General features: G+C 38.8%; 2 pseudogenes across 2 annotated transcripts; both read left to right on the top strand.

Annotated features, from left to right (window-relative positions):
- Nucleotides 1-1,503: 1,503 nt before the first annotated feature.
- On the top strand, nt 1,504-29,830 carry LOC311103855 (interferon a3-like; annotated as a pseudogene). The gene is made up of 5 exons: nt 1,504-1,652; nt 29,008-29,079; nt 29,233-29,385; nt 29,523-29,621; nt 29,741-29,830. The product of its transcript is annotated as an interferon a3-like (transcript).
- LOC311103811 (globoside alpha-1,3-N-acetylgalactosaminyltransferase 1-like) lies at nt 15,395-25,466 on the top strand (annotated as a pseudogene). Its single transcript has 4 exons — nt 15,395-15,459; nt 24,122-24,154; nt 24,367-24,501; nt 24,808-25,466. The product of its transcript is annotated as a globoside alpha-1,3-N-acetylgalactosaminyltransferase 1-like (transcript).
- Nucleotides 29,831-61,346: the final 31,516 nt, after the last annotated feature.

Below are 61,346 nucleotides of genomic sequence, written 5' to 3'. Positions count from 1 at the left end.
CAAAAAAATCCATAAAAACGCATGTCAAAAATGTTATAAATTGATTTGCATTTTAATGAGGGAAATAAGTATTTGACCCCCTCTCAATCAGAAAGATTTCTGGCTCCCAGGTGTCTTTTATACAGGTAACGAGCTGAGATTAGGAGCACACTCTTAAAGGGAGTGCTCCTAATCTCAGTTTGTTACATGTATAAAAGACACCTGTCCACAGAAGCAATCAATCAATCAGATTCCAAACTCTCCACCATGGCCAAGACCAAAGAGCTCTCCAAGGATGTCAGGGACAAGATTGTAGACCTACACAAGGCTGGAATGGGCTACAAGACCATCGCCAAGCAGCTTGGTGAGAAGGTGACAACAGTTGGTGCGATTATTCGCAAATGGAAGAAACACAAAAGAACTGTCAATCTCCCTCGGCCTGGGGCTCCATGCAAGATCTCACCTCGTGGAGTTGCAATGATCATGAGAACGGTGAGGAATCAGCCCAGAACTACACGGGAGGATCTTGTCAATGATCTCAAGGCAGCTGGGACCATAGTCACCAAGAAAACAATTGGTAACACACTACGCAGTGAAGGACTGAAATCCTGCAGCGCCCGCAAGGTCCCCCTGCTCAAGAAAGCACATATACATACCCGTCTGAAGTTTGCCAATGAACATCTGAATGATTTAGAGGAGAACTGGGTGTAAGTGTTGTGGTCAGATGAGACCAAAGTGGAGCTCTTTGGCATCAACTCAACTCGCCGTGTTTGGAGGAGGAGGAATGCTGCCTATGACCCCAAGAACACCATCCCCACCGTCAAACATGGAGGTGGAAACATTATGCTTTGGGGGTGTTTTTCTACTAAGGGGACAGGACAACTTCACCGCATCAAAGGGACGATGGACGGGGGTATGTACCGTCATATATTGGGTGAGAACCTCCTTCCCTCAGCCAGGGCATTGAAAATGGGTCGTGGATGGGTATTCCAGCATGACAACGACCCAAAACACACGGCCAAGGCAACAAAGGAGTGGCTCAAGAAGAAGCACATTAAGGCCCTGGAGTGGCCTAGCCAGTCTCCAGACCTTAATCCCATAGAAAATCTGTGGAGCGAGCTGAAGGTTCAAATTGCCAAACGTCAGCCTCAAAACATTAATGACTTGGAGAAGATCTGCAAAGAGGAGTGGGACAAAATCCCTCCTGAGATGTGTGCAAACCTGGTGGCCAACTACAAGAAACGTCTGACCTCTGTGATTGCCAACAAGGGTTTTGCCACCAAGTACTAAGTCATGTTTTGCAGAGGGGTCAAATACTTATTTCCCTCATTAAAATGCAAATCAATTTATAGCATTTTTGACATGCGTTTTTCTGGATTTTGTTGTTGTTATTCTGTCTCTCACTGTTCAAATAAACCTACCATTAAAATTATAGACTGATAATTTCTTTGTCAGTGGGCAAACGTACAAAATCAGCAGGGGATCAAATACTTTTTTCCCTCACTGTAACTACAGTAGGCTAAAATGGGTTCAATCAGCCTTTGGATGTGCATGGTCCTGACGATTTGCACCTGGCATAAAACCATCGGATGCACTTGATGAGGACACTTCCCCGGTCTCCAAGCATGTTACAACTGTTCAGCTACATCACCATAACGATGCTTCAGAAAATGGTTGTTGGTAGAGTACACCGGAAGAGTAATTAGCACTGAATTATCACAGTGAATTATTATAATGTTTGTTCATGTGTCAATTAATCCCATAAAGGATGGGTTGCCAACTTACGATTTGATACGAAAATAAAATACATGTCATGACTTCCGCCGAGGCTGCCTCCCCTCCTTGTTCAGGCAGGCTTCGGCGTTCGTCGTCACCGGCTTACTAGCCACTGCCGCTCCATATATCATCATTCCATTTGTCTTGTCTTGTCAATTACACACACCTGGTTCTTATCCCTTGATTAGTCAGTGTATAAGTGTTCCCTCTGCCCCCTTGTCCTTGTGGGTGATTGTTTTATGTGAGTTGAGTGTAGCTCGGTGGAGCTACTCGTACCTTGTATTGCCAGGGTAGATATTTCCCCTGTGCCTGTATTTTGTTGTCTCTATCCAGCGCAACTGTGTACGACGGAATAAACTCTGTATTCGGTGATTTACCATCCTGCGCCTGACTCCTTCTAATCACACTCATCACAATACAATTTCATTTCGTTCAAAAATGTAATTCATGTAGCCTATAAACGTCAGTGGTGATAACCTCATTGGCTTATCTTCAATTGAAAAAATATACTTTACTCAACCCAAATAACATATTGTGATCTATTCTAGAAAGGTTTCTTTTGTGGGAAAATTGCATTTATTGAGTTAACAGTTTCATTGATTATTATTTATTTATTTTTTACAAAATGTGTAATACACCAAACATACTGCAAACCATTCAGATACAGCACATATGAGTACTATACCATACAATGTTACACACTATTCTAGATGTTACCACAAATAACCTCATACTATTACAGTGGGGGAAAAAAGTATTTAGTCAGCCACCAATTGTGCAAGTTCTCCCACTTAAAAAGATGAGAGAGGCCTGTAATTTTCATCATAGGTACACGTCAACTATGACAGACAAAATGCGAAAGAAAAATCCAGAAAATCACATTGTAGGATTTTTAATGAATTTATTTGCAAATTATGGTGGAAAATAAGTATTTGGTCAATAACAAAAGTTTCTCAATACTTTGTTATATACCCTTTGTTGGCAATGACACAGGTCAAACGTTTTCTGTAAGTCTTCACAAGGTTTTCACACACTGTTGCTGGTATTTTGGCCCATTCCTCCATGCAGATCTCCTCTAGAGCAGTGATGTTTTGGGGCTGTCGCTGGGCAACACGGACTTTCAACTCCCTCCAAAGATTTTCTATGGGGTTGAGATCTGGAGACTGGCTAGGCCACTCCAGGACCTTGAAATGCTTCTTATGAAGCCACTCCTTCGTTGCCCGGGCGGTGTGTTTGGGATCATTGTCATGCTGAAAGACCCAGCCACGTTTCATCTTCAATGCCCTTGCTGATGGAAGGAGGTTTTCACTCAAAATCTCACGATACATGGCCCCATTCATTCTTTCCTTTACACTGATCAGTCGTCCTGGTCCCTTTGCAGAAAAACAGCCCCAAAGCATGATGTTTCCACCCCCATGCTTCACAGTAGGTATGGTGTTCTTTGGATGCAACTCAGCATTCTTTGTCTTCCAAACACGACGAGTTGAGTTTTTACCAAAAAGTTATATTTTGGTTTCATCTGACCATATGACATTCTCCCAATCCTCTTCTGGATCATCCAAATGCACTCTAGCAAACTTCAGACGGGCCTGGACATGTAAGCAGGGGGACACGTCTGGCACTGCAGGATTTGAGTCCCTGGCGGCGTAGTGTGTTACTGATCAAATCAAATCAAATCAAATTTTATTGGTCACATGCGCCGAATACAACAGGTGCAGACATTACAGTGAAATGCTTACTGATGGTAGGCTTTGTCATATACTGTAGGGAAGTGGTCACCAAAACTGTCTGCACGGTCCTGGAGACCAGCAGGAGGAGGTAAAGGCTTTTGTTCCAACCCAGCACAAACACAGCTGTTTCATGAGGGTCTTGATAAGATGTCATAAGTGGTTTCATCTTGAAATGTCATGTTATAGGCTAAATTATGAGATGTAGCCTAATTATTCTGCTGGGCGTCTCAGAGTAGGAGTGCTGATCTAGGATCAGGACCACCTCTGTCCATTCATTATAATCTAAAAGGCTAAACTGATCCTGGATCAGCACTCATACTCTCTGAGACGCTTTATGAATATGGGCCTTGGTGTTACTAGATATAGCCTTAATAGGCCTTATGTATGAATTACATTTAATCTATTGGGGACAAGCCATGAGGATGAATCATAAGAGTGACACGTGATACCAAAGAGTCAGAGAGCAATACTTCCCATCACATACATCATCAATTTATTGCCTGTAGTTTTACAATTCTAAGTTTAGGGGTGTGGGGAATTGGAACATTAGTAAGCATGGCAATAACAGTAGCAGAAATTTCCTAAATCCTGTTTTTGCTTTGTTATTATGGGGTATTGTGTGTAAATTGATGAGGGAACAAAACAATTTAATCAATTTTAGAATAAGGCTGTAACTTTAAAAAATGTGGAAAAAGTCAAGGGGTCTGAATAATTTCCGAAGGCACTGTATAAGAAAATTATAGCAAATTGCATATTCGTTATAACCTAATGATATACAGTAAACTCTTAGAAAAAAAAGTTTTGGATAGAACCAAAAGCTTTTTTTTTGTGTAGGCTATGCATATTTCATATTTCTTACCTTGAAATTATCGACTTGTTTGTCTTGCTTGTCAGGGAAAGTGATATGAAGTTCTCGAGAGACTTCATCACATATAAACAAGATATTGCATTATTATTACTGTACATAAAGGAGTGACGGAATTAAATGAAACGTAGCAGAACATGAAATGTTGAAAAGATGACAACAACTCAATGACCAGGAACAAGTGAATAAACATTACTGTATAGCCTACCATTTTCAGAAGCATCGTTATGGTGTTGCTGCTGAACACATGGAACATGCTCGGAGACCGAGGCAGTGTCCTCATCCAAGTGCATCCAATGGTTTTATTCCAGGTGCAAATCATCAGGACCAAGCACATCCAAAGGCTGATTGAACCCATTTTAGCATAGGTCTACTGTAGTTCTCTGTGTGTCCGCAATCAACCCGGGTGCACTTCCGAAAGATAGCCTAAGTTGTATAATTCCGACAAAAAAAAAGGTTTCCCCAGAGGATAAAGAGATCAAATGTTCTTCCTGATCGATCCCTTTCTCGAATTACCGAGCTCTGCCATGCTCCAATCTGTGTCGATAATTTATACAAAGATTCTGCACGTTGTTCCAAAAGTGAAAGGTGGAAGTCACCGTACACTTTCATACCTCAGAGTATTGTTTTCTGTCTGGAGAAAAGGCACGGTAAGAACAGGTGCATCTCTCGAAGAATTGTTACATTCTTGATTTATTAGTTATTTTATCATGAAATATTGTCTTATCAACCAGGGGGAAAATATAGATGAAAAAAATAGACATGTGAATCCATTTAAGTCATGCTATGGCTTAAATATATAGCACCATATAGAACAAAACTGAGTTTGGCCTTTCACTTCGAAAACAATAGTATTTTATATTGTCTTTGCAAACGCAACACCTTTTCATCTGCACACAGAAACTATGGTTTCCAACTACGTTTTAACCACTTGCTTAAAGGGTAATTGTGGTTTGTGGAGCCTATATTGCGGGTGGTTTTGAATCTGGGCCTAAAGGCATGTGTGCGTAAAAAATATAAGTCTATCTGTCAAAGTATTCCATATTCGTGTGTTTGTATTGGACTTATAAATATTGTATTTATTTATCCAGATATGTGAGTTGATGGGACCTCTGCATCTATTATCTTTCCACTATAGAGACTGACGTGTAACATCATGGTTTTAAGAGCGATTGCAATTCTCCACTGAACTAACATTCAGAATTTGGGATTATAAATATGTTGCATGATATCCAGTATATGTGTACTTGATATTATGAATAACTATACGAATCAACAATGTTTTACACTGATATGATAATGTCTTAAAGTGTAGGAAAGTATGGCTGGAATTCAGGAATTCAGAGTATTGTAAAGGAGTTTATTGTTGATATGCAATTGTCAGGAGGAATAACATATTTTAATATTATTTAGGATAACATTTAAAGGAAAAAGTCGTTGGTTGCATCACACCACACAATTTTACAAAATTGCTAGCACAATTTAAACCAATATAAATCGTGTTTTGTCTTTTAATTAAATATTATAGCCTACATTTCAATTATTTGCAACACGGAGAAATAACATGAACATATCTTACAAGCTTACAGTGGCATAATTAATATATTCAACTAAATTAAATTTGTATGCAGAATTGAACTCAAAGTAATGCTACTCTCACACGTGTTTTCTTGGCATTTTTGTTTTAATGTAAAAATCCCTCAGGATGCTCCCAATTTCAGCTCTCACGACCTCCCATGAGCACAAGCTGAAACGCTGAAAGAAAATACGTGAAACAAATATGTTTTAGGTGAAAATAATATATAATACACCATAGGTATTAGGCTAGGTCTACTCCACCCCTTTCAATAGTTTAGCTTTTGAAACACAGTAGAGAAACAAATACAACGTATGAGATGTTTTACCTCATGTGAAAGAAAGTCGTCCAGCTGTTTGAAGTAGTTCTTAACCATATCTGCAATTGGAAGGTTTTGACGCAGACGCATGTCTCTGACCTAAAATAGTAAACAACAAACACCATTAATATGAATATCCATGCAATTACATGAATAATAATAATAATAATAATAATAATAATAATAATAAGAAGAAGAAGAAGAAGAAGAAGACCAAGAAGAAGAATAATTGTGTAAAAAGCTACAGTTAACAAATTAAACATCACCAAGAACGTACACATTCCGAATAAGTCCTATTTTGTCGAGCAAGAAGGTGTTGGAGCTCCCTGAGCTTGATGGTATTCCATTTCACAAGTGTTAGGTTTTGTTGGAAGAGCTCGCTGGCTAGTTGAAACGCAAGTCTCATTGTCCATAGCTTTTCCCCTTCCTGTAATCACAATAACACCCCGTGTAACATTTACATTACATTTACGTCATTTAGCAGACGCTCTTATCCAGAGCGACTTACAAATTGGAACCATGCAATTCAACTAGACTAACACTAAAATTGTAGCCACTCATGATTTCTTGAGCATCACCTCTATTGAAAGCGTTGGACGTTGGACCATTATCATTTCCGCCTCTTTGATACAGCCTCTTGGTCTCCTCTCCTATACCGCACACAAAATACACCATATCTCAATAAAACAACTGAATATATGAATGAATCAAGCTCCAATAATCTATTTGCAACTAGAATACATAACTTGTGATATCACAATATATATGCTACAGCCTATATTCAGAGCCATATTTAGTCTATGTTAGTCTCTGCATATTTACATATACGTCTCTGCCTATATGGTCAATTTGTAACAGGTTCAAGAAATTAACCTACCATGGCAAGATCATTGAGGGTCTGGCGAGTTTGAGAAAGATAATATATTTGATATTTTCGATCACTGCATTTAGCATACACAACCGGGTTAAGAACAATTATACACAGAAGATGTACCACAAAAAACACGTTAAGAGTTGCCATGTGTCTAGTCAGTTGATAAATCCCTGAATACTACTTCTAAACGATGAGCTACCTGCCCTACCTTTATAGTCCCCCTCATTGAAAAGCCATGAATGAGGTAATATGTAAAACAAGGAAAGTTCAAGTGGGGAAAGTGAAAGAGAATTGAAAATTCCACTCCTTCACCTTCCATAGCTGTTGACGAAATGTTGCGTTCTTGTCTTCTGTGTGCAGGTGTGCACAAGAATGTTGCTCCAAGCATAGGCAATGTAAATAATTATTTGAACTAATACATCATAAAACAGAGAATACTATAATGGCAGGTACACAGTGCTCTTCACGCAATGTATTTTTAATACAGTAGCCTATGTATTTTTTTGTAGTTCAATTTTACCTTTATTCAGTATGCATGATAGCCTACAGTATAAGCATTTAATTGCATACTTTTTATATTCTCTCTCCTAAGGGATGGAACTTGTAACTAATTGTATGGCTACTCTGTTACAGAAAGAAACACATGATGATAATAGTTGGACTCAATACAGCTGCTCCACTGCAGTTATCGAAATGTACTACATGTTGCCTACATGGCATTTCATTATTTCAATCAATCAATCAAATGTATTTATGAAGCCCTTTTTACATCAGCAGATGGTACAAAGTGCTATTCAGAAACCCAGCCTAAAACCCCAAACAGCAAGCAATACAGATGTAGAAGCATTTCGTTGTAAAACAAATTGACATTGGAATATAAAAAGGTAATTCAAACGATTTCGTGTGGACCTGATTTATTATCAACAGCTAGATACAATGTCATTTTTTACGTAGCAGGTTAGGAGAATTAGGTTAAGTTTAGGGAAAGGGTTATGGTTAGCAAAAATGCAAACAAATATATAATAATTTGTCAATTAGGAACCCTTCTAGCCATGAACTTGAGACAGCCTCTGTCGCCGGGGGTGATGACATCGGTGAATGCAAACCATAAATCGCTTTCACTTTCGAAAACAACCGTTTTTACGTACCATTGTATTTCGTCATCTATCCCAGAAGGTAGAACATAACCCGTTCCTTTTAAGATGTTTAGCTCAATTGTCTTGAATTCTCTTTTGTAGCCATGTTCTCCTATGGTTATGAACATAACTTTTATATATTTGTATGAATATTTCACGACTTCACATTATTGATTTGTTTATGTATTTATTTGTTTATTTACTTAAATGAACTGTACAATGCAATTCAGCGCTTAGCTGCCAATGTTGTTTACCATGACAATAAACTAAACCGTACTATAAATATGATTCATACCAACTGGATGTTGTATTGGCTATAGGCCCAAAAAAGAAAAACTGTCTGAACCTGCATTATAATCTACAATACTCGCAATTTTTTAAGAACTTCGCCAGTCATATTTCAGGAAGAGTGTAATATGATTGAGACAACTTTATGAACAAATAAATGTTCTGATCTGCTTGTAGTGATGTAAAGAGGCCAGCAGGGTGCATTCTTCCCCCTTAGGTGCTGTTGTGAGGAAAACCGTTTTTAGAGAGGATGGATGCTTAAAATTAATGTATGGGGACATATACTGTAGTAGTTAGAGCTAGACAAGAGAAGATATGGATTCTTAGAATTCCTAAATTGCTGTATTAATCTCTTGAATGCCATTCTCAACTATGTGCTTTAAAATATAAGTTGAATACATTGGGATATCAAATTAAATTAACTTATATCAAATTATATTTGTCACATACACAGTTTACAGAATGTATTAAAGGTGCAGTGAAATGCTTGCGTGCTAGGCCAGCTCCATCAATATTATTATTACATGCCTATTGCATGTATAAGCAATATGTAATAATGAACTTGTCTGTTGGCTACATCATCTCTCCTCATTCTCCTGGTTAAAAGTACAGTACTGTCTGCTTTTGGTCAAATATGGCAGATACACACCTGGTTTCAGTTCTGTTTGCTTTCAGGGCAGTACATGTAACCTAATACAATGTGATTGTGCATGCTATTCTGAAACCCCTTCCTCCCATCCACTTTTCTGTGGACTCATTGTAGTGAAGGATTTACTCTTTTGACCTGACATTGGCATGATGTTTTTACACAGTGAAGTGCATCCTCCATATTGCCTTTTAAAAAGGAAACTGTTCTGATAAGTGTGACACATGTTGCAGTGTCCTACATCTGTCTATTATGAGTCATTCAAACAACTTATTTTTCATGAGTGTGATTAATAAAGCTCATCCCTTAATCTTCCTAAAGAATATATATATATATACAGTCCTCACCATATGTATTTGGATTTGGACGTCTTGGGTTGACGGGATGAAAGGTGGGTCCTCCAGAGCTGCCTGTCCTCCATTGCAGACGCAATCTCCTCCTCCTCCAGTCTCTGGCCTTCCCCTTCTGCTGGTACCATGCTGTGGTTGCCAGATAATTTTTTCACTAAAGTTGTTGTTTTTAGTTAAGCTATGGAATACATTTCATTTCATTTTACAGTATTTCATGCACCATAACTGTCCATCAGAGGGTAGGGTAGCACTATTTCACATTTTAGTGTGAATCCCACTAACTGTAAAGCTCTAAATCAAAACATCTCCTTGGACATTGGTTAAATAAGAAGTAGTGTCACAACACAAACATTACGGACAGTGGTAAAATATTTATTTCAAGAAAATAACAAATAATAATTATATTAATAATAAAAATACTAATACCATTGGGTTGTATTTTTTGATATATTTATTTATTCTATTCCCCCTCACAGTATTCAACATGCAAAATAGATAGGCTACAGAATACAGAATGAAAAACATGTTTTTATAAGTTAAAAATGAACAATGGTGATCCTAGCCATGACCCCACTCCCTGCGGGTATCTCAGGAGGAGTTGGCATATGCAAGAAACACATTTCCATTACATATTTGTACAAGAAACACCCACAGGAGACAAATATAAGCACCCCCAAATTATTATTATCATGCCTTTCCCTAACCTTAACCCAAACATTAACCTCAGTCAAACTATACCTAAACTTAACCTAACCCTCGTTCCTAAACCTAACCTTAACCTCAATTTTTTTTTACCGCTATGACTAAATTAAGTTTTTCTTCTGCCGGTCGAATATCCACTTCCTGGTTTTAGGGGAAAGGAAAGGGGGATACCTAGTCAGTTGTACAACTGAATGCACTCAACTGAAATGTGTCTTCTGCATTTAACCCAACCCCTCTGAATCAGAGAGGTGCGGAGAGCTGCCTTAATCGACATCCACGGTGCCCGGGGAACAGTGGGTTAACTGCCTTGCTCAGGGGCAGTTAGACAGATTTTTACCTTGTCAGCTCAGGGATTCGATCCAGCAACCTTTCGGTTACTGGCCAAACACTCCTACCCACCAGGCTACCTGGGACGAACGTCAGCAATGCTTTTAATGACGCCTGAGAAGCGAATGACTTTGACCTCTTTGGTTTTGTCCCTGAAATCCTGCCACAGGTACTCTGGAGACAACACCTTGCTGGGCTTGTTGTAGAGCAGATACCAGTTGAGGTGGCTCTCCTCCTGCCAAGCATCCTCGATGGAATTCCCCGCATCCACCTCAAACCGGTTCCGACATACCTTTGTTAGTGTGTACACATCCTCCACAAACCCTCCGATCATAGTGTAGTAGTGACTGTATTATAAAAAGTAGTGGGATAGTAGCCAACTGTATTTAAAATAGAATCTTGTTTTCGGGCACACCACAGCACAGAGACAACCTTAGTTAAAGTGGTAAATGATCTTAGAGCCAACACAGATGACAAACAGCTCTCTGTCCTTGGATATAAGTGCTGCATTCGAGGAGAAGCCTCGAGGAGAGGCCGAAACTGTGGACATTTAAAAAATATATCTTGGTAGCTTTGCTTTTCCTTAGGGTGATTTATAGTCGTTCAGTTTTTATAGTTATTCTTTAGTTTTTATCCTCTTATGTTTGTTGTGTAGTAAATATTTCAGTTTTCATTTTCATTGTTGTTATTAGTTTTTTTCCTGTGAAGCACATTTTGTTGCATTCCATGTCTGAAATGTGCTGTATAAATAAAGCTTGATTTGATATTAGTGACTGTAGCCCAGTAGTGGTAGCAGTAGCAGTAGTAGAGGTAGTATTGACTGTGGTAGAAGTAGGCGTAATAGTTACTACAGCCAGTTACTCGTGGTGGGTTGGTTCTACAATCCTGCCGAGTTTAATCAAATTTGACCAATAGCGGAAAGGAAGAGGCAACGCGAGAGGCTTGACTCCGCCCTAAAATGTGTAGCAGGAAAATACAGCTAGAAGCAGACAAAGTGGAGATTTTTTGTACCGAGGTCAATAAGAGAGTGTCGAATTTGGTCAACATAAAATTGTACTGCTAATGTTCTACGTGAGGCTTATTTGATTGAATAGAAGTTTCATAATGTTTAGGTTGTTACAAATGCCCTGTGTAGCTCAGTTGGTAGAGCGTGGCGCTTGCAACGCCAGGGTTGTGGGTTTGTCTCCCATTGGGGGCCAGTATGAAGAAAAAAAAAATGTATGCAATCACTAACTGTAAGTCGCTCTGGATAAGAGCGTCTGCTAAATGACTAAAATATAAGTGGACGGATGTGGTATTCCGGCAACTTTGTAAAAAACTATTTTTTGTCGAAGTTGTGCCTATTCGAAGTTGTGCCGAGTCAGTCTGTTATATCTGGTGTTATTCTCCTGTTTTATTCGGTGTCCTGTGTGAATTTAAGTATGCTCCCTCTAATTTCTCTCTCTCTCCCTCTCTCCCTCCCCTCCCGGAGGACCTGAGTCCTAGGACCATGCCTCAGGACTACCTGGCATGACGACTCCTTGCTGTCCCCAGTTCACCTGGTCGTGCTGCTGCTCCAGTTTCAACTCTTCTGCCTGCGACTATGGAACCCTGACCTGTTCACCGGACGTGCTACCTTGTCCCAGACCTGCTGAAAGCCAAGTGACATTTACTCCTGATGTACTGACCTGTTGTAACCTCTACAACCAATGTGATTATTATTTGACCCTGCTGGTCATCTATGAATGTTTGAACATCTTGGAGAAAAATCAGGCCTTAATGGCCATGCACTGTTATAATCTCCACCCAGCACAGCCAGATGGGGACTGGCCACCTCTCAGAGCCTGGTTCCTCTGTAGGTTTCTTCCTAGGTTTCTGCCTTTCTAGGCAGTTTTTCATAGCCACCGTGCTTCTACATCTGCATTGCTTGCTGTTTGGGGTTTTAGGCTGGGTTTCTGTATAGCACTGTGTGACATCTGCTGATGTAAAAAGGGCTTTATAAATACATTTGATTGATTGATTGATTGATTGATAGTACAATAGTATAAGTTCAGTGCTTATTTTTTAAATCAGGAGGTGCTGTAACAGAAAGTGAGGATGAGAGGGGGGTGACCTGGGGAGGACTGAGATACCAGAACACATGAGACATCCAAAATCTCCTTTATAATACAGCATTGCATGTATGTCATCGCATTTGCGTAGTGGCATAGAGCAGTAGAGACACTTACAGAAGTTGCGCACGGGGGAACATTTTAAGTATGCTAGGGTACAGGAAAAATGTGGCCTTTTTATAAACACATTTCATGCAATTCTGCATCATTTTACATGAATCTTTTTCAATGCCGCACAAATGATCGAAATGACAGGCTACTTTGACACTGACAAACTGAGAATCTGAGATCAATAAAAATGAACTTGTCTTGAATCCATCAATAGGTTAGGTATAGGTGTGTGGAAACACATATTGTAGGCTACAATATGAGGAGGTAATTATAGTCCTAAAAATGTTTCCAGTTTCACTGACTCACCCAATGATGTGCAGCTCACTTGCCAGTGCTGGACGATGAGTTTGTGTATTTTACTTTGTAAAATAATATTTGGAAGTTGATCAAATATTTTTGTAGTTTACTGCAGACAGATTAGTCTTCTCTTTCCCGCGATTGTATTTGCCGCGCGTTCCCGATTGTAGGCTATGCCTTGTTATTAGCCTACACACAATCCACAGCTTGTCTATTTTTTAAAGAATCTATTGATCCTATGTGGCTAAATTCTACGCCTTCTGATGGTGTGGTAGGCTATTCTGAATGATTTCTGAACAGACAGCAGTATTCTATAACTTTGGCAAAAAAAATCTAGAATTTATCAGGGGTGCTGCAACTCCTCCAGAACCCTTCGTGAGGACATGATTCTGTAAGTCAATTAATGATGAAGTGCAATGCTGGAGAGATGAGAGTTGCAGGCTCATGTCTATCAGAGTAGAGAGAGGGCGAGAGATTATAGAAAGTGAATCTCATTCTAGTTCTTTGAGAGACACAGGCATGCTTCTCACACGGCCACGTGTTGGTCTCAAACATAGGTTGCAATGTTGCGTAAACCCTAAGCCCGGTCCGGCCCAACCATAATCAACTCTTAGAATATCAGGACTTGGCTGAAAATCTACTTTGTCGCATTACGTTTTTTGGGAGGGGCAGGAGAATTAACGAAGCGGCAACTCTGATCGTTTTTACAATGCATACAGTGAGAGGTACCAGATCTGGTCAAATAGGTTCCGGAACAAAACTGTCAAATTAAGTACTTCCCCATGGTGTGTTTGAAGAGCAGAAATTGATATCTCGCAAGATGCCCGAAAAACTGGCCAATCAGAAAATGACACTGCTTTACCATTTAATGTCATGATAACTCCATGCCACTTGACATCACCTTGAAACTTGTTAAAGACAAGTCCACTGAACATACGAGCTAGGAAAATACTTAGTAGAGTCAAAACGAACAATACCTCACAAGGCACAAACAGAATGTATCTCTCAAAAACTAGAATGACATTCACTTTCAATCATCTCTCTCCCTCTTTCTAGTCTCATAGACATGAGCCTGAAACTCTCATCTCTCCAATTTTGCACTTCATCATCAATTTCCTTATAGAATCATAGGGTTCTGGAAGAGCTGCAGCACACCTGATAAATTATTTTAATTAAGTTATAGAATTAATGCTGTCTGTTCAGAAATAAACTACATAATTCAGAATCGCCTACTACACCATTTGAAGACCTATAATTTAGCCACAGAGGATCAATAGCTTATAAAAAATATATATATATACACTAGCTGTGGTTCATGTATAGCCCAATAACAAGGCATAGCCTACAGTCGGGACGCACTGCAAATCTGTCAGTGAACAGCATGCAGACAAAACAGGCCTTTAGCAATATTTCAAATACAATCGCAGGAAAACACAGGTTGGAAAACAAATGGCTCCTGCTGAAAATAGAAGATTATAATCTGTCTGCTGTAGGCTACCAAAATATTTGATCAACAAAATGTTGATTACAAAGTAAAACAAGAAATAAATCATTGGGTGAATCAGTGAAACTGGAAAGCATTTTTAGGACTATAATTTCCTCCTCATATTGTAGCCTACAGTATGTGTATCTCCACACACCTAGGCCTTTTGATGGATTCAGTGCATTTTTATTGATTTCAGATTCTCAGTTGTCAAAGTACTATCAATGTCAAGGTACTGTAGATTGTCATTTCAATCATTTGTGCGGTATTAAAAAAGTTTATGCCAAAGTCTCCAGTCATGTAAAATGACGCAGAATTGCATGAGATGCGTTTATATAAGGCCACATTTTCCCCGGACCCTAGGCTACTACAAATATTCCCCATGTGTGCAACTTCTGTAAGTGTCTCTACTCTACTGTTCTATGCCACTACGCAAATGCAATGATAAGCATGCAATGCTTTATTATAAAGGTTATTTATTTTTGTCTCATGCTTTCCGGTACCTCAGAGCTCCCAGGTTTACCCCCGTCTCGCGCTCACTTTTTGTTCTTATTCTTATTTACAAATTAAGCACTGCATGGGGTCTATGACACCACCCTGAAGGCCCTTGGTGTTAATATCTCAAACAATATTGAAACCAGAGGCAATCGAAACTGCTATGAACCACAAATCCAATTTACTTCAGATTTGGGATGTATAGTCTCTGTACTAATCTAAAGACAATTTGTGAAGGAATAGTCGTTGCGTTACAAGATGGCCGCTCCATGCCTGTTGGTGTCGCTATTGCCAAAGATTATCTACATACTGACAAGATAATGGACTGACCGCTCTAACAGTGAGAATACATGTATGCAAAGGAGGAAGACAGGCAGAAGGAGGTTGGATCAGGCCGGAGCATTCTAGCCAAAACGTATATTCAATCAAATAAGCCTCAGATAGCAATTCAATTTCATGTTGACCAGATTCGACACTCTTATTGACCTCTGTACAAAACAAATCTCCACTTTGTCTGCTTCTCGCTGTATTTCCATGCTACACATTTTGGGGCGGAGTCAAGACTCTCGCTTCGCCTCTTCCTCTCCGCTATTTGTCAAATTTGATACAACTCGGCAGGATTTGTAGAACCCACCAAGAGTAACCTAACTGGCTCTAGTAACTAGTAGGCCTACTTCTAATACAGTCAATCCTACTACTACTACTGCTACTACTACTGGGCTACAGTCACTAATAGCTACAATCCCACTAATATTTATAATACAGTCACTACTACACTAGCCTCAAATTGTCAACACTAGCCTCTAACAATGTAAACTTCTAAACTCCTTCCACTAACAAAAACATACTTCTAGACAGCTGAAGCAAATCACAATCTTTCTTAATGTAAAAGTACCCTTGCTAGTTTTTATGACCTTCATTGTGTTAGTTTTCTTCTTTCTATGTTCTTCTATTCATACAGCCTGAGGAAGCCCATGGTCAGGAGCAAAGTACGGAACATGGTCTCTCCTGAAAAGTGTGTATCTCTATTTTACTCACTAACCATAGCAGTATGGTGTCATGCTATATTGATGAAAACAATCAAATCAATCCTACCAAACATCTTCCCAAAAAGGACTGAAAATCAATCAGATTAGTGGTCCTTTTATGTCATAGAAATGTTCATCAATGTCATGTTTGATTTACTGCTTGAATTGGTGATGGGATACTGTATGTGTTGAGTTTAGAGCATAGGATGTTGGGGCAGTGGTTCTATTATTGTATACTGAACAAAAATATAAATGCAACATGTAAAGTGTTGGTCCCATGTTTCTTGAGCTGAAATAAAAATCCCAGACATTTTTCATACGCACAAAAAGCTTATTTCTCTCAAATTTTGTGCACAAATTGGTTTACATCCCTGTTAGTGAGCATTTCTCCTTTGCCAATATAACCCATTCACCTGACAGATGTGGAATATCAATAAGCTGAGTATTTCTGTCTGTAATAAAGCCCTTTTGTGGGGAAAAACTCTGGCTGGGCCTGGCTCCCCAGTGGCTGGGCCTGGCTCCCAAGTGGGTGAGCCTATTTCCACCCATAGTCATGTGAAATCCATAGATGAGGGCCTAATTCATTTATTTCAATTGACTGATTTCCTTATACAGTGGCTTGCAAAAGTATTCACCCCCCTTGGCATTTTTCCTATTTTGTTGCCTTACAACCTGGAATTAAAATGGGGGGTATTTTATCATTTGATTTACATTTACATTTTAGTCATTTAGCAGACGCTCTTATCCAGAGCGACTTACAGTTAGTGAATACATATATATTTTTTATTTTTTTATACTGGCCCCCCATGGGAATCGAACCCACAACCACATGGCTCTGATTTACACAACATGCCTACCACTTTGAAGATGCAAAATATTTTTTATTGTGAAACAAACAAGAAATAAGACAAAAAAACAGAAAACTTGAGCGTGCATAACTATTCACCCCCCCAAAGTCAATACTTTGTAGAGCCACCTTTTACAGCAATTACAGCTGCAAGTCTCTTGGGGTATGTCTCTATAAGCTTGGCACACCTAGCCACTGGGATTTTGCCCATTCTTCAAGGCAAAACTGCTCCAGCTCCTTCAAGTTGGACGGGTTCCACTAGTGTACAGCAATCTTTAAGTCATACCACAGATTCTCAATTGGATTGAGGTCTGGGCTTTGACAAGGCCATTCCAATACATTTTAATGTTTCCCCTTAAACCACTCGAGTGTTGCTTTAGCAGTATGCTTAGGGTCATTGTCCTGCTGGAAGGTGAACCTCCGTCCCAGTCTCAAATCTCTGGAAGACTGAAACAGGTTTCCCTCAAGAATTTCCCTGTATTTAGCACCGTCCATCATTCCTTCAATTCTGATCAGTTTCCCAGTGACTGCCGATGAAAAACATCCCCACAGCATGATGCTGCCACCACCATGCTTCACTGTGGGGATGGTTTTCTCGGGGTGATGAGAGGTGTTGGGTTTGCGCCAGACATAACGTTTTCCTTGATTGACAAAAAGCTCAATTTTATTCTCATCTGACCAGGGTACCTTCTCCCACATGCCTTTTGGCGAACACCAAACGTGTTTGCTTATTTGGGGGGCGGCCCTCTCTTGGCAGGTTTTTTTTTTTTTTTTTTTTTTTTTTTTGGGGGGGGGGGGTGGATCAGCTTAATATTGCAGATAGATTGTATCTTCTTTCAATGTAATTGTCTGCATCACTTCCAATCCCCCATGTTTTTTAAATGTTTTTATATATATATTCCCCTTTATTACTTTTCAACCCCACCATCCTTTCCCTACTTGGAGTAAATTAGTGAACAACAACGCCCAGGCCTCTACTACCGGTCTATACTTACTATCTACACCTTATGGACAGAGTTAATTTTACAATAATTCTATATATATATATATATATATATATATATATTTATTTATTTTTTTGCTCCTGAACCTCTTCTACTCTCAACCTCTCCGATCATTTTCATGATGCCCATCCGGTTTGCTTCTAAATGCCATATCTTTCTAACTGTGCTCTTTCCCAAAAGCTCCCAACATACAACCTATATACTTATTATGGACACAGTATGCTTACATTATTAGCTATCTTTGTTATTATTTGTTGTTATTTGTTATTAGTGCCATCCTTCAACTCTATTCAATACCTCCCATCTATCTCTTAACACCATCCATATAGGATTTCTATTTGCCATATATATTTCAACCGTACTGTGATGTTTTACAAAAGTTCTGAACCTTTCTATTCTCATTGCTTCTACAGATTGTGAATTAAAAATAAACATTTTTGCTAAAAGTATTATTATATTATTGATTGATTGACTATGACTTTTCAGATCACCCAGTAATGCTATCTGCAAGGTTAGTTCCAGGTAAATATTGCAATCCTTTAGCCATTCCTGGACCTGTGTCCAAAAACAAGCTACAAATGGACAGAACCAAAACAAATGATCTAATGATTCTATCTCTTCACAGCAAAATCTGCAGAGCTGGGAAGATTGTATCCCCCATATAAATAACATTCTATTGGTAGCAAGAATTTGATATAATAATTTAAATTGAAAGATTCTAATTTTTGAATCCGGTGTCGTTTTGCGTGTCAGTTCATAAACACTATGCCATGGGATCGGTACGTCAAAGATCTCTTCCCAACTATTTTGCAATCTATATGGGACGGCTGTCAATCCTTTGGTCCTTAAGTGAAACTGATATACTTTTTTATTTATCACAGTTTTCCTTAACCAATTATGTTCTTTAATGCAAGGCCGACAGACAAGTTCCTTACTTTCTCCCCCTTCAACTTTCCTCTTCCACTTTTGCGGTAAGGCTGCAATTATTTGGTTGTAATTTTGGGTAGAGCAGACATTTCCATATGTTTTTGTTAGCTGCATGTGCGACATAACTCCACCAGTCCTACCGATGATATCATTTACGAAGATTATACCTTTTTTAAACATTCTGTCAAAAAATAAAGGTTTTTTTGTCAATTAGTATATTTGAATTTAACCACAATATTTGTTGCATTATTTGTTCTGTCGTTTCTGGAGGATTAAATTGAAATTGCAACCAACTTTCTATGGCTTGTTTTAGAAATAGTGACATTTGGGAGATTATTTCCTTTTCAAATAACTGAAAGTGAGAGGTTGTAATCTGAATAAAGGGAAAAAGGCCTTTCTTGAACAGTGGGTGAGACAATCTTACTAATTTGCTTGAGAACCAGTTCGGATTTAAGTATAACTTTTGGATGACTGAAGATTTTAGTGATAGGTCTAATGCTTTAATATTTAATAATTTCTGTCCTCCGAATTCATATTCATTATATAAATATGCTCTTTTAATTTTGTCTGGCTTGCCGTTCCAAATAAAATTGAATATTTTTTTCTCATATAATTTAAAAAACTGTTTGCTAGGCGTAGGCAAGACCATAAACAAATAGGTAAACTGGGATAATACTAAAGAGTTAATCAGGGTGATTTTTCCACAAATTGACAGGTATTTTCCTTTCCATGGTAGTAAGATCTTATCTATTTTTGCTAACTTTCTATTAAAATGTATTGAAGTGAGATCATTTATTTCCTTTGGGATATGTATTCCGAGTATATCCACATCACCATCAGACCATTTTATTGGTCAACTACATGGTAATGTAAAAATTGTATTTTTTAGTGATCCAATACGTAATATAGTACATTTGTCATAATTTGGTTTTAATCCAGAGAGGTTAGAAAATGTATCTAGATCCTCTATGAGGCTGTGGAGGGATTCTAGTTGTGGATCTAAAAGAAAACATGAATCATCTGCGTACAATGACACCTTTGTTTTTAAGCCCTGTATTTCTAATCCTCTGATATTATTATTGGATCTGATTTTAATAGCTAACATCTCGATGGCCACAATAAATAGATATGCTGATAGTGGACAACCTTGTTTCACTCCTCTTGACAGTTTAAAACTTTCTGAGAAATAGCCATTATTTACTATTTTACACCTAGGGTTACTATACATGATTTTGACCCATTTTATAAGAGATTCTCCAAAATTGAAATGCTCCAGGCATTTATATATAAATTCCAGTCGAACTTTATCAAATGCCTTTTCGAAGTCTGCTATGAATAGCAGGCCTGGTTTCCCATATTTTCCATAGTGTTCTATTGTTTCCAATACTTGCCTTATATTATCTCCAATGTATCTTCCATGTAAAAAACCTGTCTGATTAGAATGAATAATATCCGACAATACCTTTTTAATTCTATGCGCTATACATTTTGCTAGGATTTTTGCATCACAACACTGAAGTGTAAGGGGCCTCCAATTTTGTAAATGGACTGGATCTTTATATTTTCCACTTGTATCCTGTTTCAGTAATAATGAGATCAGACCTTCTTCTTGAGTATCAGATAATCTACCATTTACATAGGAGTGGTTAAAACATGCTAATAACGGTCCTCTTAGTATATCAAAAAAGGTTTGGTATACCTCGATTGGTATGCCATCCAACCCTGGAGTTTTCCCGGACTTAAAGTCTTTAATTGCATCCAGAAGTTCATCCTCTGTAATTTCACCTTCACATGAGTCTTTCTGTGTGGCTGTTAATTTGACATTATCAATAGAAAAAAAATCTCTACAATTAGCTTCAGTTAGAGGAGATGGAGGCGACTGAAAAGAAAACATATGCTTAAAATACTTTGTTTCTTCCTTCAAAATATAATTAGGTGAATTATGGGTGACTCCGTCAATTGTAACCAGTTTCATTAAGTTCTTTTTGGTAGCATTCCTATGTTGAAGATTAAAAAAGAATTTTGTGCATTTTTCCCCATATTCCATCCAGTTTGCTTTATTTTTATAATATATTACACTTGATCTTTCTTGAATAAGTTTTTCCATTTCTTTTTGTTTTTCCTCTAATTTATTCTGAGCCTCTATGTTACAGTTTTTATTGCCATCTATCTGTTCTGTTAGACTTTCTATTTCCTTTCTTAGTATAAACTCTTTTGACCTAAATTGCTTTTGTTTTCGAGATGAGTACTGAATTGCATGGCCTCTAAAGGCACATTTTAAAGGTGTCCCATACAATAAGGGGATTCGCTGTACCTATGTTTTGTTGGAAAAAGTCAGTTATAAATTCCTTTGTTCTAATTATAAATAAATTATCATCTAATAGGCTTTGATTAAATTTCCAATATCCTCGCCCACGTGGAAATTCAGTCAGAGTAATGTATATGCCTATTATATGATGGTCCGACCGCATTCTGTCCCCTATCAACACTTTTTTTTTACTTTTGGTGCCAACGAGAATGAGATAAGAAAGAAGTCAAGACGACTAGCTTGATTCAGTCTCCGCCATGTATATCTCACCAGATCAGCATATTTAAGCCTCCATATATCTACTAGTTCTAATGTATCCATGACATTCACAATTTCCTTAAGAGCATGTGGGTGATTGTTTATGGTGTGATTTCCTTTTCGGTCCATTGAGCTATTTAAAACAGTATTATAATCCCCCACCATAATAATATTGTCTTGAGTTGCTTGCAGGCTTGATAATTTATTATATATATTGTCAAAGAATTGTGGATCATCATTATTTGGTCCGTAAAGGTTAATGAGCCATATCTGTTTATGGTCCAATACCATATTTAAAATAATCCCTCTACCTTGCGTATCTATTTGGACAATTTGCACATTCGGATCGAAATTACTATTAATTAATATCATCACCCCTTTTGAATTTCTTTGCCCATGGGAGAAGTATATTTCCCCCCCCCCATTCTTTTTTCCACGCTACTTCATCTCGAATTGTTGAATGAGTTTCCTGTATACAATAGATATTATATTCCTTCTCTTTGAGCCATGTAAATATTGTTCTTCTTTTGTTATTATCAGCTAAGCCATTACAATTATAACTGGCTATACTTATTTCACCATACACCATAATGAGATACAAGTTTCAAGTCTATTTATCATTATATATGTTTGTAAATTTACCAATAAAAAATAGCGTAATGATTGAGTGTCCATATAGCTGTACCGTGATATTTGCATTGCTACGGAGTAACCCTTCAATTGTTCTCCACTAATTCCCCCGCTAAAGCCCCTCCCCATCCCAAGTTGAGCCGTCATCCCAGTGATCAGCATCCCACCCACGTCCCTCCGTATCCCTAAGGCCCCGAGAGGCCAGGACCCATCCATCGAAAACAGCACACAGTGCCACCCACAAAACAGAAGCAGGTTAACCGCCAAAAGCATTTCCAATGCTTTCACCTCTATATATATATATCTATATAACTATTTTTTTATTTTTTATTATGCATATCCTATTTTCCATCATTATCAATTAATATGCGTAATAATGTCGGCAGTTCACGCATAGGATTCTAACATATAACCAGGATTGCCATTGTATTACATTTAATTCATTGACAAGCAATTATTATCCTAGCAAATAATTCCCGCGGTCCATCCCATACCTCCCCCCCCCAACATCCCCACCCCTCCCACAACAGATGCCAGACAAGCACACACGCACATACTCACATACTCCAACACACTCAACCCCCCTCCTCCACAATACACCATAAAATCCGATACTCAACGGCTGTTATATCCCAGAGCCCAACTCGAGAAATAACTTGATCTACGAGTGCACATACAGTTAAAGCTGATTGAGAAAGCATGCAGATTGAGCAGAAATTGATAACAATGTGAGATTTGATTAATCTACTTAATCTATGTCAAGTCCTAGGTGATGGAGATCAGATCCACCCTCTTCACCTGAGACACAAACACTCTGATCCCCTGTTGTAACCATTTTCCCAAGCATCTCCATGCGGTCAGACCTTTGATTATTTTGTGCCACCTGGGCCACAATGATAAACCCCCTCTCTGATTGTCCGAGTGTGACCCCCTCCCCATGGGTTACTGCAGCCAGTGTTGCCAGCACTGCCACTACCTGGGTGGGCGTACCCCACCGGAATCCCCACCGGCTAGGTAAAAGGTCGTCAAGGTTCTCATTAGCAGCTTTGAGAATTTCCTTGTATATTATGCTCTCCCATCAGGGGGCTCTGGCTTTGTAGGACCAACCCTGCCAGGCAGGCTCAGAATCTTGAGGGGGCGGTGCTGCTCAAGTAGGTCTCTGACCGCATTTATTTCTCTGTTTAGGCTGCATATTCACAGCAGGTCCATAAAATAGATGGGAACTTCTCTTTGGTGAATGGGTCGCTCAGGTGGGTGTCTAGGTTATAGGGTTAGGGATCTTTCCATCATGATAGGACAATGAGTAATTAGATTAGATGTATACTATATTTAAAAATGTATGTCTCTTGGAAGGTTTGTTGTGGTGCCATATTCTTAGATAGATTTAATGGTGCTCCGTGGGATGTTCAAAGTTTCTGATATTTTTTTATAACCCAAACCTGATCTTTACTTCTTCACAACTTTGTCCCTAACTTGTTTTGAGAGCTCATTGGTCTTCATGGTGCCGCTTGCTTGGTGGTGCCCCTTGCTTAGTGGTGTTGCAGACTCTGGGGCCTTTCAGAACAGGTGTATATATACTGAGATCATGTGACAGATCATGTGACACTTAGATTGCACACAGGTGGACTGTATTTAACTAATTATGTGACTTTTGAAGGTAATTGGTTGCACCAGATCTTATTTAGGGGCTTCATAGCAAAGGCGGTGAATACATATGCACGCACCACTTTTCCGTTATTTATTTTTTAGAATCTTTTGAAATAAGTTATATTTTTCATTTCACTTCACCAATTTGGACTATTTTGTGTATGTCCATTACATAAAATCCAAATAAAAATCAATTTAATTTACAGGTTGTAATGCAACAAAAAGAGGAAAAACGCCAAGGGGGGTGAATACTTTTGCAAGGCACTGTATGAACTGTAAATCATTGAAATTGTTGCATGTTGACTTTATATTTTTGTTCAGTATATATTTTCTGTAGTAGTACAACTATTACAGGTCGGTCTAATACTACCAACATCAGCCCATCTCTTCATTACAATTAAGTAATTAACTACATTTTGTTCTCCGAGGCTATTGTACAAGCAGCCCAGTGTCTTGGTGGGGTAAGCAGCATTTTTATCTTATGTTAAAGACATATTAGCTGACAAACTATGCTGTTAGTGTCTGACACATCAGTGTGGGGAAGTGTAGCCTAATATACCACACCTTGAAACAAAGGTCCTTTAATTGCCAGTCCAATAGTGAAATATTGAGGTCATATCATGGCTCTGGTCAGTACAACACAGTCAGGCTGGTCCTTGTTCTGTTTCTGTAGACGTACTGATGTGGTGGCAGTGACCCCATGGTTGGCGCCCATCGTCTGGGAAGGCACCTTTGACCCTGTGCTTGTCTACAATATCTATAAGCCCATGAACCTCACCATAGCAACCACAGTGTTTGCCATTGGAAGGTGAGTAGCCTACAACTATTGCCAAATATTCAAAAGGGAAATTGAACTAGCAATACTTCTTCAACAGTGCAACTATAAGGACATAAGTTCCTGATGTAAAATGGCAGGTAATGAAATATCATAATGTTGTCATGATTCATGACTTCAACACGTGAATAATTGGACTACTTCATGTATTATCCGCTAGACTCTATACTGGTCTGAAAGTGGTATAATGTCCTATGATAATAATGATGCAGTTAAAGGGATACCTAGTCAGTTGCACAACTGAATGCATTCAACCAAAATGCGTCTTCCTTATTTAAGCCAACCCCTCTGAATCGGAGTGGTGCTGCATCATTACTTCATGGTCGGCTTCAACGTGCGCTACTATGTTTTCACTGATCGTACCCACGATGTTCCTTCAGTGAACCTAACTCAGGGGATACATTTGAGTGTGATCAAGGTCCCAGGTTCAAACCGCTGGCAGGAGATATCAGCCCGGAGGACGGAGATCATTGAAAGTCAGATCAGCAGGGAGGCCGACTACATCTTCTGTCTGGACGTGGACAGCAAGTTCCACGCTCGTTGGGGGGCCGAGTCTCTTGGAAGGCTGGTTACTGTGATACACCCAGACTACTATGAGCAGAACCCGTGACCGCTTCCCGTACGAACGGCGTCCAGCCTCGATGGCCTTCATCCCCATGGATGAGGGTGACTACTACTATGGTGGGGCTATGATCGGAGGGTTTGTGGAGGATGTGTACACACTAACAAAGGTATGTCGGAACCGGTTTGAGGTGGATGAGGGGAATTCCATCGAGGCTGCCTGGCTGGAGGAGAGCCACCTCAACAGGTACCTGCTCTACAACAAGGTGTTGTCTCCAGATAACCTGTGGCAGGACTTCAAGGCCAAAACCAAAGAGGTCAAAGTCATTCGCTTCTCAGGGGTCGAAAACTATGCTGAAGTTCGTCCCAATGTATAAAACTAGGAAGTGGATATTCGACCGGCAGAAGAAAAACTGAATTCAGTCATAGCTGTACAAATTAATTGAGGTTATGATTCAGGTTAGGTTTAGGAACGAAGGTTAAAGTTACATTTAGGTATAGTTTGACTGATGTTAATGTTTGGGTTAAGGTTAGGGAAATGCATTATAATAATTATTTGAGGGGTGCTTATATTTGTCTCCTGTGGGTGTTTCTTTTACAAATGTGTAACGGAAATGTGTTTCTTGTATATCCCAACTCCTCCTGAGACACCCGCAGGGAGTGGGGTCATGGCCAGGGTCACCATTGTTCGTTTTTAACTTATAGGAACATGTTTTTTCATTTTGCATCTTATATTTCATTCTGTATTCTGTAGCCTATTTATTTTGCTTGTTGATTACTGTGAGGGGGGAAAGAATAAATACATATATCGAAAAATATAACACAATAGTATTATTATTATTAATATTATTATTTATTATTATTATTATTATAATTATTATATGTTATTTTCTTGAAATAAATATTTTACCACTGTCCATAATGTTTGTGTTGTGACACTACTTCTTATTTAACCAATGTCCAAGGTGATGTTTTGATTTAGAGCTTTACATTTAGTGGGATTCACACTAAAATGTGAAATATGCTACCATACCCTCTGATGGACAGTTATGGTGCATGAAATACTGTAAAATGAAATGAAATGTATTCCATAGCTTAACTAAAAACAACAACTTTAGTGAACTAATCAACTGGCAACCACAGCATGGTACCAGCAGAAGGGGAAGGCCAGAGACTGGGGAAGGAGGAGATTGTGTCTGCAATGGAGGACAGGCAGCTCTGGAGGACCCACCTTTCATCCCGTCAACCCAAGACGTCCAAATCCAAATGCATATGGTGAGGACTGTATATATATTTTCTTTAGGAAGATTAAGGGATGAGCTTTATTAATCACACACATGAAAAATAAGTTGTTTGAATGACTCATATTAGATAGATGTAGGACACTGCAACATGAGTCACACTTATCAGAACAGTTTCCTTTTTAAAAGGAAATATGGAGGATGCACTTCATTGTGTAAAAACATCCTGCCAATGTCAGGGCAAAGGGGTAAATCCTTCACTTCAATGAGTCCACAGAAAACTGGATGGGGGAAAGGGTTTCAGAATAGCCTGCACAATCACATTTATTGGGTTACATGTACTGTCCTGAAAGCAAACAGAACTGAAACCAGGTGTGTATCTGCCATATTTGACCAAAAGCAGACAGTATTGTACTTTTAACCAGGAGAATGAGGAGAGATGATGTAGCCAACAGACGAGTTCATTATTACATATTGCTTATACATGCAATAGGCATGTAATAATATTATTGAGGGTGCTAGCCTTGCACCCAAGCATTTCACTGCACATTTTATACGTGTGTGACAAATGCAATTTGATTAGATTTAATTAGATTAGATTTAATCTACTAATGTATTCAACTTATATTTTAAAGCACATAGTTGAGAATGGCATTCAAGCGATTAATACAGCAATTTAGGAATTCTAAGCATCCATATCTTCTCTTGTCTAGCTCTAACTACTACATCGATCCTCTCTAAAACTGTTGTCCTCACAACAGCACATAAGGGGGAAGAATGCCCCCTGCTGGCCTGTTGACATCACTTCAAGCGGATCAAAACATTGTCCATGGACATTGTCTCAATCAGATTACACTCTACTGAAATATGACAGTTGAAGTTCTGAGAGAATAGCGAGTATTGTAGATTATAATGCAGCGTTAGACCGTTTTTCTTTTTTGGGCCTATAGCCAATAAAATATCCAGTTGGTATGAAACATATTTATAGTATAGTTTAGTTTATTGTCATGGTGTACAACATTGGCAGCTAAGCGCTGAATTGCATTGTACAGTTCATTGAAATAAATAAACAAATAATTACATAAACAAATCAATAATGTGAAATAATGTGATATATTCATAAAAATATATAAAAGTTATGTTCAAAACCATAGGAGAACATGGGAATTCACGACAATTGAACTAACCATCTAAAAAAGTGACGTGTTATGTTCTACATTCTGGGATAGATGACGAAATGCAATGGTGGGTAACAATTGTTGATTTCGAAAGTGAAAGCGATTTATGGTTTGTATTCACCGATGTCATCATCCCCCGCGACAGAGGCTGTCCCACTTTCATGGCTGGAAGGGTTCCTAATTGTCAAACTATTATAAAATGTTTTGCATTTTATCTAACCCTGACCCTTTTCCTAAACTTAACCTAATTCTCCTAAATTGCTACGTTAATAATGACATTGTATCTAGCTGTTAATAAGAAATCAGGTCCACAAGAAGTTGTTTGAATTACCTTTTTATATGCCAATGTCAATTTGTTTTACAACGAAATACTGAAATGCCATGTAGGCAACATGTAGTACATTTCGATAACTGCTGGAGCAGCTCTGTTGAGTCCAACTATTATCATCATGTGTTTCTTTCTGTAACAGAGTAGCCATATAATTAGTTACACTTTCCATCCCATGGGAGAGGGGATATAAAAAGTATGTAATTAAATGCTTATACAGTAGGCTATCATGCCTACTTAATAAAGGTAACATTTAACTACAAAAACAACATAGGCTACTGTATTAAAAATACATTGGGTGAAGAACACTGTGTACCTGCCATTATATTGTTCTCTGTTTTGATTATGTATTAGTTCAAATAAGTATTTACATAGCCTATCATTTGAGCAACATTCTTGCGCACACCAGCACACAGAAGACAAGAACGCAGAATTTCGTCAACACCTATGCAAGGTGAAGGAATGGAATTTTCAATTCTCTTTCAGTTTCCCCGCTTGAAATTTCCTTTTTTTTATATATAGCCTTAGGGAATTCCATATTACCTCATCCATGGCACTTCAATGAGGGAGACTATAAAGGTAGGGCACATAAAACACCATTTAGAGTTTGTCTTCAGGGATTTATCAACTGACTGGACACATGGCAACTCTAAACATGTCCTTTGTGGTACATCTTCTTTGTATGATTTTTCTTAACCTGGTTGTGTATGCTAAATACAGTGACCGAAAAGAGCAAATGTATTATCTTTCTCAAACTCGCCAGACCCACAGTGATCTTGCCATGGCAGATCCATTTCTTTAACCTGTTACAAATTGACCATATAGGCAGAGACATATTAGAAATACAGTGGGGGAAAAAGGTATTTAATCAGCCACCAATTGTGCAAGTTCTCCCACTTAAAAAGATGAGAGAGGCCTGTAATTTTCATCATAGGTACACGTCAACTATGACAGACAAAATGAGAAAAAGAAATCAAGAAAATCAAATTGTAGGATTTTTAATGAATTTATTTGCAAATTATGGTGGAAAATAAGTATTTAGTATTAGTATAAGTATTCCCCATCTTTTCAACATTTCATGTGCTGCTATGTTTTATTTAATTCCGTTACTCCTTTATGTATACAGTATTAATAATACAAAATATTTTGTTTATATTTTTTGGCATCTCAGGGTCATGTAGTCTCTCGAGAACCTCAGATCACTTTCCCTGACAAGCAATACAGACAAGTCGATAATTTCAAGGTAATAAATATGCATAGCCTACACTCTTAGAAAAAAGGTTATAGTGCTATCCTTTTTTTCTAATAGTGTAGGCTAGGTTATAACGAATACGCAATTTTCTATACTTTTCTGATATTTGTCCTCAATTCATACTAGTATAAATCACTCTTCTAGGCTGACGACCAGATTGCCTTCATTTCGCAAACTCTGAACGCTATAGAGAAATTGTACAGCAGTGGTAAGTATGAGTCCACCGCCTGGGACCAGAAAGGAGTTGACAGGTTTATGAATGACCTGCATCGCCAGACATCGGATGCGTAAGTCTATGTGATTTGTGATTTTCGCCTCTTAACATTAGGGCCCTAATGCAAAAAGGCAAACATTATCCTATCATTTTAGATTATCATACAATGTGGTTTAAACGAATCATAATATCAAATGTATGACTTAATTTTTTCCAACAGGTAAAGGCTATAAAACCTAGACTATCAAAGTATGTCAAAGGAGTGAACAAAAAGATGAGCCTTCACTTCAAATTCCTGACGAATTACTTGAAACGAGAGGTAGGTTGGTGAATTTGTCTTACCAAGAGAGTACATTCACCAAATCGGGATACATTTATAAGTGATAATACAACATGTGTCTATTCTAAAATATTCACATGTGTATTTCATTAATGCAGGAATACAGTGCAAGCAGCTGGGAAGACATAAGGACAGTGGTGCTGCTACACATGCGAAGACTAGACACAACACGAAGGACTAGCCAATAAGCCTTATGTGTGTGTAGAGATTATTTATTTATATATCTATTTATTCAACTATTTATTTACACGTTTATTTATTTGTTTTTTAAAACGTATTTAGTCATTTGTTGTGTAGTAGGCTAATGTATTCACAACTCTGCGAATTAAAGCACATTTTATACTGAACAATTATGTGATAGATTTTTTTAGGCTATAGACAATGTAACAATGTTTTTATTTATTTATTTTTGTATTTATGAATGCCATTGCAAACTGTATTGATTATTCCAACCTGATACGACATGTTTGTTATTGTAACAATTACATTTTTATGCACGCATGACTATAAGTCGCTTTGGATAAAAGCGTCTGCTAAATGGCATATTATTATTATTATTATTAAATAAATGTGACCTCTACAGCTGAAATCTCTTTTAATCTAACATATTTACATAGAGGCCTAACAAAAATGGCCTTAGTTAATCCTGATAATGTCATAGTGTTGTTGCGACTTAACTTGGAGAAGACTCACTGATGATATCACACAACCTGTGTAAAACAGCTGAGAAAACCCTAAAATGGGTCCACAGGAGACACAAGACAAGAAGACCTTTCAGCACAATGGCAAACACACACACAGCATCTGACATGATTACGGATAATCCTTAATGAATCGTAAATAATGATGAGTGAGAAAGTTACAGAAGCACAAATATAAAAAATGCTAACCTCCCTTGTTATTGTAATGGTGAGAGGTTAGCATGTCTTGGGGGTATGATATTTGTGCTTCTGTAACTTTCTCACTTATTATTCAAGATTCATTTAGGATTATCCGTAATCATGGTAGAATCCACATGCATGTAGAAGGGTTTAGAAACATATTCTATTCTTATTTACAATAAAAGTAAATCCAAAATGACACAATACATTATTTACCATTAATTTCTATTGGGCTCAAAATAATCTGAAACACAACCAAAACTATTAGCAAATGTATCCAACAAATTTGTAGTCACAAGCTTGATGTAGTCATTGGGTGCTATGAATATGGGACCAAATACTTCACTTTTACTACTTTAATACACATACTGTATAAGTGAATTTGTCCCAATACTTTTGGTCCCCTAAAATGGCATATGTACAAAAAGTGCTGTAATTTCTAAACCATTCAACCGAATGCAAGTGGCGATTTTAGCATGTACATCTTGGGATGTGGGATGCATGCCAGCAAAGCGACTACACAACACAACACTAAACAATACACTAATTGCACTATAAAGGTGACAAACGGTGCCCACAAACTGTTAGGGCCTACATAAAGCTGTCCCAACAGCAGAGTCCCAACATCTTACCACTGCTAAACCTGGCTATCAGCGGAGCCTTGTCTGGCAGCGAAACAGATAATTGAGCCTCATTTACTGCCTTTAAAAAAAACATAGCTGACATGGCTGACTTGCTTAAACAAATGTGGTTTCTACTGACAATTGAGATGTACAAACAATGGCATAAGGGGACAAAAAGCAGATAAGAGGCAATCTGTAATTTCGATTAAGACATTCAAGAGCGAGCTAGGACTGACATAGTCAATTTAACTATTTCTTTAGCACTTTTGAAATGTATGTAGTAATGAATGAATTGGCAACATTTCTTTAAATGGACAATTCTGTCAACTGTCTTGTGCAAATTTTTAATTGACACAATACCTGTTAGCAAAGGTGTCAGCTAGAGATAACGTGCAAGAGCTTGCAGGGATTTGTAGTTTTGCATCATGTCTACTTTGATGCTAATTAGCATTTTTCAATCTGAGAGTAAAAAAAGCTGAATATATTGATAAAAGTCACCTTGTCTGAGAAAGATTGACATGGTTATCAAAGCGTCACGCCATGGTAAGCCTACACGAAACATAGCCCTTATTTGAAGTGTCTCTAAAATCCCCTATGGGAAAAATGAATGGTGGAAAATAGATTGGGACCATTTCCCTGTTTGACCGTTAGGTTTTATGGGTATTATGACACCTCCACTATGAGGCTCTATCTACCAGAACAAATGAGCTAGCAACAGCAAGCTAGTTAAATGTCCATGAATGTTTAATGTGTGTTTCCACCTGTCCCCAAATTAATATATACTATACTATACTATAAACACACCATGTAAAGTGTTGGTCCCATGTTTCATAAGCTGAAATAATAACCCAGAAATGTTCCATACGCACAAAAAAGTGTATTTTTCTCAAATTTTAGGCACAAATTTGTTTACATCCCTGTTAGTGAGCATTTATCATTTGCCAAGATAATCCATCCACTTGACAGGTGTGGAATATCAAAAAGCTGATTAAACAGCATGATCATTACACAGGTGCACCTTGTGCTGGGGACAATAAAAGGCCACTCTAAAATGTACAGTTTTGTCACCTAACACAATGCCACAGAAGTTTTGAGAGAGTGTTCAATTGGCATGCTGACTGCAGGAATGTCCACCAGAGCTGTTGCCAGATAATTGAATGTTCATTTCTCTACCATAAGTCGTCCTCCAATGTCGTTTTAGAGAATTTGACAGTACGTCCAACCGGCCTCACAACCGCTGACCACTTGTAACCATGTCAGTCCGCACTGTAAGACTTTTCTGTAATTTCAACAGTAAAACACTGTAGAATGCACAGTAAAATACCTTTAATGTGTTTTACAGCATTAATGCTGTAGATTGCACTGCATAATGGGTAAAATGCTGGAAAATGCTGTTATTAACTGTAATTGTAAGCCTCCTGTAAAAGATCACTCTAACTTACTGTATTTATTTACAGTCATACCCTAACGCTGCTGTAGTTGGCGGCGCCAAACGGTCTGTGGTGTGTGTGTGCTGTATTGCATAGTTGAAACCAAGATTGTTCTCAGGGCAGGCCTGGTTGTAGATAGGTTAGAGTCGCGTTAGCAAAACCGGCAGAACAATCTTGGTTTCAACTATTCGATACAGCATACACACACCACAGACCGTTTGGCCCCGCCAACTACAGCAGCGTTAGGGTACTACTGTAAATAAATACAGTCTTGATTTCCACTAATGCGATGCTCCGCGCCAAACGGTCTGTGAGGGAAGACTCATGAGAAAATAAGCTTTCTGTTCTACTCAAGCTATTTTATCTTTTCTTTTCGGGGGAAAAGTCGGCTAAATATTTTTGAGCAGCTGCTTGATATGTACTAATTTCATATACCTACTGAATGTTTTCTTAACCAAGCTAATAGCTACAGTGGGGAGAACAAGTATTTGATACACTGCCGATTTTGCAGGATTTCCTACTTACAAAGCATGTAGAGGTCTGTAATTTTTATCATAGCTACACTTCAACTGTGAGAGACGGAATCTAAAACAAAAATCCAGAAAATCACATTGTATGATTTTTAAGTAATTAATTTGCATTTTATTGCATGACATAAGTATTTGATCACCTACCAACCAGTAAGAATTCCGGCTCTCACAGACCTGTTAGTTTTTCTTTAAGAAGCCCTCCTGTTCACCACTCATTACCTGTATTAACTGCACCTGTTTGAACTCGTTACCTGTATAAAAGACACCTGTCCACACACACACTCAATCAAACAGACTCCAACCTCTCCACAATGGCCAAGACCAGAGAGCTGTATAAGGACATCAGGGATAAAATTGTAGACCTGCACAAGGCTGGGATGGGCTACAGGACAATAGGCAAGCAGATTGGTGAGAAGGCAACAACTGGAAGAAAATGGAAGAAGTTCAAGATGACGGTCAATCACCCTCGGTCTGGGGCTCCATGCAAGATCTCACCTCGTGGGGCATCAATGATCATGAGGAAGGTGAGGGATCAACCCAGAACTACACGGCAGGACCTGGTCAATGACCTGAAGAGAGCTGGGACCACAGTCTCAAAGAAAACCATTAGTAACAAACTACGCCGTCATGGATTAAAATCCTGCAGCGCACGCAAGGTCCCCCTGCTCAAGCCAGCGCATGTCCAGGCCCATCTGAAGTTTGCCAATGACCATCTGGATGATCCAGAGGAGGAATGGGAGAAGGTCATGTGGTCTGATGAGACAAAAATTGAGCTTTTTGGTCTAAACTCCACTCGCCGTGTTTGGAGGAAGAAGAAGGATGAGTACAACCCCAAGAACACCATCCCAACCTTGAAGCATGGAGGTGGAAACATCATTCTTTGGGGATGCTTTTCTGCAAAGGGGACAGGACGACTGCACCGTATTGAGGGGAGGATGGATGGGGCCATGTATCGCGAGATCTTGGCCAACAACCTCCTTCCCTCAGTAAGAGCATTGAAGATGGGTTGTGGCTGGGTCTTCCAGCATGACAACGACCCGAAACACACAGCCAGGGCAACTAAGTAGTGGCTCCGTAAGAAGCATCTCAAGGTCCTGGAGTGGCCTAGCCAAACTCCAGACCTGAACCCAATAGAACATATTTGGAGGGAGCTGAAAGTCCGTATTGCCCAGCAACAGCCCCGAAACCTGAAGGATCTGGAGAAGGTCTGTATGGAGGAGTGGGCCAAAATCCCTGCTGCAGTGTGTGCAAACCTGGTCAAGACCTACAGGAAACGTATGATCTCTGTAATTGCAAACAAAGGTTTCTGTACCAAATATTAAGTTAGGCTTTTCTGATGTATCAAATAATTATGTCATGCATAAAATGCAAATTAATTACTTAAAAATCATACAATGTGATTTTCTGGATTTTTAGATTCCGTCTCTCACAGTTGAAGTGTACCTATGATAAAAATTACAGACCTCTACATGCTTTGTAAGTAGGAAAACCTGCAAAATCGGCAGTGTATCAAATACTTGTTCTCCCCACTGTAGCTAGCTTGTTTGGATTGTGTTAGCTAGCCAAGTTGACATGTCGGTCCGTTGCGTTGATCTTTCTTGCTGGTAAAATAATGATATTGTAGCTATAGAGCAAATCATTTTAGTATTAACAACAAGCAGAAATCCATATGTGTGTTTCTTTGGATAGGCTACTTAACCGGTGGCTGCATGACATGGGTGGCATGGTGCTAACGCTATGGTATTAGTGGCAAAGTGGTCGTAGGCTACACACTGGACAAAAATACTGTCTGTCTAGGGAGGGAGCGAGAGTTTATCTAGGTCGAATGCACCTTTAGTCGAATCTCAGATGAAAGAGGAATGGTGCTTGCTAACGTTAGCTATAGCTCAGAGATGGGGAACTCCATTGGACACCTTTCTCTGAATATGTCTGGTTAGCTCTATTCAATCTGGGGTGCGTGTGATTTAGCAGAAGTGTAGTGGAATATTCCCCCTGCTTTTGTTATCCTTATTAATCCATTAAATTATTTATTCAGCAACAACAGGCACAGACTGATATTTTGCCCTGCAGGATATTAAAGTTATCTTTTATTTTCATTTTCTTCAGATTGTGTGGTTAGCTTGCTAGCATTATTCAGGGCGATGGTTGTGGAATTTTCCCGCGAGTTGAATTTCCTCCTGCTTTTGCTAATCTTTCAGAAGTTATCCTTATCCATCCATTAATTAGGCAATGTTAAATTAATTATATCTGAGATTGTGTGGTTGGCATGAGTTGCTTGTTAGCTCTTCAGGTGTGTGCATGCAATTTTGTGCCTGGGGGTAGTGTAATTTTCATATTGCAGGTAGCTGGAGGAAGCTTTATTGGGAATGTACAGGTGTAAATCCTACAATTTATGTTGCCTAAATATTAAAACACTCATTACACATACAAAAACACAAAGAAATGTGGTGAACTTCAGTTATTTTTATTTTATTTTATTGTTAATTTTTTTATTAACCCTCTTCGGAGGACAAATATATTTGTAGGTTTTTTTTACAGCTTTTCTGCTACATATACATACATTTTACATTTACAATATACAGTGCCTTGCAAAAGTACTCATCCCCCTTGCCGTTTTTCCTATTTTGTTGCGTTACAACCTGTAATTTAAATGTATTTTTATTTTTGATTTCATGTAATGGACATACACAAAATAGTTCAAAATGGTGAAGTGAAATGAAAAAAATAACTTATTTAAAAAAAGAAATACGGAAAAGTGGTGCGTGCATATGGATTCACCCCCTTTGCTATGAAGCCCCTAAATAAGATATGGTGCAACCAATTACCTTCAGAAGTCACATAATTAGTTAAATAAAGTCCACCTGTGTGCAATCTAAGTGTCACATGATCTGTCACATGATCTCTGTATGTATACACCTGTTCTGAAATGCCACTAAGCAAGGGGCACCACCAAGCAAGCGGCACCATGAAGACCAAGGAGCTCTCCAAACAGGTCAGGGACAAAGTTGTGGAGAAATACAGATCAGGGTTGGGTTATAAAGAAAATATCCGAAACTTTGAATATCCCACGGAGCACCATTAAATCAATTACTAAAAAATGGAAAGAATAAGGCACCACAACAAACCTGCCAAGAGAGGGCCGCCCAGCAAAACTCATGTACCAGGCAAGAAGGGTATTAATCAGAGAGGCAACAAAGAGACCAAGGATAACCCTGATGGAGCTGCAAAGCTCCACAGCGGAGATTGGAGTATCTGTCCATGGACCACTTTAATCTGTACACTCCACAGAGCTGGGCTTTATGGAAGAGTGGCGAGAAAAAAAGCCATTGATTAAAGAAAAAAATAAGCAAACACATTTGGTGTTCGCCAAAATGCAGGTGGGAGACTCCCCAAACATATGGAAGAAGGTACTCTGGTCAGATGAGACTAACATTGAGCTTTTTGGCCATCAAGGAAAACGCTATGTCTGGCGCAAACCCAACACCTCTCATCACCCCGAGAACACCATCCCCACAGTGAAGCATGGTGGTGGCAGCATCATGCTGTGGGGATGTTTTTCATCGGCAGGGACTGGGAATCTGGTCAGAATTGAAGGAATGATGGATGGCGCTAAATACAGGGAAATTCTTGAGGGAAACCTGTTTCAGTCTTCCAGAGATATGAAACTGGGACGGAGGTTCACCTTCCAGCAAGACAATGACCCTAAGCATACTGCTAAAGCAATGCTCAAGTGGTTTAAGGGGAAACATTTAAATGTCTTGGAATGGCCTACTCAAAGCCCAGACCTCAATCAAATTGAGAATCTGTGGTATGACTTAAAGGTTGCTGTACACCAGCAGAACTCATCCAACTTGATGGAGCTGGAGCAGTTTTGCCTTGAAGAATGGGCAAAAATCCCAGTGGCTAGATGTGCCAAGCTTATAGAGACATACCCCAAGAGAATTGCAGCGTAATTGCTGTAAAAGGTGGCTCTACAAAGTATTGACTTTGGGCGGGTGAATAGTTATGCACGCTGCAGTTTTCAGTTTTTTTGTCTTATTTCTTGTTTGTTTCACAAGAAAAAATATTTTGCATCTTGAAAGTGGTAGGCATGTTATGTAAATCAAATGATACAAACCCCCAAAAAATCCATTTTAATTCCAGGTTGTAAGGCAACAAAATAGGAAAAATGCCAAGGGGGTTGAATACTTTCGCAAGCCACTAAACATATATATTTTATATAGATGGTACTTTTATATAAAGCAGTCACATAACAATAATACATTACCAAACATTAGCTCTTTAATCCCAACCCTCAGCCACTCTCAGCCCATCCCACCTATCACCATAGACCACCCTCGTTTGGTTTCCATGTGCCATGTATTTTTCAATTGTGCTGTGATGTTTTACATACCTTTTGAACAATTCTAATCGTGTAGTATCCACAGATTGTGAGCCAAAGATGAAAACCTTTTCCCACAAGTATTATTATATTATTTATTGACTGACTATGGCTTTCCAAATCGCCCAACACTGCTATTTGTAAGGTTAATTTTTTGTGAATGTTGTGATTTATTTCAATCCATTCCTGAACCTGTGACCAGAAACAAGCTACATAGGGGCAATACCAGAATCAATTATCTAGTGATTCTGTCTCTTCGCAGCAAAATCTACAGAGCTGAGATTGTTGTATGCCCCATAGCATTCTGTTGGTGGCAAGATTTTTGTATAACAATTTAAATTGAAAAGTGTTGAATCAAGTGTTGTTTTTTATACCAGTTCAAAAACCATGTGCCATTGAATCGGGACATCCAATATCTCTTCCCATTTATTTTGCAACCTATTTGGCGCAGCTGTCAACATTTTTGTCCTCAAATTAAACTGGTATATTTTTCTATGTATGCCAATTCCTTTCAGTCAATTTGTATCTTTATTATATGTCAGGCAAACAAGTTCCCTATCTTCTCCCTTTCCCTCAATTTTTGTGGTAATGCTGCAATCAGTTGGTTGTAAGTTTGGATTGAGCAGACATTTCCATGTATTTTCGATAGCTGCATATGTGACATAAGTCCTCCATTTCTATTAATAATATAATTAATATATATAATACAATTAAATAAATAAAAATCCATAAAGAATGTTTTTTTATTTATCAGTATATTTGAGTTTAAACATTTGTTGTAATATTTGTTCTATCTTATCTGGAGGATGAAACTGAAATTGCAACCAGCTTTGAATGGTTTGTTTAAGAAAGGGCAATACTTTCCAGAGAGGCTAGAAAAGTGATCAAGATCTTCAATGAGACTGTGCAGGGATCCAGATTGCGGACTTAAGAAAAAACTTGAGTCATCAGCATACATTGATACTTTTGTTTTTATCCCCTGGATTTCTAACCCCTTGATGTTCTTGTTGGATCAAATTTTAATAGCTAGCATTTCAATGGCCATAATAAATAGATATGGAGGCAACAGACAGCCTTGTTTTACTCCTCTTAAAAGCTCAATACTTCCTGAGAAGTAACCATTATTTAACATTTTACATCTGGGGTTGCTGTACATAACTTTAACCGATTTTATAAGAGATTCACCGAAATTAAAGTAATCCAGGCATTTATAAATAAATTCTAGTCGTACTTTATCAAACGCCTTTTCAAAATCTGCTGTGAAGACCAGGCCTGGTATCTTTGATGTTTCATAATGTTCAAATGTTTCAAGTAATTGTCGTATATTATCTCCAATATATCGTCCATGTAAAAAACCTGTGTGATCAGGATGAACAATATCTGGTAAAACCTTTTTATTCTATGTATTTCGCCAGAATTTTCGCATCACACCATTGAAGTGTAAGAGGCCTCCGGTTTTTTAAATGGACTGAATCTTTATACTTACCACCTGGGTCCTGTTTTAGTAGTAACGAAATCAGACCTTCTTGTTGAGTACCTGAAAGTCTACCATTTTTATAGGAGTAATTAAAACATGCTAATAATGGCTCTTTGAGTACATCAAAAAGGGTCTGATATACCTCTACTGGTATACCATCAAGCCCTGGTGTTTATCGAGACTGAAAATATTGAATTGCCTCAAAATGTTCCTCTTCTGTAAGTTGGCCTTCACACAGGTCTTTCTGTAAATTTGTTAATTTTACATTAATATTAGGAAATAAATCCTTACAGTTAACATCATTCAGCAGAAATGGAGGAGACGGAAAATAAAAATATGCTTAAAATATTTTGCTTCCTCTTTCAAAATATAATTTGGTGAATCATGGATGACTCCATAATTTGTAACGAGTTTCTGTAAATTATTTTTGGTAGCATTTCTATGTTGAAGATTCAAGAAAAAATGTGTGAATTTTTCACCATTTTCCATCCAATTTGCTTTATTTTTGTAATACATTACACTTGATCGTTCTTGAATAAGTACCTCCAATTATTTTTGTTTTTCCTCTAACCTATTTTGTGCCTCTATAGTCCAGTTTCCATTACCATCTACCTGCACTGTTATTTCCTCTATTTCCTTTATTAGTCTAATCTCTTTTGACCTAAACTGCTTTTGTTTTAATGATGAGTATTGTATTGAATGTCCTCTAAAAGTACATTTAAAAGTGTCCCATACAATAGGGGGATCTGCTGTACCTATGTTGTGCAGAAAAAAAGTCAATTATGAATTATTTTATCTTAGTTAAGAACAAATTGTCATCCAATAGGCTTTGATAAAATGTCAAATATCCTCGTCCACATGGAAATTCTATAAGAGTTATATGGAGGCCAATTAGATGGTGGTTCGATCGCATTCGGTCTCCTATTAATATATATATATATTTTTTTTGTACTTTTAATGCCAGCAAGAATGAGACCAGGAAGAAATCAAGATGGCTAGCCTGATTAAGCCTCCTCCACGTATATCTCACTGGGTCAGGGTTTTTCAGCCTCCATATATCCACTAGTTCTAATGTATCAATGCTTTTTGTAATCTCCTTAAGTGCTTGAGGGTGATAGTTTGTAGTGTAATTTCCTCCATCCATTGAGGTACTTAAAACCGTATTATAATCTCCCACCATAATAATAGATTCATTCATTGCTTGTGAGATCAATAGATTATTATAAATATTTTCGAAGAAGTGTAGATCATCATTATTTGGCCCACATAGATTAATTAGCCAGATCTGTTTTTGGTCCAATAGCATATTTAAAAGAATCCATCTTCCTTGAGGATCTGTTTGCACAGTTTGCACAATCGGATCAAAATGTGTATTAATTAGTATAATCACCCCTTTTGAGTTTCTTTGCCCATGACAAAAATATATTTCTCCCTCCCAGTCCTTTTTCCACCCAACCTCATCTATATTTGTAGAGAGAGTTTCCTGTAAACAATAGATATTATATTCTTTCTCTTTTAGCCAGGTAAAAATTAATCTTATTTTTTATGATCTGCTAAGCCAGCACAATTGTAACTGGCTACACTTATTTCCCCACTTACCATAATGATACCCAAGTTTCAATTATTCTTACCACAACCAATGTTTGTAAACGTACCATTAAAAAGCACCATGATGATTAAGTGTCCATATAGCTGTACCATAATAGTTGTACTGTTAAGCATACTATAGCTGCAACTGTGTAAACCTCCAATTGTCCTAATATTCCATCCACTAAAACCTCCCCCCATATCTAGGTCCATTGTCACTAAGACCATCAGACCATCTCCCTGACTCATGACGCACCTTTGCGTCCTAAGGCAAACCCTTCGCCGTCAATTGGCGTAGGCCAGAGGGAGATATGAGCAGTCCCATGATAACATAATTCAATACTGCCACCCTTCACTAACACATTCAAAGCCCCGTAGGTCTATTGCAAATCTATGAGGGTGCTTTTTAAGAGAACTAACCAAATAACATGGAAAACAGTCAGATTTTTTTTAAATAAAATAATAATAGATCATATTAATATAAATAATAAAAGCACAATCTTAGAATGCATGCTCATATTTAGAATGTCCTAGCAAGCCTAAAAGCATGTCAGCCCAGCCTGCTAAGTTCATTGGATCGAATTGTTTGAAAAAGTGAAGAGAACACGACCTATATACAGTCCCAGTCAAAAGTTTGGACATACCTACTCATTCAAGGGATTTTCTTTGTTTTTACTATTTTCTACATTGTAGAATAATAGTGAAGACATCAAAACTATGAAAGAGCATATATGGAATCATGTGGTAACCAAAAAAGTGTTAAACACATCATAATACATTTTATATTTGAGATTCTTTAAAGTAGCATTTGCCTTGAAAACAGCTTTGCACACTTTTGGCATTCTTTCAACCAGCTTCATGAGGAATGCTTTTCCAACAGTCTTGAAGGAGTTCCCACATATGCTGAGCACTTGTTGGCTGCTTTTCCTTCACTCTGCGGTCCAACTCATCCCAAACCATCTCAATTGGATTGAGGTCGGGGGATTGTGGAGACCAGGTTATCTGATGCAGCACTCCATCCCTCTCCTTGGTCAAATAGCCCTTACACAGCCGGGAGGTGTGTTTTGGGTCATTATCCTGTTGAAAAACAAATGATTGTCCCACTAAGCGCAAACCAGATAGGATGGCGTATCGCTGCAGAATGCTGTGGTAGCCATGCTGGTTAAATGTGCCTTGAATTCTAAATAAATCACTGACAGTGTCACCAGCAAAGCATCCCCACACCATCACACCTCCTCCTCCATGCTTCACGGTGGGAACCACACATGCGGAGATCATACGTTCACCTACTCTGCGTCTCACAAAGACACAGCGGTTGGTACCAAAAATCTCAAATTTGTACTCATCAGACCAAACGACAGATTTCCAACGGTCTAATTGCTTGTGTTTCTTGGCCCAAGCAAGTCACTTCTTCTTATTGGTGTCCTTTAGTAGTGGTTTCTTTGCAGCAATTCGACCATGAAGGCCTGATTCACGCAGTCTCCTCTTAACAGTTGATGTTTATATGTGTCTGTTACTTGAACTCTGTGAAGCATTTATTTGGGCTGCAATCTAATGAACTTATACTCTGCATCAGAGGTAACTCTGGGTCTTCCTTTCCTGTGGCAGTCCTCATGAGAGCCAGTTTCATCATATCGCTTGATGGTTTCTGCGACTGCACTTGAAGAAACTTGGTATTTTACCAAATAGGGCTATCTTCTGTATACCAACCCTACCTTGTCACAACACAACACAACTGATTGGATCAAACGCATTAAGAAGGAGAGAAATTCCTCAAATTAACTTTTAACAAGGCACACCTGTCAGTTGAAATACATTCCAGGTGACTACCTCATGAAGCTGGTTGAAAGAATGCCAAGAGTGTACAAAGCTGTCATCAAGGCAATGGGTGGCTACTTAGAAGAATCTCAAATATAACATATATTTTGATTTGTTTCACACTTTTTTGGTTACTACATGATTCCATATGTGTTATTTCATAGTTTTGATGTTTTCACTATTATTCTACAATGTAGAAAATAGTAAAAAATAAAGAAAAACCCTTGAATGAGTAGGTGTGTCCAAACCTTTGACTAGTACTTTATATCGCAAGACCAGCTCTTTATGTTCATTACATGCAAGACATATTTCATGTACTCCTCATTATATCCTGTTTTATTCCGACAAAAAAGGAAGAACTACTCTTCCTGGGATACAGCAAAATTAAGGCAGTTCATACAATTTTTAAAACATTACAATACATTCACAGATTTCACAACACACTGTGTGCCCTCAGGCCCCTACTCCACCACTACCACATATCTACAGTAAACAAATCCATGTGTTCAGTGGCTTGCGAAAATATTCACCCCCCTTGGCATTTTCCCTATTTTGTTGCCTTACAACCTGGAATTAAAATTGATTTTATGGGGGTTTGTATCATTTTATTTACACAACATGCCTACCACTTTGAAGATGCAAAATATTTTTTATTGTGAAACAAACAAGAAATAAGACAAAAAAAAAAGAGAACTTGAGCGTGGATAACTATTCACCCCCTTAAAGTCAATACTTTGTAGAGCCACCTTTTGCAGCCATTACAGCTGCAAGTCTCTTGGGGTATGTCTCTATAAGCTTGGCACATCTAGCCACTGGGATTTTTGCCAATTCTTCAAGGCAAAACTGCTCCAGGTCCTTCAAGTTGGATGGATTCCGCTGGTGTACAGCAATCTTTAAGTCATACCACAGATTCTCAATTGGATTGAGGTCTGGGATTTGACTAGGCCATTCCAAGACATTTAAATGTTTCCCCTTAAACCACTCAAGTGTTGCTTTAGCATTATGCTTAGGGTCATTGTCCTGCTGGAAGGTGAACCTCCGTCCCAGTCTCAAATCTCTGGAAGACTGAAACAGGTTTCCCTCAAGAATTTCCCTGTATTTACCGCCATCCATCATTCCTTCAATTCTGACCAGTTTCCCAGTCCCTGCCGATGACCAAAAGCTAAAATTTAGTCTCATCTGACCAGAGTAGCTTATTTTTTTCTTTAAGCAATGCCTTTTTTCTGGCAACTCTTCTGTAAAGCCCATCTCTGTGGAGTGTACGGCTTAAAGTGGTCTATGTACAGATACTCCAATCTCCACTGTGCAGCTCCTTGAGGGTTATCTTTGGTCTCTTTGTTGCCTCTCTGATTAATGCCCTGCTTGCCTGGTCTGTGAGTTTTGGTAGGTGGCCCTCTCTTGGCAGGTTTGTTGTGGTGCCATATTCTTTCCATTTTTTTAATAATGGATTTAATGGTGCTCCGTGGGATGTTCAAAGTTTCTTTCTTTTTTTATAACCCAACCCTGATCTGTACTTCTCCACAACTTTGTCCCTGACCTGTTTGGAGAGCTCCTTGGTCTTCATGGTGCCGCTTGCTTGGCGGTGTCCCTTGCTTAGTGGTGATACAGACTCTGGGGCCTTTCAGAACAGGGGTATATATACTGAGATCATGTGACAGATCATGTGACACTTAGATTTCACACAGGTGGACTTTATTTAACTAATTATGTGACTTCTGAAGGTAATTGGTTGCACCAGATCTTATTTAGGGGCTTCATAGCAAAGGGGGTGAATACATATGCACACACCACTTTTCCATTATTTATCTTTTAGAATTGTTAGATTTTTTTTTTTCATTTCTATTTACCAATTTGGACTATTTTGTGTATGTCCATTACATGAAATCCAAATAAAAATCCATTAAAATTACAGGTTGTAATGCAGCAAAGTAGGAAAAACGCCAAAGGGGATGAATACTTTTGCAAGGCACTGTACGTGTGTGTATAGTGCGTATGTTATCGTGTGTGTATGCATGTGTCTGCGCCTATGTTTGTGCTGCTTCACAGTCCCCGCTGTTCCATAAGGTGTTTTTTAATATGTTTTTTAAATCTAATTTTACTACTTGCATCAGTTACTTGATGTGGAATAGAGTTCCATGTAGTCATGGCTCTATGTAGTACTGTGCGCCTCCCATAGTCTGTTCTGGACTTGAGGACTGTGAAGAGACCTCTGGTGGCATGTCTTGTGGGGTATGCATGGGTGACCGAGCTGTGCACCAATTGTATAAATTGATTTGCATTTTAATGAGGGAAATAAGTATTTGACCCCCTCTCAATCAGAAGGATTTCTGACTCCCAGGTGTCTTTTATACAGGTAACGAGCTGAGATTAGGAGCACACTCTTAAAGGGAGTGCTCCTAATCTCAGTTTGTTACCTGTATAAAAGACACCTGTCCACAGAAGCAATCAATCAATCAGATTCCAAACTATCCACCATGGCCAAAACCAAAGAGCTCTCCAAAGATGTCAGGGACAAGATTGTAGACCTACACAAGGCTGGAATGGGCTACAATATAATCGCCAAGCAGCTTGGTGAGAAAGTGACAACAGTTAGTGTGATTATTCGCAAATGGAAGAAACACAAAATAACTGTCAATCTCCCACGGCCTGGGGCTCCATGCAAGATCTCACCTCGTGGAGTTGCAATGATCATGAGAACGGTGAGTAATCAGCCCAGAACTACACAGGAGGATCTTGTCAATGATCTCAAGGCAGCTGGGACCATAGTCACCAAAAAAACAATTGGAAACACACTACGCCGTGAAGGACTGAAATCCTGCAGCGCCAGCAAGGTCCCCCTGCTCAAGAAAGCACATATACAGGCCCATCTGAAGTTTGCCAATGAACATCTGAATGATTCAGAGGAGAACTGGGTGAAAGTGTTGTAGTCAGATGGGACCAAAATCGAGCTCTTTGGCATCAACTCAACTCGCCATGTTTGGAGGAGGAGGAATGCTGCCTATGACCCCAAGAACACCATCCCTACAGTCAAACATGGAGGTGGAAACATTATGCTTTGGGGGTGTTTTTCTGCTAAGGGGACAGGACAACTTCACCTCATCAAAGGGATGATGGACGGGGCCATGTACCGTCAAATCTTGGGTGAAAACCTCCTTCCCTCAGCCAGGGCATTGAAAATGGGTCGTGGATGGGTATTCCAGCATGACAATGACCCAAAACACACAGCCAAGGCAACAAAGGAGTGGCTCAAGAAGAAGCACATTAAGGTCCTGTAGTGGCCTAGCCAGTCTCCAGACCTTAATTCCATAGAAAATCTGTGGAGGGAGCTGAAGGTTCGAGTTGCCAAACATCAGACTCGAAACCTTAATGACTTGGAGAAGATCTGCAAAGAGGAGTGGGACAAATCCCTCCTGAGATGTGTGCAAACCTGGTGGCCAACTACAAGAAACGTCTGACCTCTGTGATTGCCAACAAGGGTTTTGCCACCAAGTACTAAGTCATGTTTTGCAGAGGGGTCAAATACTTATTTCCCTCATTAAAATGCAAATAAATGTATAACATTTTTGACATGGATTTTTCTGGATTTCTTTGTTGTTATTCTGTCTCTCACTTAAAATAAACCTACCATTCAAATTATAGACTGATCATGTCTTTGTCAGTGGGCAAACGTACAAAATCAGCAGGGGATCAAATAATTTTTTCCCTCACTGTATATCAGAGGGGCCAAGAGGTTAAACTCCAGACAAGCCCGCTGGGCTCTCTTCTTCACACGCTTCCAAATACTTTTTTCCCTCACTGTACATACATACATACATACATACATATATACATACATACATACATAAATACACATACATATACATATCCATTAAAAATAAATATATTTCCCTTTATTACTTTCCAACCCCACCACCCCTTCCCTAATTGGAGTAAACTAGTGAACAACAATGATCGATGTTACATACTCTGAAAAATTTCTTGTAACAGCAATTCCCTTACCCATTTTAATAATGATATTATCTATGCGTTCTGACCATGATAAAGCTGCGTCCAACATGACGCCTAGTAGTTTCGTTTTTTTTTCACTTGCCCTACATGTGTTCTATTCATCGACATATTCAATTGTGGATCATCAGCAAGAATATATCTTGAACCAAATACAATGAACCAATTTGTTAATATCAATCCACTCAGACACCATTCTTAGTTCACTACTCAGTACATCTGTTAACTCATTACATTCTGATGCTGCGCTATACATTGTAGAGTCATCAGCATACATTACCACTCTTGCTTTGTTCATTACTGATGGTAAATCATTAGTAAAGATAGAGTAGAGAAGTGGGCCTAGGCAGCTTCCTTGAGGAACACCACAGTGTATATCTTAACTGTTTGAAAAGCTACCATTAAAGAACACTTTTTGCCTTCTCCTGGATAGATAGCTTTCCATCCAGGATAGAGCTGCAGATTTAAAACTATAACATTTGAGTTTTCCTAGTAACAATTCATGATCCACTGTTCCTTGCACCGACGAAGATAGCGGCCTCGCGACTAGCTCTTAGGAAACTTTGCAGTATTTTGGTTTTTTTATGTATTATTTTTTACATTATTAGCTCAGAAAGTGTTTTGCATCATTATATACTGCCGGGAAAAACTATTGGATATCAGACCAGCGGTAACTCACCAGCATTACTTACCAACAATGACAAGACCGGCTACAAGGAGGAGGTGAGGGCTCTGGGAGTGTGGTGCCAGGAATATAACCTCTCACTCAACATTAACAAAACAAAGGAGATGATCGTGGACTTCAGGAAACAGCAGAGGGTGCATCCCCTATCCTCATCGACGGGACCGCAGTGGAGAAGATGGAAAGCTTCAAGTTCCTTGGCGTACACATCACCGACAAACTGAAATGGTCCACCCACGCAGACAGTGTGGTGAAGAAGGTGCAACAGAGCCTCTTCAACCTCAGGAGGCTGAAGAAATTCAGCTTAGCACCTAAAATCCTCACAAACTTTTACAGATGCACAATTGAGAGCATCCTGTCGGGATGTATCACCGCCTGGTATGGCAACTGCACCGCCCGCAACCGCAGGGCTCTCCAGAGGGTGGTGTGGTCTTCCGAACGCATTACCGGGGGCAAACTTCCCGCCCTCCAAGACACATACAGCACCCAATGTCACAGGAAGGCCAAAAATATCATTGAGGACATCAACCACCCGAGCCACTGCCTGTTCACCATGCTATCATTCAGAAGGCGAGGTCAGTACAGGTACATCAAAGCTGGGACTGAGAGAATGAAAAACAGCTTCTATCTCAAGGCCATCAGACTGTTAAATAGCCATCACTAGCACATTAGAGGCTGCTGCTGCCTATTGAAATCACTGGCCACTTTAAGAAATGGAACACTAGTTACTTTAATAATGTTTACATATCTTGCACTACTCATCTCATATGTATATACTGCATTCTATTCTATAATATTCTACTGTATCTTAGTCCATGCCGCTCTGTCATTGTTTGAAAACTATTACACACTACAAAGGGAAGCACAGCCGCGAGCTGCCCAGTGACACAAGCCTACCAGACGAGCTAAACCACTTCTATGCTCACTTCGAGGCAAGCAACACTGAAGCATGAATGAGAGAACCAGCTGTTTCCGGATGACTACGTGATCACGCTCTCCGTAGCTGATGTGAGTAAGACTTTTAAGCAGGTCAACATTCACAAGGCCGCAGGGCCAGACGGATTACCAGGACGTGTACTCCGAGCATGTGCTGACCAACTGGCAAGTGTCTTCACTGACATTTTCAAGTCTGTAATACCAACATGTTTAAAGCAGACCACCATAGTCCCTGTGCCCAAGGACACTAAGATAACCTGCCTAAATGACTACCGACCCGTAGCACTGACATCTGTAGCCATGAAGTGCTTTGAAAGGCTGGTCATGGCTCACATCAACACCATTATCCCAGAAACACTAGACCCACTCCAATTTGCATACTGCCCAACAGATCCACAGATGATGCAATCTCTATTGCACTCCACACTGCCCTTTCCCACCTGGACAAGAGGAACACCTACGTGAGAATGCTATTCATTGACTACAGCTCAGCGTTCAACACCATAGTGCCCTCAAAGCTCATCACTAAGCTAAGGATCCTGGGACTAAGCACCTCCCTCTGCAACTGGATCCTGGACTTCCTGACGGGCCGCCCCCAGGTGGTAAGGGTAGGTAACAACACATCTGCCACGCTGATCATCAACACGGGGGCCCCTCAGGGGTGCGTGCTCAGTCCACTCCTGTACTCCCTGTTCACCCATGACTGCATGGCCAGGCACAACTCCAAAACCATCATTATGTTTGCCGACGACACAACAGTGGTAGGCCTGATCACAGACAACGATGAGACAGCCTATAGGGAGGAGGTCAGAGACCTGGCCGTGTGGTGCCAGGATAACAACCTCTCCCTCAACGTGACCAAGACAAAGGAGATGATTATGGACTACAGGAAAAAAAGAGGACTGAGCACGCCCCCGTTCTCATTGACGGGGCTGTAGTGGAACTGGTTGAGAGCTTCAAGTTCCTTGGTGTCCACATCACCAACGAACTATCATGGTCCAAACACACCAAGACAGTCGTGAAGAGGACACGACAAAGCCTATTCCCCCTCAGGAGACTGAAAAGATTTGGCATGGATCCTCAGATCCTCAAAAATGTATACAGCTGCACCATCGAGAGCATCCTGACTGGTTGCATCACCGCCTGGTATGGCAACTGCTCGGCCTCCGACCGCAAGGCACTACAGAGAGTAGTGCGTACGGCCCAGTACATTACTGGGGCCAAGCTTCCTGCCATCCAGGACCTCTATACCAGGTGGTGTCAGAGGAAGGCCCTCAAAATTGTCAAAGACTCCAGCCACCCTAGTCATAGACTGTTCTCTCTGCTATCGCACGGCAAGCGGTACCGGAGCGCTAAGTCTAGGCCAAAAGGCTTCTCAACAGCTTCTACCCCCAAGCCATAAGACTCCTGAACAGCTAATCATGGCTACCCGGACTATTTGCACTGCCCCCCCACCTCCACCCCATCTTTTTACGTTGCTGCTACACTGTTAATTATTTATGCATAGTCACTTTAACTCTACCCACATGTACATATTACCTCAACTACCTCAACTAGCCGGTGCCCCCGCATATTGACTCTGCACCGGTACCCCCCTGTATATAGCCTCCCTACTGTTCTTTTATTTTCCTTCTGCTCTTTTTTTCTCAACACTTTTTTGTTGTTGTTTTATTTTAGTTTTTTATTAAAAAATAAATGCATTGTTGGTTAAGGGCTGTAAGTAAGTTACCATTTCACGGTAATGTCTACACCTGTTGTATTCGGCGCATGTGGCAAATACAATTTGATTTGATTTGATTTGATATGCATATATTCTTAAATCCCATTCCTTACTAGTTTTGTGTGTATTAGGTATATGTTGTGAAATTGTTAGATACTACTTGTTAGATATTACTGCACTGTCGGAGCTAGAAGCACAAGCATTTTGCTACACCCGCTATAACATCGGCTAAACACGTGTATGTGACATTTTTTTATTTATTTTATTTTATTTTATCAATTACATCAAAAGCATTACTGAAATCTAGCAACACTGCACCAACTAACTTCCTGTCATCGATACTCTTTAACCAATCATCTGTCATTTGTGCTAAGGCCGTACTCGTAGAATGCCCTCCTTTGTATGCATGCTGGAAACCCGTTATCAGACCATTACATGAGAAATCATCCTTGATTTGTACCGATACAATTTTTACCAATAATTTACTTAACACAGGCAGCAAGCTTATAGGACGACTATTAGGAGCAGTGAATGCAGATTTTTTATCCTTAGGTAGTGGAATAACCTTTCACTCTTTCCAGACTTCTGGACACACCCCATACATCAAGCACTTATTAAAAATATGAGAGATTGGGGTAGATATTTGGTTAGCTGTAACTCTAAGCAATTTGGCGTCAAGATTATCTGTACCAGGTGACTTTTCATCGGAAAGAGACAACAGCATCATTTCAACCTCTTCCCTTTCTACTTGGTGAAATTCGAACATGCATTGCCTTCATGATACAATCTTTTATAAGGGTATATGACATGGAGCCATCAGTTGGAATCATAGCATTCCTCAACTTGTCCACTTTGCCTGTAAAATATTAATTAAAGTAGTTTGCGATGTCGTGTGGTTTTGTAATAAATATAATCTCTGATTCAACAAAAGAGGCGGACATGTTCGAATTCCTACCCATAATAACGTTCTCCACAGTTTTTTCCAATCGCCCTTAATCAATTTTGTGCTGATAAAATCCCTTCTTCTTTCCTTTGTTTAGCTTGGTCACAAAATTTCTTAATTAACAATAACTTTGCTTGTCTGCTGCTTTTTTGGCATCATAACTTTGAATCATTACATTTCAAAGCTCATCATCAATCCATGGGGCACCGTTTGACCTCACAGTGCATTTTCTTAAAGGGGCATGCTTATCAGCAATACTCATAAATAATTTCATATACAAACTTATTGACATTTCAGGATCATCCTTACTACACACTTCCAACCATTGTACATTCTTAATCTCATCCACAAATGAGTCCTGTCTGAACCCTCTGTAGGACCTTCGGTAGATTACCTTAGGGCCAGCCTTTGGTATTTTAGTTTTCCTAGTGGGTGCAACCAAGTTATGATCACTAGAGGAGTGCGCTTGCATTTTTAAGAACTTCTCTGCTTTTAATTCCTGTGTATACAGTATAGGAGTCATAAAACAAAGAAAACCTCAGAATGAGGCAACTCAACAAGGGGAATTGCCATGACCTGCCAGGTTCAGGGATGCTCATTTCAGAACCCTGTTTTTTCAGTTTTGTGTGCTCATTTGAGATGGCATATCAGAGATGGGAAAAAGGTGTCTTCTCCCCATTGAGGCTGCTCCAGATATTTCCGGGTCAGGTCATATTTTAATTCCCATCTGAGCAGAAAACATAAGGAGCCGGTTGCAGATCACAGTCACGTCAGACAAAATACAGAAAACACAGTAGATGAGACTGTCAGACTCGCAGATGCACATGTCGATAAAGAAGATGTAGTTGATGAAGTTGACCAGGGGGCATTCTTGAGTAACTTAGCCTTGTTTTACTTAAAGATGCAAGCCAAAATGCTGTTGCCAGCCAGCACAATACAGCCCATAATAGAGAAGTTCCAGGAGGTCCGTAACTGTGGAATGAAAGGTGTGCTTTCAAAACTCCACAAGAAGTTGTCTATGCTGAACTTGCAGGACAGTGAGATAAAGCAAATCATTGATGAAGTATCACAAGAAGATCTGCTTACAGTACATAATGAAGGAGTCTTAAGGTCGGACAAAACATGAAAGTCATTTTTCAAAAATAACTTTAGCTATGTTGAGCACACTCGGATTTAGCTTGGTTCAGATACTAGTGGCAAGGAACGTTCAAAGAGACACTGAAATCTCTCCTGGGACAGTCAACTATGAAAGACCAATACAAACAGGCAAAAATGCATGTCTCTGTTGCCAATGTTTTAGAGGATGTGACAGATGGAAAAAATGTAAAGGAAAATGTACTTTTACAAGAGTCCCCCTCATCATTGTCTATCATTCTCTACCAGGATGCATGTGAAGTGGCAAATCATCTCGGCTCAGGTAAGAAAAAACACAAAATCCTGGCGGTATACATGACACTGGGTCAGATTCTGCCCCACAATCGATCCCATGAAATTGGGATTGCTCTGTAGGGAGAATGATTTTAAATGTTTTGGACATGAGAAAGTGATTTCCAATCTGATTGCAGATCTTAAGGATTCAGGCTTTGAGACAGGGGATGGGGAAACTCTTATATTTATATATTTATTTTAGTCATTTTAGCAGACGCTCTTATCCAGAGCGACTTACATGAGCAATTAGGGTTAAGTGCCTTGCTCAAGGGCACATCGACAGATTTTTCACCTAGTCGGCTCGGGGATTAGAACCAGCGACCTTTTGGTTACTGGCACAACGCTCTTAACCACTAAGCTACCTGCCGCCCTTAAAGGGTAATTGATCGCCATTGCTGGGGACCTGCCCAATACCTGCAGACACAGACACCAAAGAGGGCAGTTCATTAATCTGCACCCAATACAGCTAGCCTTCAACATATTCTTATAGCCTACATATTCTTACGTATTTGTTGATTGATATCCATAGAATTTGGTACATTTTCTGTTTTAGAAAGATTTTCACAAATATGAAAAGATAGATGGTATCATCATAAAACAATGTGAATTTAGAACACACAAGGGACAAACCTTACCTTAAATTGAGACCTTTCCATTTTTCAGTTAAGTGCCTGCACCTGCTGTCCTTTCAAATCCAAATGTTTCAGTTGGGCAGTTAGGTTCCTGCAAGAACTTTCACCAACTAAGAAGGTTCCTCGATGAACCCCACCTCCTTTGGGGTTCTTGGAAGAACCTTTTGGGGGCAATCTTCAGTGCCAAGAACCTTAAGGTTCTTCTAAGAACTTTGAGGATCTTAGAAGAACCCTGGTTGAACCCTTAATTTTTAGAGTGTATACCTATGATGTAGGCCTATGCACGGTATGTTTTATTTTTAGATAAAAAAAATATATTACAATTTCAGTTGGTTCGCATGGGAGGTCGTGAGAGTTGAAATAGGGACCATCCTGAGACATTTTCAGAACAAATGAACAATGCCAGGAAATCACGTGTCAGAGTAGCATATTGTAATTAAATTCTGCATAAAAGTGTATTAAAACATGTTTTATAAGTAATTTTGTTGAATATATTATTTATGACCCTCCTATTTGTTTATGCTATTCCTCCATGTAGCATTTAATTGCCATGCACTCTTAGGATAAAAGTGTTATATTGCTTGTTTCGTATATGGCACCGCTAAAGGTTCTATTTAGAGCCCGTTTGCAGGGTTCTTTGATCAGAACCCCAGGAGTTCTTCTTCACTGAACTAACATTGGTTCCATATAGAAACCTAGGGTTCCATATAGGGTTCTATATGGAACCAATATCTGTTCTATGTAGAACGTTAAGGCGTGCCATGTGTGGGCAAGCATCCAGACCCTTTTGTGAAATTGCGTGGTGTCATGCAACCTTTGAAAGAAGACGAATTTCCCAATGAAATGTTATCCGAAATGTAATCTTATTCCAAACCAACATCATCTTCAATGAAAAACTGTGAACACCAAAAATCATGTGACTGTATCATCATATCTCTGTAAAATATTGTTGATTCGTATAGGTATTAATAATAATAAGTACACATATACTGGATATCATGCAACATGGATATCATGCAACATAAATATAATTCCACATTTGGAATATTAGTTCAAAACAGGGAGCATATAGGAGGGGGTCTACCAAAATATTTCAGACCACCCAAACCCGTTCCTTAAACGAAATAAAGTAATGTTAAGTGTCCAATTGATTTTAGAACCCAGCCAAGGTTGATCTTTATCTTTAAATAGGCAGTTGTGGTCCACAAACCACAATTACCCTTTAAGCAAGTCGTTCCAACGTAGTTGGAGACCATAGTTTCTGTTTGCGAATGGAAATGTCTTGCGTTTGCAAATACCATATAAAACGCTATTGTTTTCGAAGTGAAAGGCCAAACTCAAAATACGTATTTACTTAGGCTATCGTCTGACTAAAATCGGTTCACATGTATATATATATACATTTTCATATAAAACATGTTCCCTGTTGATAAGCCAATATTTCACGATAAAATAACAAATAATCAAGAATTTAACAATTCTTCGAGAGATGCACCTGTCCTTTCGGTGCATTTTCTCCAGACGGAAAACAATACTCTCAGGTACGAAAGCGCCTGTCTACCCGGACTTCCACCTTTCACTTTTGGAACACCGTGCAGAATTGTTGTATAAATGATCGACACAGAATTGGAGCATGTCAGAAGTCGGGAATTCGGGAAAGGGATCTAACAAGAAGTACACTTTATCTCTTTATCCTTTGGAGAATATATATTTTTTTGTCGGAATTAAAGTAGGCTATCTATCGGAAGTGTACCTATTTTGCATCCCGTTGATTGCGGCCAGACAGAGAACTACAGTAAGCTAAAATGGGTTCAATAAGCCTTTGGATGTTCCTGGTCCTGACGATTTGCACCTGGAATAAAACCATCGGATGCACTTGGATGAGTACACAACCTCCGCCTCGGAGCATGTTCCATGTGTTCAGCAACTACACCATAACGATGCTTGAGAAAATGGTAGGATACGGTAATGTTTATTCACTTGTATCTGGTCATTGAGCTGTTATCATCTTTTCAACTTTTCATGTGCTGCTATTTTAATTCAATTCCGTTATTCCTTTATGTATACAGTAATAATAATGCAATCTTTTGTTTCTATTTTTTGGCATCTCAGGGTGATGAAGTCTCTCCAAAATGTCTGATGACTTTCCCTTACGAGCTATATAGACAGGTCGACAATTTCAATGTAAGAAAAATGCGTAGCCTACACTCTTAGAAAAAATATGTTTTGTTTCTATCCAGAACCTTTTTTTCTAATAGTGTATATAATGAGGTTTTAACGAATATGCTATTTGCTATAATTTTCTTATATTTGTCCTCAATTCCTAAGGCACGTACTAATACCAATCACTCTTCTTCTAGGCTGACGACCAGATTGCCTTCATTTCGCAAACTCTGAACAAAATAATGAAATTGTACAGCAGTGATAAATATGAGTCCACCGCCTCGGACCAGAAAGGATTTTACAAGTCGTTTATGACACACCTCGAACGCCAGACCTCGGAGCTGGACAGATGCGTAAGTTTGTGTCATTTGTGATTTTCTCCGTTTAACGTTAATGCAAAAAGGTTAAAATGATCCTATCCTATTATATTATCATACAATGTGGTTAAAAGTGTTAAACAAATCATAATATTCAATTAATGACTTATATTTCGTTCCAACATGTAAAGGCTATACATTTACATTTCCATTTACGTCATTTAGCAGACGCCCATACCATCAAAGTCTGTCAAAGACGTGAACATAAATATGAGCAAACACTTTACATCTCTGGAGAGTTACTTGAATGGCACGGTAGGTTGGTCAATTTGTCTTACCAAGAGAGTACATTCACCAAATCGGGATACATTTATAAGTGATAATACAACATGTGTCTATTCTAAAATATTCACATGTGTATTTCATTCATGCAGGAATACAGCGCAAGCAGCTGGGAAGACATAAGGACAGTGGTGCTGCTACACATGGGAAGACTAGACACAACACGGACTAGCCAATAAGCCTTATGTGTGTGTGTAGAGATTATTTATTTATACATCTATTTATTTAAATATTTATTTACACGTTTATTTATTTGTTTTTGAACGTATTCATTTATTGTGTAGTAGGCTAATGTATTCACAACTCTGCAAAGTAAAACACTTTTTTTACTGAATAATTAGGTTGTGATAGATTTTTTTGGGCTATACACAATGTAACAATGTTTTCGTGCCTTTATTTTTGTATTTATGAATGCCATTGCATATTGTATTTGTTATTGCAACCTGATATGAAATGTTTGTTATTGTAACGATGAAAAACATTACAATTAAATAAATGTGGTCTCTACAGCTGAAATCTCGTTTAATCTAACATATGTACATATAGGCCTACTAAAAATGGCATTAGTTAGTCCTGATGCTGCAACCTGGTCTCAGAGCATGTAGTATTATTCTGTAAGTAACTCTGATACAAACCATTTAGTATGATATGTTATGTTTTGTATGGTATGTATTAATTTGTGGATCTCCATCACCCCTTTCGTATGCTAAATTAAGAATTACAAATCGTATTATACGTTACGAATTGTCAAAATGTACAATATGTTATGAATTTTCAAAACGTACAATATGTTATGAATTTTCAAGCGTATGAAATGTAATGGATTTTATCTAGGTGGCAAACATTATCTAGCTGGCTAACGTTAGTTAATCTAGGGATTAGGGTTAGGGGTTAGGGTTAAGTTTAGGAGTTAGATTAAAGAGTGAAGGATTAGTTAAAAGGGTTAAGATTATGGGGAAGGGTTAGCTTAATGGTTAAGGTTAGGGTTAGGGGAATGGTTAGCTAACATGCTAAGTAGTTGCAAAGTAGCAAAACAATAGTAAGTAGTTGAAAAGTAACTATTTACCTAAAATACTAAAGTTGTCTGTGATGAGATATGAACTCGCAACCTTTCGGTAGCTAGACTTTTGTTTTATATGCCTACCGAGACGCACAAATATCATACCCCCGTCTCCAAAAAATGCTAACCTCCGCTGTTATTGTAATGGTGAGAGGTTAGCATGTCTTGGGGGTATGATATTAGTGTGTCTGTAACTTTCTCACTCGTCATTATTCAAGATTCATTCAGGATGATCCACAATCATGGTAGCATCAACATTAATTTAGAAGTGTTTAGAAACATATTCTTATTTACAATAAAGAGGACTCCAAAATGACACAATAAATTATTTACCATTCATTTCTATTGGGCACATATAAGTGAATTTGTCCCAAAACGTTTGTTCCCCTAAAATGGGGGGACTGTGTTCAAAAAGTGCTAGAATTTCCAAACAGTTCACCCAATATGGATCACAATATCCTCAAATTAAAGCTGACAGTCTGCACTTTAACCTCATAGTCATGTATAATTTCAAATCCAAAGTTCTGGAGTTCAGAGCCTAAACAGAAAATGTTTTGTCACTGTCCCAATACTTTTGGAGCTCACTGTATTCATGAAAAATGTAATGATATCCCGGTGTTAGGTCTTCAAAAGACTGAGGCATGTTTTCCTCAAAGTTTTTACCTTGGCTTTGCTCCTTTAACATTTATTTTGTATTTATCATCTTTAGCCTCATAGATATATTTCTGAGCGGTTTCCATTTTCTCCCACAGTTCATTTAGAAAGGATGGCCAGATCATTGCAGTGTTTGGGTGATATTATAACCATCTAGAGATTAATGACTATGCTTGATCATACTCAAAGGGATATTCAGTGTCTTGGGATTATTTCCTAACCTCCCCTGATCTACGCTTGTCTAAAATTTTATCGCATACATGCTTGTAGCCCTTTCCTGCAGTCAAATGACCTAGTATCCTCATGGGTGGAATATTATTCATATTTTTCATAACTCATAATTAATAAACATTATTTTTTATGCTGAAAATCTGGTGTTTATATGTCAAACAGTTTTGTTATATTTGAGTCTTCTGTGATGTATATTAAGTGTAATATTGGGATTCAAACTCAAAACTGAATACATTTCAACTATTTTGGAAGCTCATAACCACTTGTGTGAGGTGTATACTTTTGTTTCAAAGTAGATTTGTTTAAGACTACCAAGAAACACCCTGTGTGACCCTGATTTAGCCCACTGCAGTAAAAGGTTGAAGCTCATTGGTGGCTCTGAGGTTGAATCATTGTTTGAAATTCACTCTCCACTATCCTCTGACATTACAGAGATGGGAAGTTGCTCTCAAATCATGAAAACCACTACTTTTGCAAACAGATGGAAATTGTGTGATTTTTATGAAAATATTTGCTCCTGGATGTATTTAGTTGAACCACAGCTATGGGTGTGAAGACCTATGCGACCAATACGTTTTGTTTTTCACTTTGAAAATGTGGAGTAGGTGTTTTACATCATTGGGTAAAAATCCCAACATTAATCCCTTTTTAGATTTAATTTTAAAGCAGGAAAATGTGAAAACTTTGCAAGGGTGTGTAGACTTTCACAAGGCACTTTACATACAAAAATCTATCCACAAAACCCACTTGAGATTTATCAAATCTTTCAAATAATCCTTGATTTGTACAGATACAATTTTTACCAATAATTTACTTAACACAGGCAGCAAGCTTATAGGACGACTATTAGGAGCAGTGAATGCAGATTTTTTATCCTTAGGTAGTGGAATAACCTTTCACTCTTTCCAGACTTCTGGACACACCCCATACATCAAGCACTTATTAAAAATATGAGAGATTGGGGTAGATATTTGGTTAGCTGTAACTCTAAGCAATTTGGCGTCAAGATTATCTGTACCAGGTGACTTTTCATCGGAAAGAGACAACAGCATCATTTCAACCTCTTCCCTTTCTACTTGGTGAAATTCGAACATGCATTGCCTTCATGATACAATCTTTTATAAGGGTATATGACATGGAGCCATCAGTTGGAATCATAGCATTCCTCAACTTGTCCACTTTGCCTGTAAAATATTAATTAAAGTAGTTTGCGATGTCGTGTGGTTTTGTAATAAATATAAAATCTGATTCAACAAAAGAGGCGGACATGTTCGAATTCCTACCCATAATAACGTTCTCCACAGTTTTTTCCAATCGCCCTTCATCAATTTTGTGCTGATAAAATCCCTTCTTCTTTCCTTTGTTTAGCTTGGTCACAAAATGTCTTAATTAACAATAACTTTGCTTGTCTGCTGCTTTTTTGGCATCATAACTTTGAATCATTACAGTTCAAAGCTCATCATCAATCCATGGGGCACCGTTTGACCTCACAGTGCATTTTCTTAAAGGGGCATGCTTATCAGCAATACTCATAAATAATTTCATAAACAAACTTATTGACATTTCAGGATCATCCTTACTACACACTTCCAACCATTGTACATTCTTAATCTCATCCACAAATGAGTCCTGTCTGAACCCTCTGTAGGACCTTCGGTAGATTACCTTAGGGCCAGCCTTTGGTATTTTAGTTTTCCTAGTGGGTGCAACCAAGTTATGATCACTAGAGGAGTGCGCTTGCATTTTTAAGAACTTCTCTGCTTTTAATTCCTGTGTATACAGTATAGGAGTCATAAAACAAAGAAAACCTCAGAATGAGGCAACTCAACAAGGGGAATTGCCATGACCTGCCAGGTTCAGGGATGCTCATTTCAGAACCCTGTTTTTTCAGTTTTGTGTGCTCATTTGAGATGGCATATCAGAGATGGGAAAAAGGTGTCTTCTCCCCATTGAGGCTGCTCCAGATATTTCCGGGTCAGGTCATATTTTAATTCCCATCTGAGCAGAAAACATAAGGAGCCGGTTGCAGATCACAGTCACGTCAGACAAAATACAGAAAACACAGTAGATGAGACTGTCAGACTCGCAGATGCACATGTCGATAAAGAAGATGTAGTTGATGAAGTTGACCAGGGGGCATTCTTGAGTAACTTAGCCTTGTTTTACTTAAAGATGCAAGCCAAAATGCTGTTGCCAGCCAGCACAATACAGCCCATAATAGAGAAGTTCCAGGAGGTCCGTAACTGTGGAATGAAAGGTGTGCTTTCAAAACTCCACAAGAAGTTGTCTATGCTGAACTTGCAGGACAGTGAGATAAAGCAAATCATTGATGAAGTATCACAAGAAGATCTGCTTACAGTACATAATGAAGGAGTCTTAAGGTCGGACAAAACATGAAAGTCATTTTTCAAAAATAACTTTAGCTATGTTGAGCACACTCGGATTTAGCTTGGTTCAGATACTAGTGGCAAGGAACGTTCAAAGAGACACTGAAATCTCTCCTGGGACAGTCAACTATGAAAGACCAATACAAACAGGCAAAAATGCAGGTCTCTGTTGCCAATGTTTTAGAGGATGTGACAGATGGAAAAAATGTAAAGGAAAATGTACTTTTACAAGAGTCCCCCTCATCATTGTATATCATTCTCTACCAGGATGCATGTGAAGTGGCAAATCATCTCGGCTCAGGTAAGAAAAAACACAAAATCCTGGCGGTATACATGACACTGGGTCAGATTCTGCCCCACAATCGATCCCATGCAATTGGGATTGCTCTGTAGGGAGAATGATTTTAAATGTTTTGGCCATGAGAAAGTGATTTCCAATCTGATTGCAGATCTTAAGGATTCAGGCTTTGAGGAAACTCTTATATTTATATATTTATTTTAGCAGACGCTCTTATCCAGAGCAACTTACATTAGCAATTAGGGTTAAGTGCCTTGCTCAAGGGCACATCGACAGATTTTTCACCTAGTCAGCTCGGGGATTAGAACCAGCGACCTTTTGGTTACTGGCACAACGCTCTTAACCACTAAGCTACCTGCCGCCCTTAAAGGGTAATTGATCGCCATTGCTGGGGACCTGCCCAATACCTGCAGACACAGACACAAAAGAGGGCAGTTCATTAATCTGCACCCAATACAGCTAGCCTTCAACATATTCTTATAGCCTACATATTCTTACGTATTTGTTGATTGAAATCCATAGAATTTGGTACATTTTCTGTTTTAGAAAGACTTTCACAAATATGAAAAGATAGATGGTATCATCATAAAACAATGTGAATTTAGAACACACAAGGGACAAACCTTACCTTTAATTGAGACCTTTCCATTTTTCAGTTAAGTGCCTGCACCTGCTGTCCTTTCAAATCCAAATGTTTCAGTTGGGCAGTTAGGTTCCTGCAAGAACCCTCACCAACTAAGAAGGTTCCTCGATGAACCCCACCTCCTTTGGGGTTCTTGGAAGAACCTTTTGGGGGCAATCTTCAGTGCCAAGAACCTTAAGGTTCTTCTAAGAACTTTGAGGATCTTAGAAGAACCCTGGTTGAACCCTTAATTTTTAGAGTGTATACCTATGATGTAGGCCTATGCATGGTATGTTTTATTTTTAGATAAAAAAAATATATTACAATTTCAGTTGGTTCGCATGGGAGGTCCTGAGAGTTGAAATAGGGACCATCCTGAGACATTTTCAGAACAAATGAACAATGCCAGGAAAACACGTGTCAGAGTAGCATATTGTAATTAAATTCTGCATAAAAGTGTATTAAAACATGTTTTATAAGTAATTTTGTTGAATATATTATTTATGACCCTCCTATTTGTTTATGCTATTCCTCCATGTAGCATTTAATTGCCATGC

Source organism: Coregonus lavaretus (assembly GCF_964263955.1).
Source record: "Coregonus lavaretus genome assembly, chromosome: 28".
Taxonomy (NCBI): Eukaryota; Metazoa; Chordata; class Actinopteri; order Salmoniformes; family Salmonidae; genus Coregonus; species Coregonus lavaretus.
This window is presented reverse-complemented; position numbering and strand designations above follow the sequence as displayed.